This window comes from Dioscorea cayenensis, chromosome 16, assembly GCF_009730915.1.
Source record: "Dioscorea cayenensis subsp. rotundata cultivar TDr96_F1 chromosome 16, TDr96_F1_v2_PseudoChromosome.rev07_lg8_w22 25.fasta, whole genome shotgun sequence".
NCBI classification, from domain to species: Eukaryota; Viridiplantae; Streptophyta; class Magnoliopsida; order Dioscoreales; family Dioscoreaceae; genus Dioscorea; species Dioscorea cayenensis.
The window spans coordinates 16,700,108-16,772,196 of NC_052486.1; the positions used below are offsets into that span (position 1 = coordinate 16,700,108).

Below are 72,089 nucleotides of genomic sequence, written 5' to 3' on the forward strand. Positions count from 1 at the left end.
GGACCCACTGCGAAGCTAGGTTCACCAGTGGCTTCCTTGATGCTATGACGGAGGAGAAATCGATCAAAGTTGGTGATGAAGCGCCTCCAAAGCCGCAAAGACCTCCTCTCCAAACCCTAGCCGTCTCACCCCTCAAGAGCCGCACAAAAGATGAGAAAGAATAGGACAAAACGGCTATTTATAGACCTTAGATAGCGCCTGTCACGTGCCCTCACGTGCCCGTGTGGATTTTCCACGTGGTCGTGTGGGCTGCAGGAATTTCCACGCGGCCGCGTGGAATTTCCAAGCAGGTGTGTGAACAGTAATTTTCTACATTACTACTACAGTGAAATTGCTACAGTAATTGCTACGTGTGAAAACGCGGTCCAAACACTCTTCTCTTGAGGCCACATGTCCGGGCACACGTTCATGTGGTAGGCTATAAAACTTTTCTTCATCGACGTATCTTTGAGAGGTCTTGCAATCTTCACAAAAAGAAGGAACATGAAGATGTGACTGCCTTTGTGCCCTTCCAACTAGTGAATTAACTTCAATCTTCTTGGAAGTTGGCACACATCTCCACGTTTATGAACTCCTCTCGTGTCTTGGTCTTTGTATTGAACAAGAACTCCCAACTTTGTGTCTTTATAGCCTATCTTTGCTTCCTTTTTACTCTTCAAGGCATTCACAACCTATATGCATAAAAGAACACCAAATACACAATATGACACATAAACCATAGTAAAAATGATGCTCAATGCATGTAAAACATATATAAAAATATGTCTACTCAAGGACTTATCAGTCCCCACGGGGATAGGGGATTCCCCGCCCCATTACTACCCTTATGGAAAAGAGATAATGTGAAAGGTTCAAGCTTAGATACAATTGCATAGATTTTGGACTTATTTGCATTTCTATGAAGGTGTGAAAGTCAAAGCGTTCAATGGCTTACTTCCATAAATTACAAAAACTTTGGGGCCACAATATGTGTGGTATTTTGGTCTTTTCTTGTATGTTGACTTAAAACTTTGGTTGAGTTTTCCTTGTAAATGCCTCAATTTGGCTCGTGTGAGTGAGCTTGTGCTTGCATGCATGTCGATGCACCACAGTCTTGCCTGGGGACTGTACAACCCCGCTGTGCCCTTGCATAGCTAAGCATTCGTGTGGCCTGAACATGCTCTCACACGCAAGGGTGCATGACAAGTGAGGCATTTGTGTGGTGGCCTGAACATGCTCTCACACGCAATGGCGCATGATGCGTGAGTGGTTGCATTTTTTCATGGGTCTTTAGGAGAAGAGGCAATGATATTTTAGTAATTTTCACACACTAAACCCTTTTACTTTCTTCTTCTTTTCTTTTTCCCTCATTCTCTTGGTTTCCCTCTTTGAATGAGAGGTCTAAACCTTGAATCCCCTTCATCCTCCATCCTAAGTGAAGCTCTATTAGTGTCCTTTTCTTCTCCTTAGAGTTTGGAAAGGTATAAATGTCCATCCTCTTGTTTGTTTCCTTGTTTTCTCCTGAATGGTAGATCTAGGGTTGTGAATGATGAGGTTGGTGAGATTTATGTTGTCTCATTTTGTATATTGGATGTTAGGAGCTTGAGTGGTTGGTGAGTGTTTTCTCTTCCTTCAATTTTGCTGGATCCATAGACCTCCATTGCGCTGGAAATCATGGTTATTGTAACTCGGTCACTGTAGTTTTGTTGTAGCAAAGATCTTACAAGAATCAAAGTTTGTGAGTGGGTTATGTTGCATAGCATGATTCTAGTAGAATTTCTTAGTAATTTTAATCGTTTGATGAAATTGTTTAATGGCTTTATCTTTTTAAATTAATGTTTTGATTGGTTTGAAATGGTTTACTATGCTATTAACTATTATATGAAAGTCCTACACTTATGGATGGAAATGTCCATGATTTTACTTATATTCATGAAATGGAATTGTTTGTGAAACCTCCTTATTTGCATAATATTGCTTTTGGAATTCTATGGTTCTGAAAATGGTTTTCATTCACGAAATTTGGATGCTTATCCTAAATGTAGACATTATGAAACGATTAATCATGCTTTGTATTATTCGGACACTTAAAGGTCTTGAACATATACAAGAAAGTGTTCAATTACGATCTTGATGTTCTTTACAGGTTTGGATGGTGATGGGGGACTCATCCTTGCCTACTATAGTAGGGGATCTCTGTTGGCCATCCTATAGAAGTCAAGTGGATGACCCATTTTTATGTGGCCGTTTTGGATCGCGTGGAGATTTTCTGATTAGGTGGTACATCGGGAACCAAGAGTCACCACACTGAGTCCTGGTTGGTCAACATTAAGGGCATGACAATCTTAATTACTCCAAACCTAGCCGCAGCCACGTCTAGAGTTTGGGGAAGTTTTCTAGCCACTTCATGTATAATTAATGTGCAAACTTATATTTTTGAAAAGCAGTGGGACAGCTACGCCCACTGAAATTTATGAAGTCTTTTATGTATTTAAAAAAAAATATTTTTATCAATTTTCCCCACTAAAATTGAAGAATAAAAGATATATGAGAGCAATTAGAAAATTTTTGAAGGGAATATGAGAAAATTTTATTTTAAAATGTTAGATTTAACTAAAGTTAGATAAATTTTAAATTGACCTATAAGAGCAAAAAAGTAATTTTTTCCTCATAAATTTCTTTTTATGAAAAAGGCATTCACCTCTATTCTGTAATCACTCATCTCCATCTCTTACTTCCACTATTCAATCAGGTGATTGAATAGTGACCACAAGATTATCAACCATAACAATTGAAAGAGTTTTTCTTAACAATGAAAATTATGAAAAATCACTTGGGCAACCAAATGGAAAATTGATTTTTGTTTACTTGTAGAAAATGATACATTTTATAATATTAGTAATAAGAAAATTCTATTCATTTTTTAAATTATGTAAACAAGTCAAGAGCAATTGTAGATATTACTTTTATTTGAAAAAAACCTTTTGATACACTTGCATTCATTATATATTTATATATGTAATATTAGTTTGCCCCCATTGAATAAAATTCCTGAATCCATCCCTGATTGCTCTCTTTGATGGCCTCATCATTGATGAACACTAAAAATGGTTGATGGATGTTTTGTTGAAGACAAAGACTCACATAAAAAAATCAGATAATTTGAAAGCTTATTTTCAAAATTTGTTGGAAATCATAAAAATAAGAATATTCGAATTGAACTTCTAAAAATTATTGAAAAGTGAAAATGTGAAAGATCAAGGCTTAGATACAAATAAGAAAATTATGCATTTATTTGCTCTTTTAAGACATGGACGACAAAGAGGACAATAGTGTTTTTACATAAATTGTGAAAATTCTGGGTGAGGAGAAGAATTTAGGATCTAAAGTGAAAAAATGGCATTAAAGGGAAATTTAGTAATTTGGCAAGACTTATACCAAAACCACCCTCCAACATCATTGTAAGGTCCAATGCATAATGGAAGATGCAAAAATGTGAATGTTCAATGACTTAAATGTTCATGAGAAAATTCAGCGTTTGTTTGCATTTTTTTCAAAAACGTGGAAGGTGAAGAGTTCATGTGCTTGTTTGCATAAATTAGGAAAATTTTCAAGAGAAGACATTAGTATCTAAAGTGCAAAAGTAGCACAATAGGGGCATTTTGGTACTTATATTTGATTTCTTTCAAAGCCACCTCTCAAGACCATTATGAGGTTCAACGCATAGACTGCTTTTTTTGAGGGCCTAGTTATCCTTGGACACTGGCAGGGCTTGATGAAAGCTTTCTTTAAGACAAAGAGGCATAGTGAGGAAATGTGATAATTTGAGCCGTTATTTGAAATATTTTTTGGAAAACATAAAAAATATGAATATTCCCCTTTAATTTGAAACAAATTATAGAGAAAAGAAAATGTGAAAGTTCAAAGGCATAGATACCAATGTGAAATTTATGGATACATTTGTATTTATTTTGGAAATCATGGATGGCAAAGAGTTCAGAGGCACTTTTACATAAATCATGAAAAATATAGGGAAAGAGAAAGAAAGTTAGAAATGTATCAAAAATATTCACAAAAAGATAGAAGTAACATATGCTGAAAAACACACCAACATAATATGTTGTAACCCATAAGAAAAAACACACCAACACAATATTTTGTAACCAAAAAGAAAAAAAACACACCAACACAATATGTTGTAACCAATTAGAAAACACAATCATAGGGTCATCATACATGAGTCATTAACAACAACAACAACAAAAATAATAACAAAGAACATTGTAAGAAAAATATTATAAAATACATTATTATCATCTAAGTTGTCAGAAAATATAAAGAATTTGATCATTTCAAATAATTAATCATCATCAAAAGATGCAAATTCATGCTCTTCATGTTGCAATTCATCTTTAGTTTTATTGACATCATCATTATCATTGTCATATTTATTTTCTTCTTCAGATCCAACATTTCCATCATCAGCTACCAGCATTGAAGGATTCACCTCTTCGAATTCACTATCAACTAGGGCTACAGGATTATCGAGTTCTTCTGAAGGAGCAATTACTCTTGAAAAAAATGTGTCATCTTCCTAATATATCCTCGATGAAGATCGTTCACATTTTCATCATCATTTTCTACAGGGCTAAGATGGAATGTGCTCCTGGCCTTTATTATCGATACTGCCCAACAATCTTGTCGTTCTTTCATACTTGAGGGATAATTGCTACAATAAACTTGTGTAGCTTATGCAGCCAAAACAAATGACTCATTACCACGAAGAATTGAAGCGTGCTTAATTTCAATAAGGCCATACATGTGGTGTACTATAACTTCTTTTCCTTTGTCAAACCAGTGGTTTTTAATAAGTACAACTCTATCTCCAACCCCAAGATATTCTAACTCAATGGCATTAATCAAAATACCATAAAAGTGAAGATCATAGTCATTGTAGCAATGCCCTTTCACAAGCATCCATAATAAGATAGCATGTAACACAAAATTTTGTCTTCTATAAGCATCATATGTCATGCAATGATCATTCCATAATTTGTTCAAGTCATCTATTAGAGGCAATAAAAAATATCAATATTCTTGTTTGGATTTCCAGGAATGACCATAGTGAGAAATATATAAGGTTTTTTCATACACATCTATGGTGGTAAGTTGTACATAGTAAGCATTACTAGCCCCACAAAATAAGGTTTGGTAGCTTGCCCAAATGGATTGAAACCATCATAACACAACCCATGTTGAACATTTCAAAGTTCCATAGCAAATGATTCATGTGTGAGATTAAAGTGTTTCCAAGCTTCACCGTCGAAGAACTCCATCATTACTTTAGTTATATGCATGCCACATCATGTGTTCAGCTATTTTGGCTAACATGTAAAGCCTTTGGAGCGTTGGTATAAGTGGAAAATAATGCAAAATTTTGAAAGGAATTTTTTCTGCCTCCTCCCACTTGACTTGCTCGCCTTATACCTAGGATAACCACAGATCGAGGACTATTCCAACTCAATTGCTTCTCTATAAAATAACATATAATTTTTAGGACAAGCATGGCATAACCAAGTCCAAATTTTGTCAATTTCTAGTACATTATATAAAAATCTTATGGCAAACATTCATCTGCTAGCATCATACTCTTCACTATTATTATGAGTCGATTAAAGCATGACTCACTCATGTTAAATTCAACCTTGCAATTTAAAAGATAACTGATAGCAGATAACTTTGTATGGTTTAGATGTCCAGACCACAACAATTCATATGCATCTCTCAATAAAGAATAAAATCTGGAAGCACTTGGTTTTGGACTTTAACTCTCTACTCTTGGTTCACTACCTTGATTAGCATCAAAATTAATACTCCCTAATGTAGCAACCATAACCATCCGAGCATATGAATTTTCATTTTGTACTTGACACATTGGTTCATCTTCAACAATGTTTTGTGATGGATCCAATTTCTTGTTCTCCATGTAAAATCCAAGTAGTATAGCGATAAGAAAAATGATAAACTATCCGCAAGTCCATGGATCTTTACCAATAATAAAGTGGTACCCCACAAGGGGGTATGGTTGTCGAACCTCAGGGACTGGGCTTCTAGTACTAGTTGATCCTCCAATGTCAAGTCAACTGAAAGGGTGATAAAGGAATTAACTACTATAAGACTAAAAGTACAGAGGTGGAAAACCAAGTAGACTAGTGGTTGACTTTCGATAACAAGAGAACAATGCCCCGGGATTATTTCTAAGTGCCCAAGATACTGACTTGAGTCTAATACCTACAAATGTACATTCTAAGATCCCTATAGGTGCTTAAAAGCAATATTCCATCTACAGCTATCAATTACGCCAAGTACAACAAGTGTAACTACGGGCTTCATACACGCTAAGTTTTGCAACTACACTAGGTAATCACAACTATAGTAATCCACACACGCCAAGTTTTACGCAAGCATCTACACAAATCAAGCATGCCAAGTTATGCAAACACATGAATAAACACAAGAAAACAATAGAACTCCATAGGTATTAGAACTCAAGTAGTCAATGTATAAGAGACAACATAGTTCACAATCCCAGGCCACCATGGAGCGGTTAGCCCAACATGAATTCATACAAATGAGAGAGAAAGATAAACACAAGGAAGAGAGACATCAACAGTTTCCCCTTTCACAAGATCTCCTCAAATGTACTTCAAGAACTCTATGGGATGGGCAACATTACTTCTCTGGTGTCTTTAACTCACCCTTAGCCTCCTTAGATTGAGTGATAACGGCTGATCATCATTTCCTTGAGAGTTCCCCTGCTGGAGAAGAAAATTCCCGAACCAAAGATGCCAAGAAACCCTAAATTTGGGCATTAAAAAGGACTTTTCATTCTCGACACAGTCTTAGAACAGTCATGCTTAGACCATGCACTTCTTGAAGCATCTGAGTAAAAAAGGATAACTATCATCCAGACGGAATCATAGGAAGAGCAGGGTCATGCTCCACCCATGTTCAGCTTGGGCACACCCATGAAAGGAGCACGCAGACCGTGCTTCCCCTGAAATTATAGGACACTCCTATCCTGAAGTAACCAATCGGAGATAGCACCCCCGTACTTCACCCATTGTCTTGCTGGCAACCAGAGGAGTCCCAAATAAAGAAAACCATATGGAGATGGCACGCCCATGCTTTGCTCATGCTTGCAATGGACACTAATTGTCTTCTTTGGTTGGTTTTGTCCCTAATTTCACTGCATATGTGTTACGAGCCCTAAAAACCTAAAACATAGGCAAACATGCCCAGAATAGCATTATTCATAGTTGAAATTCACTTAAAAACAAGATAAAGAGTGCATTGGAGGTATGCAAAATATGATATAAAATGCACTCATCAAAATATCTTTAACAAAAATGTGCTTATCGACATTGTCAGCAATTTGCCACTTAATATTCTAACAACCAATACATGGACATCAAATTTTACTCCCATGCATGAAATTATGTTGAGAAAATGCAAAAGAAATGAAGTCCTCAACTCAATTAAACTAATTAGAAGTAATGAATCTATTTATATAAAAATTTCCATGTCCGAATTCAAATCAAACAAAATTTTTTTAAAAAAATCACATATAGCCAAATCGTAATCGAATTAGGACAACATATGATTAAGATAAGTAAATTTCATAATATTTGGATATATTTAAGATCACCCAAGAGTACAGATCACGAAATGATCTTATATATCAAAATCCCAGGATTAGCAGAGAGCACATATCTCGAGGTGATCTAAGTATTAAAATCCAAAGATTAGCCAAGAGCTCTGATCTCAAGGCGATCTAAAATATTCAAATCTCAAGATCAGCTGGGAACATATATTTCAAGGCAATCTAAATACACAAACCTCAAGATTAGCCGAGAGCAATGATCTCGAGGCAATCTAAAATATTCAAAACTCCAGATTAGTTAAGAGCACCGATCCTGAGATGAGCCAAAATATTCAAATCTCAAGATCAGCCGAGAGCACATACCTAAAGGTGACCTACAAATATTCAAATCTCAAGATCATCCGAGATCACATATTTCATGGCAATCTAAAATATTCAAAACTCCGGATCAGCTAAGAGGACCAATCTCGAGTTGATCCAAAATATTCAAATCTCATGATCAGCCGATAACACATATTTTGAGGCGATTTAAATCCACAAATCTCAATATCAGCAGACAACACATATCTCGAGGCGATCTAAAAATACCCAAATCTCAAGATCATCTAAGCGCACCAATCTCGAATCAATCTAAAATACTCAAATCTTTATATCAAACAAAATCACATATCTCGAGGTGTTCTAAAATATTTAAATTTGAATATCATACTAGAGCACATATCTCGAGGCAATCTCAATCCCAAGATCAATTATGCATACAAATCACGAGGCAAATATATATATATATAAAATAAAAAATATATATATCAAATCAGATTAAAATATAAATATATATAATTAAATTAAATTGAATTAAATTAAAATAAAAAAATTTATTATATCAGATAAAAAAATAAAAATATAATAAAATGAAATCAATTTAAATTAAATAAAAAAATCAAATTAGATAAAGATAATATAAAAAAAAGACAAAAATAAAACATATAAAAATAATAATAAAAAAAATCAAATTATATAGATATAAAATATCAAAAAAAATCAAAATTAGATATCAGATATATATAAAATAATATTATATGTATATATAAAATATAAATAAATAAAATAAAATAAAATAATAAAATAATATAAAATTCTTGGGGATGTTTATTGTGGTCGTTGGGATGTAGGGGTATTTGTTCGTGGTCACTTCTTGTTTAAAACAACCGCCCCACGATTATCGATCGCTTTTTGAGGGGGAGTGAGGGGAGCTGAAATGTTTTTAAAGGGAAAGGGATGAAACAAGACAGCGGGAGGAGGAGAGAAATTTGGGGGAGAGCAAAGGAAAGAAAAGAGAAAAAGAAAATCTAAATAAGGAGAAAGAAGAAAACGAGGAAGAAAAAGAAGATCCTTTCATTATCTCTCCCTACCAAACACATAGATATATATATAAAGAAGAAAGATTGATGTCATAGCCGCTGCTGTCGTCGTCGCCACCGCTGCCGTCACTGCCCCTCTATGAGATGGAATGGAGAGGTGAAAGTAGTCTGATTCCTGTCACGAGGTTTCAAGAGCATCGAACAAAGCATCTAGGGCGGTGTTTGTTTCGCCTTTGCAAAGGTCTTCAAGGATGCACCCGTAAAGGTCCAAGCCACGATTGCCTGGGTGATTGTGGAACTTACCAGCATCTGTCCTAATTCTCAAGATATCTTTGTGAAGAATAATGATATGCAGTTTCTCATCGGTCATCTCGATGTCAAAAGCACTGTAAAGCACAACAAGTACCCAATCTTTCTCGGTCTCATGCTTTCCATGCTTTTGTTCTCATCTCATCGGCTTCAGATATTAGTCCTTATGCTCTTAGGGAACTAGGCCAAGGACTCTGAGGTAATGGTTCCCTCTTATACGGTGAAAGCCTTTGGAGTTGCCGCCAATGCTGTTTGCCCTAGAAAAGCTATCAGTGAGTCTACCGCACCGTGTTCAATTGTTCAAGTCTCATTACCAGATGGATGAGGACTCCGAAGAAATAATTTTATACTGAACGTGACTTTCAATGAATATCTACACTGCCCTTGTCTCCGCTCGCACTATATTGCACCATCTGCTTTGTTGAAGAAGCCTCCCACTTCGTCGGAGAATGCCCTGTTGAGGTCAAGCCCTCATTGCCCAATCAAGCTCCTAGGAAGAGAATGGTGAGGAAGCTTGGGCATTCAAAAATGCTGACAATCCTGGAGGCGATGACAGTATTTGATGCTTGTTGAAGGAAGGTCGTACAATGGGTAGATGTTACTTTGTTGACTGATACGAATGGTCTTATCTCATGCATTGACACTGATGAAGATATTGCTATGAGAAAGTGCGAAGACGGAGCCTATCAAGAATAACCTCGCTTATGGTGTACTCTAGAACTAACAAATATAATAAGATATCTTAAGTATCATGGAAGAGGCGAAGGCTAACGATATAATGTTTCATCTAGAATATCCATATAAGAGTTTGTACACCTTAATTCCATCCCACAAAAACACTAATTGAAAAGAATTCAAAAGAGAAGCTCCATTTCTTGATTGTAGAGAAGAAATGGATGCCAAGGCGCTTTCCATTATCTGCACGGACTTAGGGTTCTTTAACACAGATGATAATTGTGATGTCCGAGGCTACGTTAAGAGAAATTTAAAGAGATATTTCTGACGAGATGATCCAATGTAGTGAGATGCGTTCAAACAAATCTATTAGTGCCGAACTGTGCCTCAAGATCTGATACCGATCATAGAGTATTACCAAAGTGATCGCAATCTAGTTATAAATACAATGAAAATGTTGGTGTTCCTTATTATGCCTATAGATACTATCTAGTGTGGCATTTCTCAATAGATGGAGTATATGGGACACTTTAAGGCTGCAATAATTGGTTCTTTGCTTGAAGATCCTTTGGATCATTTGGAACATGATGCATTCACATGATGCATTCACTCAGTGGTAGCATTATGTGCCTAATAACCTCTAGAGATAGCATCATCTGTTAATGCCGATTGCCACCCTTTTCACATGTACAAGATAATCGCTTATAAAGAACCATGATCTTCATGTCTTATAACAGAATAGTTTCTGAATAGCATTGAGAAGGCCTTCCTTTGCAAGGCATGGGAAGATCATGCTCTTTTCCATCATATGTTTTAGTGTTGATTGCAATTTAATCTTGAGAAATTTATAAAAAAAGAAAATAGGAAATTGCCAAAAAAACACCCCCTAAGTTTGCAATATGCACAAATTGTCCCTTTAAATTTGTGTATCCATTAAATGCCCTTCCTTTTGAATACAATAATTTTGAAACCCCCGAAACATGTAATGGTGATTAACAAAGTTATTTTTTATTTTTTTAGATGAAATTGTCCCTTGCATGGGAAGTTGTGGCAAGTGCGACATGGTTTGACCATAACGCCCTTGACTATAATTATTTTTCCGCTTTGAGAAGAAGCGGTTTTTTTTGGGTAATCCTGAAAGAACACTATTACTGGCGCCGGTTATTTTCTCTCTTTGCCTCTTCAGCTCTTCCCTTTCCAAAGTTGTCATTGCCTTGACATCTTCTGTAGGATCAGAATTTTGGTCCACCACTATCTTAAAGGAAAACTCCCGCTCAACTCTTTCGCATTTCATTAGTTTACGCTCTAAGGTATTGAGGCGACATAGATGCCGTTGAAGAAGTTGTGTAGTTTTCTTTTATTTTTACATTCTGTGGGTTTTTCCCCGTTTGATTTATAAAGTATTCTATTAGAAAGAGAGATTTTTTAGTTTTTAGGTGTGATTATTGGATGATATTGTAGTTTACAGGGAGATTTTCAACTAGGGTTTTGTTTTGTTTCTCATTTTCATCTGTGTACACGATCAAAAGCGATAATGTTGTGCTGGAAGAGATTTTTTGACTGTTATATAATTGACACACCCTTTGCTTCTGTGTACCGCAAGTGCACGGGTTGTCAAAGTAACAAAGTAACCAAATAGGTGGGTAGTAGAATCCACAGGGAATAGGCTCTAAAAACAAGTAATGTTGATAAGTAGCTAAGTGAGAGATCAATTGGTGAATATAATTTATGTGCTAATAAAATATAAAGAAACAAAATAAAGCAAAGGTAAAGAGAAGGAAACAATCAATAATAAAGCGAGGTACTTGAACAATGCTAACCCTATGACAATTTTTACAAGTGCAAGACTAACATATTGCTTCCCTAATTAAGTTTCAAAAAGTCATGGAAACCCAAAAGAACACAGTCCCAAATTTAAGGTTGACTATGATTAGCCCTCTACGTATGCCCCGGCAAAAAGGAATACTCTCAACACCTAACACTATGTGGGACTGCTTGGGGCTCTGGGGACTCCATGTGATAAACCCTATTCCCAAATCTAGATCTAACAGTTTGGTCCACTAGAAAGATCCCTAATCACAACTAAGACCTAGTGGAAGGGATCTCTCAATTCTTCATTCTATTGTGCCTGTACAATTAAGCCCCAGCGAAGGAGATCTATCAACACTTCACTCTGTTTGTGATTGTAAAGAACTTATGGAATGTGGAGGTAGGATAAATCATATTGGAAGAGAAAGGGAATGCTCCACCACCCCTCGACTCATCCTCTCAACCCTCTTCAATCTTACTAATCTAATCCTAATGAAGTTGTCACTCATTCATAAGGATACCTAGATGGATTCTCAACCCTAGTGTCACTCTTAGGGAAAATCAAATCATAAGCATACAATATTGAAACTCAATTAAAAGAAATATAATAAGAGTCAATGAAACAAAATCATCCTAGGGTTTACAAGTTCAAGCACCCACTAAGGGTTTAGCTCTCCATGGAGCAATACATGATCAAAGAATGAATAAAAAATGAAAGCAAACTATTCATAAAAATAACCCCCTTGTTGTCCGTGATGATGGTATCCAAGAGTCGCTTCTTCTTCTCCAAGGACTCCTCTATCAAGCCTAGGGCACACCTCACCGAAACATTGTCGTCAAAAGCTCCCACAATAATTCTCCTTCGAAGGAAATCGATTTCGAACCTTGTAGAAATGCTCCAAAACCTGGAGAAAACCTCATCTAAACCATAGCCGTGCTCTCTCCAAAAGATAGGAAAAAGACTCCCAAAATAACTCTTTTAGGCGGTATTTATAATGTTGAATTCTGGATTTCACACGCCCCTGTGGATATTCCACATGGGCATGTGGATTCTCAGTGTTCTAAATTTTTGTTGTTTTGAACAGTAACTGCTACAGTACTCATGAACAATGCTTTGCTGTAGTAATTGATACAATTATTCCTAAATTCCTTTTCTTCCCTTGAGGCCACACGGTTGGGCACACACCCGTGCGATAGGTCATGTCAAATGGCGCTCTCGAAAACTCTGCATAAGCTGGAACATGAGTTTGTGACTGCCTTTGTGGCCTTTCAATTTGTAGATAGACTTGCACATTATTGGAAGTTGGCACACACCCTCATGTGTTTGATCAAGCTCATGTCTTGACACTTGCTTCACACAAGAAAATACTCGGAAACTGCGTTTATGACCAATATTCACTTTCTTTCTTCTTATACTGCCTCCATAGCCCTGTATGCACAAAAGAACACAAAAACACATGAATGAGCCATAAAAACTGATAAAAGCAATGCTCATTATAAGTAAAATATGCTCAATAATATGTAAACACAAGTACTTTTCAAACTCCTCTACACTTAAGCTTTTGTTTGTCCTCAAGCAAAATTACTCATTAAAGCATCTAAGAGGAAAATTATAAGTCCTCTGCCTTAGGTTCACCAAGAGTATACAAGAGAAGCATTCTAAAAGTAAGGATGATTTTGAATACCACACAAGAAAATCATTGCTCTAGCAAAAACTCTAATCAGAAAGGATGAAAGTCCGAAATGTGTATGTGTGTAAACTTACTCAAGTCAACCCAATGTCCACTCTCTGAAGTTCTTATTACAAAGGACTTATTTATAAACAAAAAGAAAAGGTAGTAGTTACACACATCCTCTAAGGTAGCCCTTTCCTAGGCATCCGCCAAGGTGGATTTCACACTTTCAAGGTGGTAGCTCTTTCTGCTAGGGGTAGTAGCTTTCACTCATCCTATTAGATAGCTCTTTCTCTCATTAGGGCATAAATAGTATCCGACTTATGAGAGTATCTTCATACTTCATAGGTAATAGCTCTTTCCACCCCCAAATATACAAACAAACAAATTCTTTATTTATTTATTTATTCAATACTATATATATATTTTTAATTCAAAGAATGCTACTTTAGTCCTTTAAATAATAAACTAGAGTTTCCACAAATATAATGAGTATGTAGTGCAACAGAGAGATAGTTGATCGATAATCCAGCAAGTGCACGGTAGTCGAGTAATACCTTTCATGCGAGTACGAGAGGGTCGTATTCCGAAGGGCCCAAGAATCTACTCTTATTTTCTCTTAGCAATGTTATTTAACCTACAAGTCTGATTGTGAAAGAAAGAATATCAAAGAACAAAGTAAATGTAAATTAAACACTATCAATGAAGGCAAAATTTGGGAAATAATCAGGGCAAAGAAAATGGTCACAGATGAGGATCCCCTCAAGGGGTACTAAAGTGTGTTGGATAATAGAACTAACATGCAAGTGGCTAGTTGAACCGAGAAAACCCTAGTTTAGGCCAACCTGATGGTCACGGCAATTGACCCCTAATCCGGTATGAGTATTGGATACGAAATCTCTTCCGCCCAAATCCTCCTACGATCGTAATGGGAATGGTGGTTTTCTCAAGCTAGGGTTGAAACACAAGCTAGTACTCAACCCTAGAAATAGAGGGGTACAAATACCCGATGGTCACGGCGTATTTATACATCTATCCCTTCCAAGCTTGGTGAGTCTAACACAAGGGTAATGGTCATGCAACCTAGTATTACCTAAAAATTGATACATAGAGTTCTCATGCATACCAAGGCATTCAAATACGCCAAACATGGATCACAAGCAAGCCAAAATGTGATATATAGAACAAATCATCTAAATAACACAAGTTTACCCCCAAGGTTTACATACATCCGATGACCATGGGGGTTTAGTTGCTAATAGTCAAAAGATACATCAAGAGAGTCATGCAAGAAACCAAACAAAACATAAGAAACACCCCCTCAAAGGATGAAGGCCAGAGAAACTTCCAAAGATGCCACTGAAAGGGATGGCTTCCTGTCGTCTTCAACCTTCTCAAATCAAGCCCTTGGAGTAGATCTTCCTCCAAATTACACTCTTCTTACCAAATCCATCTTGGAAATGCCCTTAAAAACCATCTTCAACCTCAAATCAACAATGGTGATGATGAGCTCCAAGAATGGGTGCCTCCCTCCCAAAAAAAATGGCCTAATGATGCTTATAAAGAGTGGCTTTGGGATGGCTTACGGGTAGCATCAAGGTCAATATACTGGCCGTGAGGATGCTCTGAAAATGGGCTGAGAATTTCATTAAGTTGCTACAGTAAAACTGCTGCAGCAAACTGTGACTTTAATCTGCTACAGTGCTATTGCTCTCAGAATTGCTTACGGTTGACTTCACGGCCATGAGGTTGCCCATAAGGATTTCTAGACTTATAATTTTTTGAAAATCTTCATGCTTCAGGCTGCTACTATACTGCTACAGTGCCCAAGGCCCTAAAATGTCGTTTTTGGTGTAAATTTCTTCTAAAATTGTGTCGTTGAGCTCACCTAGGCTTCCTTTGTGCTTGAAAATTGAAATTCACCAATTAAACCATAAAAAGGGATTTGGCTCCTTAATAAAATACAGTAATCATGCTTACATATATGTATAAAATTTGTGCATTTAGACATTTATCAATAGTCAGACAAAAATTCTTGATAAATTCAAGTAAAACTAGAGCATGATAGCATTCAACATTTAAATATTCTCCTAAACTTAAGAATACAACCCTTGCATCTAAGGTGAACCAAAATTAGCCATATGAGCAAGAACATGAAACACATGAATATAATACATGTGTAATGTGAACTACCCCCACACTTGAGATGTTGTCCGCAGTGTACGCATGCAAGCATAATAAAGATAAAACCAATAAGAACAACATGTGGGAAGGTGAACAATTAAAACAATACTCCCATTAACTCATAGTGCAAAATTAGGTAAAGTTGGATTCATAGGGAGTTGAATTCCAATAGGTTGTGAAGGTCACACAGCCATGTAAAAACGCCACATGACCGCGTCTATGACTATTCCTCATTCACAAGACTCAAAAGACCATCTGCATGTATATACAAGGGGATTCAGTGAAATCCACACTAACACAATAAAAATGAGTTTATAAAGATAAAACAATGAAACGTAACTCGATAAAATAACCATAAACAACTAAAGCAACAAAATAAACTCAGAAGGAATAACCTTATTGAGTAATACAAGTCCAAAGATAATAATAAAAAGTGCAAGAGTACAAGAAATAAAAATAAAAAGAAAGACGCCTCTAGAATTGATGTCATCTGTTGCTACTAGCGGTGCTTGTGGAATAGAAGATCCTGGTGATGCTTAAGAACTAGGTGAGGAAGGTGATGCAGAGTCTTGCTCTAGGATCTGCTGAAGTAGTGTAAGACGGGCCAGTACCTCCTCAAGATTCGTGACCTGAGTCGCACGCACCACAGCCAAATCAGGCTAGAGGACTCCCATAACACTCTTGAGCCTCTCAAAATAATCATGGGCTCGAGGCAATGAAGATACATGTGCAGAACGAGCCTTACAAGTTACTGCATGAACATCAGTCTCCATAGGGTCCTACTGAGGCGATGGTGCAGGCTGGAAACCCTCGGCCTCATCGGTCTCCTCTTGGGACTCATCTGTAGAGGCACAATCAGAACATACCTGCTAGGAGCAGCCCTCCTCACGATGCCCATCAGTCGCATAATGTCAAGTCCAAGAAGAGAAGGAATAGTGGTCTTCTCTACCCCTCGAATAGCCACAGTCAAACCCATGCCACGTATCAGTCAAGTGATATACCGCCCTGAGAACAACACTCCAACCGAAGTGTACTGACCCTAATGTCGCAGATACTCACCACAATATGCCCTAGATATAGGGGCTCACTTTGTACCATGGAGTATAACTAAAGTAGCTCTAGTCGGCTCAAAACTCTAGTGCTGCCTCCATGGCCATTCACTGATCTGCTCAGAATGGCATGTATATATCAGTCTGATGGATGAACAGGGCAAGTAGCCTTGGAAACCCCTGGCTCATACGGACTGTCTCCACACAACATATAGTATACACGCTGAGGAGTCACTCCTGGAGGATAATCAGTCGGTAGCTGAGTGTACACCTCACTGTGAATGAAGTCGTCGTCATATAATCGAAGCCTCACTAAAAACTTAGTCAGACTCATGCTATAATACTTGCCAAAGTCATTGAAACAAATCATATCCTCCTGGCTGAGACTAGTATATGCTCGATCAAAATCAAACAACGCAAGAACCTCCAAAGTAAAAGTATGAATGGCTAGATCTCTGATAAAAAGTAATCCCTACCAACTACTCATAGAGAGGAGCTTATGAACCTCCTGTGCCATATCATCGCTAAACTCTATCTCCTTTAATGCTCGTAAATCAGGAACTCGGGACTGACCAAATTTGAGCTTCGACAAGCGCTCAAATCTCACTTCGTGCTCGGGTTCTGTGAACTTCACCTGCTTTGGAGAGGCTTTATGAGGACTCATGCTAGCCAATCTATAGGTTTAAGGAGCCATTCCTGCAAATACGAAAGAAAATGATCAAGTTTGAATTAAAAACAAATCTGCAGAAATCCATGGTTACGACCCACGGCCGTGTGGATTATCACGCAGGGCGAAAATGCCATGGTTGCACCCCCAACTCTCTATAAAACTCTTACAAACACTTACAACTTTTAATAAAAGCATGAATAAAAGATAAATCATGCAAACCCATGCCAAATACATTTAATAAAGGAAAGAAACCAAAATAATGGCAAGGCAAAAGAACATGGAAGTCTCACCTTTCAAATTCTGAGCATCCACACGGGCGTGTGGATATGTCCCACGCCCGTGGGTCACCACAGGGCCATTCACATGCCCTTGTGAATCTCTAAATCATAATCTCTTCTCGGAAAAAAATCCACACGGGCATGGGTAATTTCTACATGCCCGTGGGGCCGACCTAGAGAATCACAGGGGAGGCCAAAGGGTCACTCACATGCCCCTTTGTATTCTCTAGATCCAAAAATATTGTCTACACATATCCACACGGCCATGTGGATAGTCCACACACCAGTCAGGAATCACATGGGAGGTCACAAGGGCATCGACACACCCCTGTGCACTCTCAGGATGGAGAAAAATTTCTCTGAACGCAAACACACAGTCATCTAGATTTTCCAAACGCCTGTGTGAATTTGTAGGTCTAGTTCAAAAATACAGATTGTGCAGAAAACTTATGAAACAATATTATGAATTGCAGAAACTTTAAAATGAAGAATAGAACTGACAAGATACCTTTGAACACACAATCATACTACCTAAACCTTTCCATTAGCAATTAAATCATAATAAAACACCAAGGATCAATAAAAATAATACAACAATTTTATTATTGAAAACATAGAAACTATGGCTATTATTACTATAGACAATAGACTAAACACTACAAGAAAATTACTGTTTAGAAACAGCATTTTCCGTTTCTAATCCGTTCCTAAAGTGAATTAGCAACGGATTAGAAACGGAATTTTTCTGTTTTGAATACCCTTGTTTCAAATTTGAATAGAAACGGGAAAATATTCCGTTTCTAAATTTAGAAACGGATTAGAAACGGAAAGCATTAGATTTCTAATTTTTTTGAAAAAAATTAAAACTGAATAAGATGTGTTACTAATCCGTTCGAAAGTTATAAAAAAATAGAAAAGCAGTTCGAAACGGAATATTTTTCCGCTTTTATTTTTGTTCCCCTATTAGAAACAATAGCTTTTTTGTTCCTAATCCGTTCCTAAAAATTTTTTAAAATTAAAAAAAAATATTCAAACAAATAAATCCGTTTCTAATCCGTTTCTAACATTTAAGTCAATAAAATAAAATAAAAATTATATCCCTATTTTTTAAAAAAAAACCCGCTACATAAAATTTTAACCTATAACACCAACAAATAAGATAAACTCATCAATTCATACAAAAAGAAATATTTAAGTATACATGTTCAACACAAAATAATAAATATATGATAAATACAACTATAAGCCAACATCATGATCGTCAGTAACTGGTTGTAAGTCCTGTGTGGTAAACTGCGACTGTTGAAGAATCATCCTCTCAAAACTCATCATCATGTCCTTCATTTAGTTAAATTCATTAACTAAAAATCAAACAAAAAATGAGAATAAAATGGTCATATAAAAGCTAAGTTGTTAGCTAATATCAACTAAAAATGTACAATTGACCCATTATGATAACTATTTCAAACATCAATAATTGGTCGATTTATATAGCTCACTTGTGCAATAGTTTGTTAACAAAATCCTTTTAAGAAATACATCATGCAAAAAACAAATATGATTTTCACAAGAAAAAGGTGATACCTTCTCTTTACCAACAAACAATTGAGAACTCAACTACTTTCGCCCCATCTAATCTAATAGTTACGTCGGCACGCACACGAACTCGAGGACCATGACCATATGGACCGCCAATGCAAAATGCAAGCCTTGTTGATCCCTAAAAACCTATTGTACCTATGAATTAAAAGAAACATTATAATATAAAATACTATATACCAGTTATTGAATAAAGGAGTTATTGTTCACCAAAGCAGGTGGCAACTTGGATGTGAAACCAAATAATGAAATAGAATGATGTTTACATATCTTGGCTTTTAAAGACTACTACTTACAGCTTTTCCATTATACGCTAACAGCTCATCCCATTGAGAGCGATCCACCTGTTGATAAGAATTCGAAGATAAGCTTTCATGCGTAAGGCTCCAAAATTTTTTGCAAAGAGCATTGAGATAAACTTTGATAAGTGCAAATTTTTTTGCAAAATATTTTTACAAATGTAAAAGTTACTTACAGAAAACAAATCGAACTTATCAATAACAGTAAATCCAGCTGGTATGAATTATTGTCTAAACATGCTAATCATACTATAGATCTGAATTATGGGAATCATCTCTCATCTCTCAATCAAATCCAATCAAATCAATCAATAAATGAAAACATTGCTATCAAAAGACAGCATATTAAGTGCTTAAAGCAGGAGAAACCATTGTTGTTTCAAAGTCAAAAGTGAAAATCTCAAGCAGGAAAAGCCATTGCTGTTTCAAAGTCAAAAGTGAAAAATTTTCATAACATCGCGTGTGATATTAATGGAGGATTTTGCACTAACCTTGATCTATGTCATATGCTCATGTTTATGCGGGTGATACTAAAAAATTAATCAATTGTTAATCAAACATTAATAAATTTATTTACTCTACTTAGATTAGAAAAATCTCAAACAATGAAGCAATGAAACGACAAACCATAAGAGAAAGACCTTTCCAACTATTAAAGGACTGTTTGAAGCATATGGGAAATTAAAATGATAGTTCTTTGAGCCTAGGAGTAAATAGTGTAGGCAAGAGAATCCCCCATGCACTGCTCATCGAGAATCTCGGAAAAATTCTTTGAGCACTTGTTGATGATCTTTTCCATCCACCGAGTCTGCATGAACATACAGCTTTACTCTCTTCTTTATTAGCTTATAATTAATATAGTATCTGAAAACAATATGAGGCACCATAAAAAAAAAATCCACATAAAATCAGATACTACAAATAATGCAATACCCATGCAAGAACAGTAAAGTTGATAACTAAAATTTAATTTTAAACATGATGATGATGATGATGATGATGATGATGATGATGATGATGATGATGATGATGATGATGATGATGATGATGATGATGATGATGATGCAAAATGATTATAAAATACTCTTTCCATTCTTGGACTTGATCATGCATCAACCTTTTCCCAAAATTAACCATCTTGAGGTTACTTAAATCAACAAACCTGATAATGAAAAGAAAATGCTACATCAACCAAAAGTTCACAAAAGAAATGAATTAATGCCATCTTATCTTAACAAGGAACCATTTAGTGCCAAAAGATACCAAATGAGCAAAATTACCAAATAAAAGTAAAACAAAATGATTGAAGTTTCCCTGTTGATGAATCTACAGTATCACTTTCAGAACCAGAACTACACATTCAAAAGCATTGTTGATAAGTGGCCCTAAATTACCTCTCCATAACCAAAACAACAAAGTGTTCTGATTCCAAAACACTTACCAGCATTTTGAACATTTCACACCAAACCACACACATAGAAGCAAAAAGGAACCAACTTTCATAAGAAAAACAACAATTAAATCTAATCAATAACCAGATTTCCATCAATCTAAGTAGCAGAACAAGACAAGGTTTTGTATTTCATCACACAAGCATGCAAGGAGATATACACAAATCAAAGGCATTACCAGTAGAGCTCCTCACTCCTTCGCTTAGATGACCATCAACAAAAGCAACGGGAACCGAATCACACGCCGGCCATGGATTTACAGTGGGAGGTGGGGAAGGAGAAGAAGGAGCATTGCATGGACTTTGCTCTCATTTGCTCTCCCTCGTCTTCCACTCTTTATATATAATATATACTCCGGGGATTCATTCTCAACGGAATATTCTTCGCATATTCAGAAAGATCCAAAAACCCGCCTTCTTTTTAGGAACTTTGCGGATTCGGATTTGAGCCCTTAACGGGTCGGAACCGAACCACTACACTTTTTCTCTGAGAACATTTGGTTTTGGGTTGGGATGAAGCCTGGCCCATCTAAAGGTGCACAATTGATTGGCTGGGAGAAGAACTGTTGGGATTGCTTGATGGTGAGAGTGGTTCGGAGAAAAATTTAGTCACAATTTATGTTGTGATAAACATGACAGAGGCAGAGCATATTGCGGCCACTGCTTGGCTGCCTTGCCTCACAATTGATAGTCCTAACTTAGCTCCAAACAAAGAATACCAAAAATAATACCGCCACCGATGACACTTATTGATTGTTTCTTTGTAGAACCAACATCGAGTTCTACTTAGCCAGCCTCTATGAAGAACTTTATCAAACTATCCCTAAAACCTAGGCTTTTCCTATGTGGAGTTCATATTTCACATTCATCCTATTACAGAAGGTGTTATCTGTCAGTGTTTAATTATATATTGTAAAACTTCCAACTTAACGCATCAAAGACTTGAGCTTTGTCAAGATGCATAGTTAAAAAGAACACAATTTTATGATATCTAAGAAAGTTGCACAAAACAGGACATTTGCATCAATGCTATCTTCATCCATATGGGAATGGTTTGGGTTAAGTGAACTTACAAAGAAGAAATAGGCCTATGAATATATCAATTAACATAAGAAACTTATTCACATTCATTGGTCAAATAAGATAAAAGAAATAAGAACAAGGAGATAATAAACTAGAAACAATAATCAAGCCGGGTTTGATACCCTCCAGGGACAATATATAGATATCTTACAAAGGTCGATAAGGCCACAAGGGCATCCAACAAATATATCCAAAAACAAATTTGCTCTAGAAGGAAGTTAATTAAAAACTAACATCTTGTGCTTGGAGGACTCAAAGCAAATGAACATATAATTTCGGATGAAGAAATGAGGTTTATAAAATTTTATGTCACTCAAATAGATGAAAATATAGTTTGATTTCTTCAAAGAAAAGACCTGAATAGATATACAACATTCAACAGAGAATTGTTACAATTTAAAAGCATCCATAAAGAGGGAAAAAACCTGATTTCTTTTTTTCTTTAGCCTCTCATTAGCCTTCAATAGAGAAATCAAGCACTAGGAATGAGAACCCTAAAATTCCCTTATTGATCGAACTCCTCAAAGACACTAGAGCTAGAGCCTAACTTGAAAAATCAAAATCAAAGCATTGAAGAAGAAGAATAAGAAGAATAAAGTCATCGAGCTAGAGCCTCCGGATCGGAAGGGAACCAAGTGCTCCGAGCGCGACTCGACGATCGATGGATCCAAACCCCGTCTCGCACCCCGACGAAGCCCGGCAGCTTCGGCCGATCCTCCAACCCAAGCACCGCCACCAACGCTAGATCTCGACCGGAAGCTCCTAAGTGTGTCCTCGCTCTCCCACACCGGAACAACGAAACACCTGCAGTCCCAGGGGGCCGAAGGAGCACGATCAATGGCGAAGACGATCCCGATGGCACCGATAAAGAAGAACACGCCGGAGATAAGCAAGGAGAGGGAGATGCGCGGCGGCGGGGATACTTCGAGGGATCAATTGAAGAGCGGCAAAATGAAGAAGAGAAGCAAGCTTTACTTGTATTTTTCCACCACACGGCAAAAAATCAATGGGACTGAGATTTGCTCGGGATTTCATCGGAGGAAACAAGACCGCTCGATAGGAGTCATTGTGAGATGACTCGAGTTCATTCCAACCTTATTATTCTTCATTAATTAATGAGAAGAGATTTTTTTATTTGACATAAGATTAACTAAAATTGATTTTTTTATTTAACCTTATTAATCAAATCAAACAGCTTTTTTTAAATTTATTTATTTATATATAATTTTTGAACATGATTTTTTATAAGACTCTATGAAAGAAAAACTAAAGTTTATCAAATATGATAAATTTTAGCCTAAACTAATTATAATTATTTCAAATATTTCAATACTTCCATATAAATAATTTCTCATGTGAACTGGATTGAATAAGTATTAATTATTTGAGATGGTAACATGACATTAATAGCAAGCAATAATATATTAATTTTTAAATCCGTTTCTAGCCCCTTTTTATTAGAAACGGATTAGAAACGGATATTTTTTTAATATTTAATGATATTTGAATAATTATTAATTTTTAAATCCGTTTCTAATCCGTTTCTAATAGAAACGGATTAGAAACGGATATTTTTTAATATTTAATGATATTAAAATAATATATTAATTTTAGAAACGGATTAGAAACGGATATTTTTTTAATATTTAATATTATTTAAATAATATATTAATTTTTAAATCGGTTTCTAGTCCCTTTCTAATAGAAACGGATTAGAAACGGATATTTTTTAATATTTAATGATATTTAAATAATATATTAACTTTTAAATCCGTTTCTAGTGCCTTTTTATTAGAAACGGATTAGAAACAGATATTTTTTTAATATTTAATATTATTTATATAATATATTAATTTTTAAATCCGTTTCTAGTCCCTTTCTAATAGAAACGGATTAGAAACAGTTATTTTTTAATATTTAATGATATTTAAATAATATATTAATTTTTAAATCCGTTTCTAGTCCTTTTCTATTAGAAACCGATTAGAAACGGATATTTTTTAAAATTTTAATAAATCATATTTTTAAATGTCCATTTGTAAGCCGTTGTTATTAAAATCATATTTAAAACGATTGTTATTCCGTTGCTAATCTGTTGCAAGTTCAAACAGAATAAATTCCGTTTCTAATATTCTGTTTTAAATTGTAACTTTCTTATAGTGAAAACCTAGGAAAGCAAAGAAAACTTGGGGGGCCACCCAAGAAGTGCTTGTTTTCCGTCACGAGCTTGACGTACCTGATGCTTACCTCATGGTACCTCATAGTACCTCATATAAACAAGATGTCCCCTTACCTACAAATGTATAGCACGAAGAACATAAAATTTTCAAGTTAGAGGTAGAGTGACAGAACTTGTTACCGAATGAGGGAGTATCACTCTTAGCTTGTGTATTCTGATTGTGGGATCGAAAATACGCTCCCTAGCGTCGTGTCGGTGAAGAGACACCAGGTGATATATCAAATCACAAAAGTTATTTATGTTATTTTATTTTATCTTTGTGGGCTCTTCCATTCCTAATAAAGGCGAGCCTTTATTATTAATTACCCTAGACTGAAATCTAAGGAAACTCCGATTAAAGGCTCAAGTACAAGTATAGGCAAGAAAATGTACGAATTATAAATTTTGTTATTTATTATATATATACGTACATATATATATATATATATATTCATTACAACATATAAATTTTTATATATATATATCATATATCGTTGCCGCTGCCTGTACCTTATCGCCACGTTGCATGCCTTGTTATCGCGTTAAAATATAGAACTCATTATTGCCTTGAAATTTATATATTTATTTTAGAAATTGCCACTACCCCGAGATGAGCTTCCTTGCCATTGCTTTGGAATGAGTAGTTTTATTGTTGCTTAGAAATGGGTATTTTAATCTATCTTGTTGCTTTGGACAGAAAGAAATGTTGTTCAAGCTTGATATATCCACACAAGTTTCAACTTTTCGTGACAAATACCATGGTAAAAGACAAGTTATCATTGATAATTCACAATGTTCATGCCCAATAAATTGCTCTGTATCAAGTTAGTATCCAAGCTTGGAGGCCAAAAAAACCCACTGCACCATCCTTGTATTGCTAATCAATTTTACGCCATGTATGTCATCATCCAACATTAGCTTTGCCTTCTTGAGCCTTGGTGGTAATCCATGCAAAAATGTTTGGATTTTTTTTAATTATTATTTTTTTATATCCACACTTACCATTTGTTTATTCCCATGTGCATGGTGGGATTTGTCTTTTGAAAATTCTTCTTTATAATGCATATCTCTGCAGGTTCCCATTCTATAGGAATTTCTTTCATAGTGGGATCCTTTTGATTTGTTTATCATTATTTTTTTACTTTATTTATTTATTATTATTTTATTAATTTTTTCTTGCCATTGCTTCATTGACAGCATTATATGCGTTGCAGGCTTTTTTGAGCATAATGGCATTTTTTCTTTTTAATAATGTACATACTGCCTCAATTTGATGAACAGTTATAATTAATGGGCTCAAATAATGGATGACTCCACAATTCAACTTCTATAACTTGTTATTTGTCTCATTAGCATCCTATTGCTTGATTGATTAGGATTTCTTCATAACCAGCCATATTAGATCACCAGGCACTTCTTTTTCATTCCTATCATTATCTCATGAGATCATGATCACTGTCATTATTGTAGCCTTGTAAGTTTTTTGGCAAGGTTATCTTCATTTAAAGACTTATTATAGGAGCATTTTCTGAAACACTTGGAGAAGCTGTACAATTCTCTACCTCTGCCATTTTGTCATCACTCTCCAATATTTAACCACCGTTGCTCTTTGAAGCCTAACCTAAGTCTTCCACAGAACAATCAACACCAGTGAAGGCTTTCAACTGCCATATCTTCAATAAATCGTTTGCATGTGTCCATCTTTTCATTTCCTTTTAAAATCAAATCATGCATCAGCATCCAACCATCTTGCACATGTGGCGAGGACTATTTCAGCAGCCTTTTTCCAATGAACTTTTGAACGTCCCACATGGACTACAACTCCACCCTTTTTTTTGAATTAAATGAAAATGTATGAATGATGGAGAATCGTGATCTTGCATCATTAAAGTTTATTCCTAGTTTGACACTCCATGATAGAATAGCTTTCTGTATAGGTGAGCTAGTGACACCGATAGCTCTCACAGTCTCCAGAATAAACACATTGCCATCCACATACGCTGCTACAATAGCCATAAGAGCCTTATTAGCATAATGATCCCCATAGAATATGCAAGCATCAATGTCACAACCAATGGAAGTCTCTCAGGTCCAGCGACCACCACTGTCCTCTTGATTATGATCATCTTATGGTTTTGGTCCAGAGCGTCATTAACTGTTAAACACCATAGAATTTGAGATAACTTTTATACCCTTCATCTTTTCCATGAGAGCCTTGGCCTTCCTAGTTATGAATTCAGTCAAGATCATGGCCCTCTTAGCCATTGTTTCTAAAAAAAACTTGAGGGGATTGCAGTGTACTGAGGAATGTCTTTAAGAAGAGTGTGCCAAAAAAAAAAAGGACCGTAGAGCGCTTCTAGAGTAGTAGTAAAAGTAGCTGCAGAGAGAGCTAGGCGTTCCCCATTGTTCATACGCATTATCATCATCACTATCAGCAGACTGCCCTAATCTCCCTATTGTAGTTGTGGTGCTTGAAAAGTCTTCCTCCCTTACAATGTGCAGAACCCTCTGAACAATGGTTCCCACTGTTAGCTCAACAAGGTTAGCAGCGATGAGCTGTTCACCAACAGTGTGAACACGTGGATGAGAAACGTAGCCTGTCCAGCAGTAGCAGCCTTTGTTGTACCATCACTGAGAGAAGCAACTCTACAATCTGCATCGTGCTCGTAATATGATCCTTCCACTGTCCGCCCTTGAGCTTGAGGATGAAGTCACTGATGGGAGCTTGCATGTCTGGCATGTCACCGCCGAACTAGAAATCGGGTTGAGGTCCAGTAAAACAGCAACTACTCGTCATTTGGGTGTGTTCACTGTTACATATACTTCAAGGTTTCTGGTTAATATATGAGTGGCTCCAAGTGCTAGCGGCCTGCGGGCTCGTGAGGGGGGCAACATCGGTGACCTCCGTCTAATCATTTCCCCAAAGTCAAGCTTTACAACCTCCAACACTTCGGCATTGGGAAGAGAGCTCCAAAAGCAACAATGAAGAAAACAATTCTCATGTAAAGTAGAGCGCATAGCTCCGACGATAGTGACAACAACAACAGCTTCTTCTTGTCTTTTCTTTCTTTCACTACAAGAGAATTGCATTTTACAAACAGCATTTTCTGTTTCTAATCCGTTGCTAACTTGCATTAGCAACGGATTATAAACGAAACTTTTATGTTTGCAAAATAGGTGTTGCTAATTTTTTACAAACGACATAACATTCCGTTGCAGACTTCAGCAACGGATTTGTAACGGAAAAGCTTCCGTTTGCAAATTTTAGTAACGGAAATTATTCCATTTCAAAAGTGTTGCTACATTTTGCAACTGAATGTATGTTGTTACTAATCCGTTTAAACATGTACCAACGGATTAGCAACGGAATAATTACCATTCCAAAAAATAGAAACGGATTTGTAACGGAACATATTTTGTTTTAAATTTGTTTTTTTTATTATAAACAAAAACTATTTCGTTACAAATCCGATGCTAAAATTAAATATATATATATATATATATATATATATAATTATATTTTGAGACAAATTAATCGGTTTGTAATCCGTTGCTAAAAAAACTAAATAATTAAAAAAAATATCACATTGGTTTTCAAAGTTGATATAAATAATACCTGTTATGACAAATTTTTTAGCAACAATAAAGCTAACAAAAAATGATTTCATTAATGCATTTAGGAAAAGATGTCCAAAATGAACTTTAACAAAAGAATATTAGTAACAAATATCAAATAAACTAAAGCTCATCTACATGGTCAACATCATGGTCATTACTAGCTGGCTGTGAGTCCTGAGTGAACTGTGAGCGCTGAAGCATCCTAGCCTCAAAGTCCATCATCATATCCTGCATCTGACGCAACATCTGATTACGATACTCATCTCTCTCTGCCCTCATCTCATGCAGACTCTGTTGAAGCCCCTTGTTGTCATCTCTCACTTCATGCAGACTCTCCTGAAGCTCTTTGTTTTTATCTTGTAGCTGATCAACAGTTTCACACAACTGTGTAATCTTAACTTGTAGCTCTTGGGATGATGTACCTATAGATAAAAAGCAAATCAACAATATCACATGTTTGCCTAATATTAGCATGTAGGTCTATAGATGATGCACCTGTAGATGAGCATTGCAATAGCTGGGGATAAAAAATAGATGCTTGGGAGCCCACTCCATAAACCCGGCGCTTTTTTTCCCCTCCCGTAGCTTGACGGAATATATTTGCTTTATCTACAATAGAAAGCTCATTACTCTCTTCTTGTGTTTGTGATGCTTGATCTAGAAGGTTCAAATAACGATCCAGTAGCAATACAAAATTTTGGAACGCAAATAATGTCATTAATACATTAAAAAAATACATGAAATCAAAAAAAATATCTACAATTTAAATATAAAAAAATAAATTAGTCAAGAAGGACATAGTTGTATAATAATCACTTTATACTTATGAATTATTAGATCTCTGTAGATCAAAGTGTTGTGGATCTTGATATCCCTTTCAGACAACAATACAACTTCTCAGAGTATTGATTATTATTATTATTATTGTACTTCTTGCACTAAATGAGACTAGTCTTTAGTATTGATTTTCATGTATAGGAGGGTCTCCACGTTATTTATTTTTATTATTATTCTCTCAAATCCTATCCAAAGATAAGAAAGATTAAGACATGTTTAAACTTAATCCTACTCCATTAATTATTAATCCTTATCCAAATATTAGTTTATTCCTACACGAATTAAATATGTGAATTAATTTAAATGGTTTTCCCATGTGATGACGCAAACCGAAGACTATTTACCAAGACAAAGATTCCTCTATTGTTTTCATGATCTCAATCTAGCTAATTAAATGCCTATATATATGAACAATCACAAATCATTGATAACGTGAGGAAAGAGACAAACAGTTTAGATGAAAATAAATAAATTAATAAATATAAAAACAAGAACATTGTTTATATAGCAGATTGAGATTATCTACAAGAAAAGGTTTACTTGAAACTTCTTCAGATATGTCAATTTAGGTGGGCCATTAGTTAACTACTCTACTTCTATTGAGCTGCTATAAAGTATTGAATTAAAAATAGTTGACTTGTGATGCTTAAGATGGGAAATTAAACTGATTTGAAGAATAACAACTAGGTTTAAGCTAGGCTCTAATTTAAGAAAGGGGTTCCTTTTTCTTACTTTTTCATGACCTATTAAAAAAACTGATTTGAAATATTAGTGAACTATTAAAAACTAGGACAAATCCTTAACACAATAAAAAGAAAGAGATTGAGTGAGAAATACTAGTCAAAGAAGCAACCGTCTTTACTCCATACTTTGAGCAAAGTATAAGTGTTTGCCCTGCAATCTCTTTGCCTTTTCCCAACCTTGAAGAAAACCCTTCAATGGTTTCTACAATAGTCTTGCATGAAACGTTATTACTTTTTAACCGTTTACACCAAACTTAAAAGAATTCTTCTAAGTTTTGGAACGCAAATATTGTGATTAACACAATAAAAAAACCACATGAAATGAAAAACAACATCTACAACTTAAATATAAACAAAAATAAATTAGTCATCTATAACTCAAATATACATGAAGAAATTATTGATCTATTTACCTTAATGGCCTGAGCTCTTGCATCAATAAGTTCAGAGGTACCCTTCTTTGTATGTGTCGCTTCAAAAAGCTCATAGGGAAGAGGGTCACGACCAAGCTTCGATCGCTACAATAACATGACAGCTTTTACTAATTTAAAATTAATGTTAGAAAAAATGTGGAGAATAAAATTACATTAGTATAAATTAAAATGCTTATATAAATTAAAATTCATTACCAATTTCTCTGCATGACATATGTGAGAAATAGAGCCTCCTGAGTGCCGGGATATACCAAATCCAGGTCCTTCAGCCTCAGTAAGATGATTTGCAGAAAATTTCAAGCTTCTAGCTTTAAACTCAGAGGAATTCCATGCTTCATTCCATTTTTGCCACGCAGTATCAGACACATACAATGTTTTTTCTTTACCTTTTCTGAAGACACACATCAATGATCTATAACGTTCTGCAGCTTTGCGCTGCCATGCCAGCTTGATAATAGATGAAATTGACTCATCCCAAATGAAGTTTTTCTGTAGTTTAACATGAAATAAATATATATTATATTTAAAAAAAATATTTTTGCAATAATTAATAAATGGTGGCATAATAAACAAAATTTTAAGGATCTACAACAGACAATAAATACATAACTTTCATTTTTCATTTTAACTAGCTAGTATTTATTTATGGACCTGAAATTCATTCCAGTAGAAGTCTTTTGTCTCTTTAGAAACATTCTTCCAACAGTGTCCATTCTCGTCCATTCTTTCCTTAAAGATAGATGTGATCCGTCGAGCACAAACATCAGAAGGATGCAAACTATAAATAAACAAAGACGATAAGAATCAAATATAAATGTCTACAATAATAAACAAAATAAATTACTTGCATCAAACAATTGCACATAAAAACTAATAAAAATTTTAAACTTACATTCCATTCACTACTTGTATGTGCCTTCTTCCTAAATTTGCAGCATGGGCCACGCCATCCATTGATGATGTTGAATTTCCACTAGCAGGTGCAATAACGAAACTGGCATCATGAGTAGTAGCGCCACCAGCACAAGGAGTAGAAACAGAAGATGATGATGACCCACCAAATGAATGACCAGTAGGTGTACATAATGGACGGGATAATGCAGCAGGTGTAGAAGTAACATGTGCTGGAGTCCGTTGTGTCATAGAAGGTAAATCATCATGACGACCATCATGTGTAGAGGGAGTCTCTTAATCTTCAGGTGAGCTGATACGTCTAAACTGATCGAGTAAGCCTCTACAAGTAGAACGTCCTCTACGACCCCCTCTCATCGTGCCTGATCAATCACTGTTAAATTAGAATAAATACAAGTAGAATACAAGTACATATTAATATTAATATTATTTATTTAATTTGATTAATATTACCCGTATAAGTTTCATTTAGAGATTTACCTTAATTCATTAACTATCGCTTTCAAATTCTGCAAATTCATCATGTTCATCCCCTTCATCATTACTTTCTAATTCAATTAGAGGCTCCTCTTCACTCTCTATTTCTTCATCAGCTATTTCAATATCTGCCCCATTTGGATCATTTAGAGATTGTTCTATGTCAAAATCATTGATGTGTATCAAAGGGGCTTCCATTTCATCTTGTTGAAAAGGTGCTTCATATGATACTGAGGTTGTCTCAGGAACTTGTTTAGGAAGCTCTATAATGGATCTAGCTTTTACTTTGAATACTGCCCACCAATCAACTTTGTTACGCTTTAAGCTAGGGTACGTTGTATAATTAACTTGTGTTACTTGAACAGCAAGAACAAAAGGTTCATATTTCTTGAAGAACCGCTTATGGTTGACGTCCACTAGCTTATATTGCAAATGACATTTTGTTCCTGTGTTCGGTGTTGGATCAAACCAACCACATTTAAACAAAATGGTTCGCTTGATTTGTAATCCTGGGTACTCTAAGCATACAACCTCCCTTAATTGGTCGTAGTAGTCATTTTCATCTGTAGCATAGTTTGCACCCTTTATGCACACACAACTATTCATTATTGTGCTATCTGAATTGTGACTTGTTGTATGAAATTTATAACCATTCACTATGCATCCACTGTAACATTTATAGCTTCTCAATGGTCCTTTTGATAAGTCCTTCAAGACTTGATTGGAAATATTTTTAGAAGGATCATGTGCAAAATTATAAAACCATATTGCAAAATCATGTTCTAATTTCTCATCAACGTGTCTATCTTCAATTTGCGGAAACATTGAACGTAACTCATCGACATAGATACTTCATATATTAAAAACCAAAAAAAAAAGTTAGTATAAAGTCAAAAGCAAACTAAGGATTGAATTTGAAAATAAACTGACGTACTTTATGAATGGTTGCACTTCTGGACAATTTAATAAAATGTATATCTGTGCCGCCGAATATTCTTCTTCTGAAAGATACTTGATTCTTGATCTTCCTAATGTCCTTCCAGGACGTGTGAAAATTGATAAATTTCCAGGCCATTCTATTATATCTTCTTCAATGTCTACATTACGTGGCATCTTCTGAAGTCTTGCCTTCACATGTGGTTCGAAATAATGTGCGCAGAATAATGAAGCTTCCTCGACTAAGTAGGCATTACATATGGAGCCTTCTACTTTAGCTTTATTCCTAACATTTTTCTTTAATTTTCTGAGATACCTACAAAATTTCATTTATATGTGTGAAGTGTTAAATATTATTTATGAATAAGAGGATACACCAATAAATTATATGTCTCACCTTTCAAATGGATACATCCACCGATATTGTACTGGACCAGCTATCCATGCTTCATAAGCCAAGTGCACAGGAAGATGTTCCATTGAATCAAAAAAACTTGGAGGAAATATACGCTCAAGCTTACAGAGGATTAAAGGAATTTCTTCATTAAGCCGAAGCATATCCTCTTCTCGGATTACAGTTGAAGTGAGCTCCTTGAAAAAATTACTCAATTCTGTTAATGCCCTCCAAACACCTGATGGAAGCAGTTTCCTGAATGCTATTGGAAGTAACCTTTGCATAAAGACATGACAATCATGGCTTTTCATACCAAAAAGCTTCAGCTTTCGCATGTCAATACATCTACTCATGTTTGACGCATATCCATCAGGGAATCTAAGATTTCGAAGCCATTCGCAAAGCATAATTTTTGACTATTTATCCAAAGTATAACACGGTTTAGGATATTTCCCAGTAGCAACAACTCTTTCTAACTCAGGCCGAGAACAGAATTCTTTCAAATCTTCTCTTGATTTAGCATTATCTTTCGTCTTCCCTTCGACATTCATCACAGTATTAAATATGTTCTCAAACACATTTTTCTCAATATGCATAACATCAAGATTGTGACGGATTAGATTTGTTCGCCAATAGGGTAAATCCAAAAAAATGCTACGTTTTCTCCAACCGGTAGTCTTAGCAATGCGACTATTGGTCTCATACGCACCAGTATCCATGACCCTTTTTAACTTCAGATCTTGTATTTCTTTAAAGATTTCTTCACTAGTTTGGATTGCAGGAGCCACTTTTGTAACCATTTTATTTTTAATGAAAGCATTCTTGTTCTTTCTAAATGGATGATTAGGAGGCAAGAATTTGCGATGATTATCAAACCATGACTGTTTCCCCCCTCTTGTTAAAGTAAATGCATCTGAATCATCCTTACAGTAGGGACAAGCTCTTCTACCTGCAGTGCTCCATCCGGACAACATCGAAAATTCTGGGAAATCACTTATGGTCCACATAAGTGCAGCACGCATTTGAAAATTATTCTTTGTTGATGAATCATATGTTTCAACTCCAATTTCTCACAGTTGCCTCAATTCTGCAATGAGAGGCTGCAAATACACATCTAACATATCTTTCGGATTTCTTGGGCCAGGAACTATCACCGTAAGGAACATACACTCTTCTTTCATACACATAGAAGGTGGCAAATTGTAGGGAGTGACAATTACTGGCCAAGAGGAATACTGTTGACCTGACTGCCCAAAAGGTTGGAATCCATCAGTGCACAACCCCAATCTCACATTTCAACTTTCTGCTGCAAATGAAGGGTGAGTGCTATTAAAATGCTTCCATGCAGGGCTGTCAGAACAATGGCGCATCACCCCTTCTTCAAGGTCATGCTCCGCATGCCATCTCATTTCTTTTGCTGTTGCATTTGATGCGTATAATCTTTGTAGCCTTGTTGTTAAAGGAAAGTAATACATTTTCTTGTATGGAATATCTTTCTTCTTTTTAAATGAGCTACCTTGTCGACGCTTATATCTAGGATGTCCACAAATTTTGCAAGTCATTAGTTCAATATCTCCTCCCCAGTATATCATGCATCCATTAAGACAACAATGAATCTTCTCAACCGGTAGACCCAAGCCTTGAACTAATTTCTTTTTGTTGTAAAAGTTACTTGGTATTGCATTATCGGACGGTAATATTTCTTTCAAAAATTGACAAAAGTCATTGAAACATCTTTCAGATAAATGATGTTCTGCCTTCATATTTAACATTCTTGCAACTGTTGATAGTTGTGAGTGATTTTCACATCTTGGCCATAGCTCTTGGTTAGCGGCTCTTAACATATCAAACAATTTTTCACATCCTAACCATTTGTTCATACATATTATATGATGATGGTCCAGCACTTGTAGCCTTAGGGGTTACACCCTGTTCACCATGAATGTCGATATATGGCTCACTAGGTTCTCCATGGTGAATCCATTGGTAATAGTAGCTTACAAATCCATACTTCATTAGATGATACCTAACAGTATTTTCATCCCAAAATGCACGATTTTGACATTTACGATGATTGCATGGACATTTGATTTTAATTCCATCCATACATTCTGGGTGCATTCTTGCAAACTCAATGAAGCCATTGATACCTCGTAAAAAATCAGGGTTTAGAAAACCATCTTTAAGCCTAGCGTACATCCAATTCCTTTCTCGAATTCATTTTTAATAAACACTCGTTATAAAAAGAATGTAATCGAGTAAACATTGTTGTATATCTAGTGGCATGAAATATCATATACATGTAACCCTATCAAAAGTACGTAAAAAAATCAATTTCTTGTAAATTCATAAAAAAATAAAAAAATACATACTACTTACATTTGCAAAGTGTTTCACTTGATTAAAAAAACAAGAAATTGCTAATACTCGAATAAGATGGGTGAAACACGTCAAGTTGCAACAAAGAGAATTCACCTGAGCGAAGTCTTTGCAAAAACAATGCAAAAGGAAAAAAATAAATACTTCAAAAAAGATTTAAATTTTAAAGTAAAATTCATAAACTTTCAGCCCAATCAAATAAAAATCCATTTTATTTACAACCAAAGCGAATGATATATTTTAGAGATAAATATATATGGTTTTTTTTAAAAAAAAATAAGTAAGAATATTATTATAAAAATACATAAGCAAATAAAGATATAAAAGCAAAAATGTAGAAACAATATAGTTTTTATGAAGGTTATTATAATGACAATTATTTACTTTTGAAAATTTGAATATTTAAATCGGGAAAAAATACATAGAATTAAATGCAAACAAACTCAAATGATAAATAATTAAAGTTCTTTATTATAGTTGAAATAACAACTTTTATTTTTCTTCTGAAGCTCTTAACGAGAATACATGAGTAATATACATAAACTTAGACATCAAAGAAAATAGCTATTATATAATTAATTCCTAGGAAAAGTCAAAGTGGGTATACAATAGAATTTGCCAGGAAAACAATATAATTGTTCTCCTAATACTCCCTCCCCATTCAAGAAAATCTCCAAATATTGTTTTTGTCCATAAGATTATATGCCACAATCTTTTTGTGATAAAAAAATATAATAGTTTATCATCCTCTTGTGCGGTTCCTCGGGAGAATGCTCAGTGACCAAGAGAAAGATGCATGATACATAAAAATATACATTTATTTTTAAAAAAAATAAAATCTTCTTTAAAATCTATATGATATAAAATAGACCATTCCGAGAAATCTTTGGCAAGCTCAAGAATATCAAAAGCCAAACAACGATGATCTTCAGACACAATCACATGCAAATGATCTCTAGACTCTCCGAAAAATAAGGGATAAAGTATTTTTTTTGGCCAATTTTATTTTTCGGCATCTATAACTTTTAAGGTTGAAAGACATTATCACTAAATAACCATGGTCTATGTATCCACCCCCATGTATTTGGCTAAATAACCATGGTCTTCTGGCTAATCCCTTAATTATTAATTTGTTCTTCCCAATTAATTAAAGTCACTAATCAAAGTGTGTTGTAAAGAGTTATATTTGATTCATAATAGTCCAAGTGCACCAAGACATGGATTGTATGGATGCAATTTTTTTATAAATTACTATCAAATCAGAGTTATTAAACAAAATAATTATTATAAAAACAGAAAGGGTGAGTGGCAGATGGGTGAGAGAATCTGGACACGAGGGAAAAGGGTGGGAATGCACATGGAAGTGAGTGAAAAAGAAGAATAAAAAGCTCTAGAAAGATAGATAAAAATGCATGGTGGACAGATCATAGAGGGCCCTATATATAAAATAAAAATACAAACCATTTATAGTGAATTAACTCACAACATAAGGAACATGGTGACAGATAAATCACCTTTTCATAAAATCCTTGTACTTTTCGGAAAAAAATCCTCTCGAAAGTCCATCCGATGGGTCGACCGAGTTTACAATCTTGTAACACTTGTTTGTAGAGTTTAGGCGTCGCATTTAAAATAATATCAGAAAGAAGAAAACATTTCATCCAAATTAATGGTCCTGCTGGAATTGTCTGGATTCCCAAAAGAAGTCAAATCCAAAACAAACTAAAAGAAGAACCTTTGAAACAAAACTCCAAATATTATCATCAAACAAGCATCCTTTATCAACCTAATAGATCTAAATCAAAAAGAAAAAAGAAAAATTTTCAAGCTCTAACAAACAGAACACATTAAAAACACAAACTTCATCACGAAAAAGCAATCAAATTTACAAAAACCTCTCATCCTTTTCCGATCGATCACCCACCCTCAAAACAACAAGACAAAAAACATCTCTATACATTCACCGAAAAACCAACAAGCTTAATGATCTTAACAACCTGCCAAACCAACCGCAAAGACATGAAAGCACTTGACAACCACAAACTTCAATCCCACCACAAACACCAACAACAACAACAACAACGAATCCGCCCTTCCTTGACCTATTTATCAAACTCATTAGATCTCAAGAAACATCAGCACAGATTTAGAAAAAAAAAACACAATACCAAAGATGAAAGCAGACAAAATCTCAGGATTCAACGCTTAGATGACCGTCAGCAAACACTTTCCAACAAAGAATCAAGGGATCCAACAAGCAAAGTAGAGAGAGAGGAGTCAGGGTCTCGTCACGATCTCGTCACGAACTTCAGCTTTTTTCTTCTACCAGAGCCTGTCTAGAGCACTGTCAACATCACCAATACAGATTTCTTTCATGCACTGACTATAATGGTTAAAGTTCAATCACTTAAAAAGGAAAACCAAGATTTTACCAAGGGACAATTACAGGTGCTGTTGGATGAGAATTCTTGTATGATTCTGAGTACTTGTCTTTAAAGCTATAATCTTGGTGTGGCTGCCTGCATTTGAGAAATTTGTAAGATTTCATAGTGCATGCATAACAAATCTTATAGCGAGGTATTATTTTTCAAATTTCGGGGCATTTGATAATGGCTAGCTAGAAACAAATTGAATTAATACTGATATCACCGGGGAAGTAATCACAACTTGTGCCTTAGTGAGCATTTTGCAAGGCTAATAGTTCAAGGAATAATTCCTTGGTGAAATCAATATGTGAGCATTGTAGCTACACTATCATTAACCAAGCTATGTGTTCAACTTGGAAAATGTCATTTTATATTCAATAAGAAACACCATTCTTGATCAACAAACAAGGAGCATAAAATTGCAAAACATCTAAAAATTATCACATAGGAATGTATTTTTACGGTCATCTTCATGTAGTTGGTTCTTCAACAGTCAGACTAATGTTATGTGTGGATAGACAAAAGAAAGATTATAGCTGTTTCAACCAGCACTCTTGATGCTTGTGTTCATAAATATCGGGTGAGTAGCAACCCGGATGGTGATGTACACCCTTGCCTCTATAACTAGAATCGATCGTTGCCTATTTAATTAGAAAAAGTCTATCAATCAATCCAATCACCAGTAAGATCCACAAGAAATGAGGTATCTAGTGTTGTTTTCAAACCCGAATCAATCTTAACAAATTCATAGAGATTTGGCTCGATCATGAGATCATAGTATTTAAAAGCGAAGACAATCAACGAGAAATCAAGTAATCGGAGAACACACTTGAGAAAAATTTAAACTAATTCAACCGAGAATGTGTATAAAATCACATGGAGAAAAAGAGAGCTATGGGGAGATCCATACCAAATGAAGTCGGAGTGAGGGGCAAGGAAGTTGGTGGTCTTGGCGCGGTCGAGATGCATGAAGCAATGGTGAGCCGATACGGTCCTCGTCCGGACTTTGGGGAAAAGCCTTTCAGCTTTACGTCTTCCTTGGCCTCTGAACAACGGTGGTAGTCCGAGCCTCTATAATTCGGCGAAGTGTGGCAATCACCGTGTGGCAATGGCGGCCCCGGAGTGCACAATGAATTGGAGAAAGAACACAGGGAGATTTCGAGAAATCGGAAGCGAAGAAGGGAAGGGGTTTCTCCTGATTACTAGGGCTCAGGATCTGGAGATGGAGAGAAGAAACCTAGCAAGGAAAGGAAAACAAGTTTAACGGATCCGGATCTGTTTGATTAACAGATCCGGATCCTTGTGAAGACAAACGGATCCTTGATCCGTTTGTGATACACAAACGGATCCAAAATCTGTTTGTGATAAATAATTAAATAATAATATTATTATTATTACAATTATTATTATTATTTATAATATTTTACATTTTAAAAATCATTCAATCAAAAAATATATAATATTAATAATAATTTTATATATTACAAACTTATTAACAAACAATTAAATCTATCTTAAACTTTATTAGTAATAATATATAAATTAATCTTTCCTGATTAGAGTTAAAAAAATTTGTAATTATCAAAACTTATTATGGCTATTTTTATATTTAAGTTATTGCCATATATATCTTTAAGGAAATTATTGGTCTGGAGTAATTCAAAAAGTCCCAAATAATGTTTGCCATTTTTATCCTAAAAAATTTACTAATAAAAAAAGTTAATAATTTGTAACATTAATCATATCTAGGAGGAGTTAATATATATATTCATAAAAATCATTTAAAAATTATTATACTTTCATGATTACAATTAAACAAAAAATAATAACCACTTCAATTAATTCGTCAAAAAAAAATTGTTTTACAAAAAATATAAATAAAATTTAAACCTACTTTATCTAATATTTATTAAATCCCAATCTTATAAATACGTATCTCCATAGTATATTCATAAACGAATATTATACATATGGATAAATTTATTATAATCATCCAAAACCAAAAATTTATTTAATAAAATATAACTTTAGAAATGGAAGTTCATGGCCATTTCTAATTTACCAACGGAACCAAACTCCGTTGCTAAGTTTTAGAAACGGATACCCAATCCGTTGGTAATTTACAAACCGAATCGTAATCCGTTACTAGATTTTAGAAACCGATATATGAACCGTTACTATTTTACAAACGGAATTCGGATCCGTTGGTAATTTACAAACCTAATTCTAATCCGTTGCTACCATTTAAAAACCGATGTGTAATCCGTTACTATTTTACAAATGGATTACAAGTCCGTTGGTAATTTACTAATGGATTATAATGTCCGTTTGTAATTGTTTTTTTTTAAAATTCTATATTTACAAAATCTAAATATTTTAATTTTGTTTGGAAAACTAATTATGGCTATTTTTATATTTAAGTTATTGTTATATACATTTTCAAGAAAATTATTGGTCTTGAGTAATTAAAAAAGTTACCAAATAATTTTTGTCCTTTTTATCCTATAAATTATATTCATAAAAAAAAAAGTTAATAATATGTAACATTAATCATATCTAAAAGGAGTTAATATATATTCATAAAAAAATTATTTAAAAATCATGGCCATTTCTAATTTACCAACGGAAACAAACTCCGTTGCTAAGTTTTTAGAAAGCGGATGCCCAATCCGTTGGTAATTTACAAACCGAATCGTAATCTGTTACTAGATTTTAGAAACCGATATATGAACCGTTACTATTTTTACAAACGGAATACGGATCCGTTGGTAATTTACAAACCGAATTTTTAATCCGTTGCTACCATTTAAAAAGCGGATGTGTAATCCGTTACTATTATACAAATGGATTACAAGTCCGTTGGTAATTTACTAATGGATTATAATGTCCGTTTGTAATTGTTTTTTAATTACGTATTTACAAAATCTAAATATTTTTAATTTTGTTTGAAAAAAACTAATTATGGCTATTTTTTTATATTTAAGTTATTGTTATATATATTTTTCAAAAAATTATTGGTCTTGAGTAATTAAAAAAATCCCAAATAATTTTTTTGTCCTTTTTTTATCCTAAAAAAATTATATTCATAAAAAGTTAATAATATGTAACATTAATCATATCTAAAAAGGAGTTAATATATATTCATAAAAAAATTATTTAAAAAAATCATTATTCTTTCATGATTACAATTATATATAACCACTTCAATTGAGTCATAAAAATGTTTTTACTAAAAAAATATAATCAAAAATTTAAACCTACTTGATAACCAACGGAACCAAACTCAGTGACTAGGTTTTTAGAAACAGATAACCAATTCGTTGGTAATTTACAAACCGAATATTAATTACGTTACTAGATTTTTTACAAAACCGATATGCGATCCGTTACTAGTTACAAAGCGGATTATAAATCCGTTGGTAATATACAAACCAATTTTAACCCGTTGCTAATATTTTCGAAACCGATATGTAATCCGTTACTATTTTACAAAAGCGGACTTGAATCGGTTGCTAAGTTTAGAAACCAATGTTTAATCCGTTACTATTTCATAAAGCGGACTCCAATTCCGTTGGTAATTTTACAAAAGCGAATATTTTTACCCGTTTCTAAAAGCGAAAGCGGATTAGCCATCGATGGCATTTACGTTTTAAATTTTGAAACAGTCCTAAATTTTGTTTGTAACATTGTAACGGACGGTCTAATCCGTTGCTAATCAGTTATTAAACCGCAACAGAACCAGTCCGTTGCTAAATTACTGTTTCTAATTCAACAGTTTCTTGTAGTGTTTTTCTTCTTTCATTAGCTTCTCAGCGGCGGGCTTTTTCTTCTTTACCATCAGAACTGTTGATTCTTTTGTTTTCAAGGGCTTTACTATCGATTGATCCTCCGTCTTCAACACCTCTTCGGGCTTCTCAGGCTTTTCTGTCTTCAAGAGCTCCTCATCAAGAGCGAGAATAAGTGACGAGCATCAATAACAATGGTAGGCAACGGCAACCATTTTTTTTTTACTTTTTATATATATATATATCTATATGTAAGCATGGGAGGAGAGGAACACCTTCGTCTTCTCCTTTTCGTTCTTCTTCGCCTTTGTCCTCTTCACCTTCGTCTTCTTCTCTCATTCATTCTTTTTTCTTTCTCTCCGGTTCCCGTCTATTTAAAATAGTTTTTACTAACCCCTCGCTCTCATGTGAGGGCGATTTCATTGATGGTGATCCCGGTTGTGGCCATCGTGTCGCGACCATGCTACACACGTTCCACGGCCACCATTTTTTTGTTTAATTTAATTATTAATTATTAATTATTTTTTTATTTTATATAATTTTTTTACATTATATATAGATTATTTATTATTTCTTTACAATTTATTTATTTTTCATTATTTATTTATTTACTTATTTATTATTTTTATTCATTTTATTTTATTTTTTTATCTTTCATATATTTTAATATACCCAGATGTTATTTATTTATTTATTATTATACTTTATATATATATATATATATATATATATGTTTATCAAATTTGATTTTTTTATATTGATTTTTTTATATTATCTATTTCTAATTTTTTTATATTATATATATACATATTATTTTTATTATTTATTTGTTTATTTATTACTATTATTATTACTTTATAATTTATTTATTTATCATCTTATATACATATATATATATATATATATATATGTTATATCTTTATCCGATTTTATATTTTTATTATTTGATATATATATATATATATATATATATATATATATATATATGATATTTATCTGATTTGATTTTGATTATTTTTTTATTTATTTTGCTTCGTTATTTGTATTCGAAGGTAATCTTAAGGTTTAGATATTTTGGATTGCCTCGAGATATGTGCTCTCGGCTGGTTTTGAGATTCGTGTATTTTGAATATTTTGGATCGCGTCGAGATCGGTGCTCTCGGCTAATCTTTAAATTTATGTATTTGAGATCGCCTTGAGATATGCACTCTAGGCTGATCTTAGGATTTGTATATGTCATGCATTTCATCATAGACAAATATACATGAAAGTCAATGTTTTCTAGTTTTTTTTTATTTTAAGGGACCAGACGTTCCGTCATAGACAAACATTCTACATTATGCATAGTACTTCTTTAGAAAACAACCATTAAAAGGTGGCATGGGGCTTTTGATGTGAGATCCGCAAGCGCACGGGTCGCCAACGAGCTACTATTACTTCCCTTTCGTCTATTTCCTAGCCTAACACTTCGAAAGATGAACAGTAATTCTACAAAGAGAAAGAATTAACTACAATGAAATCCGGAATACTACTACACACAATACGAACTCAAGGGAGAATCAAACACTGAAGGGAGTAATTTGGAAAATGAATCCCCCTACGGTAGCCATTAAGTCCTGAATTTAGGCTGAAATGTGAGATGGTAGTTGGGCCAAGAGACTCCTAAATTAGCTCAACTCGATGGTCACGGCAATTGAACCCTAATCCCATACAAGTATTGGGTCAGACTCGCTTCCGCCCAAATGCTCGTATGATTGCATTACACTCAGGGAAATCTTTAATCAGGGTCGATACTCAAACTAGGTCCAACCTTAATTGCTGGAGGGGTACAAAATACCCGATGGTCACGGTGTATTTGTATATGGATCCCTTCCAAGCCAAGTGTGTCTAGTACAAGGGCGATGGTTACCCAACCAAGTACAACCTAGAAATCGAAATACAGAGTTCTCATGCAAATCAACACATCAAAGTACACAAGGCTTGAACCACAAACTACAAGATTCCATAAAAGAAATACAACATCCAACAAAGCATCAATAAAGATGATCATTCAAATTACAAACAATCAATCCTAGAGTTCATCATGTCCAAATCAAAAATAAGTTAGTTCCTCATGAAAGAGGAATGCTCATATAGGTCCAAGGAACAAGTAAACAAGAAAATAAGTAAGAACTACTCCCTCTATCTTTAAATCCCCTTGGATGGTGAAGATCTTGAAGATTTGAAGAGATCTCCCCTCAAATGATGCTTTTGATGCCTAGGATCTTCTCCCTATCTTCTCCTCCAAAGTTTGTCTCCCTCTTGGTGAAGTCTTGCATAATAGATCGCCGGCGGGATGAATGGGGCGGCGGCCTAAGAGGCCCAAGAGAAAAACTCCCCCTCCAAAAAGCTCTCTTTTTGCCCTAGAAAATCAGCCCAATATATATCCCATCAGGTCCATACCGGCGCATGGAGCCCGTGAAGCTCACTGTTGTTTCGCCCAGAAAAGGTTTTTGTGCTACAGTACTCAGCTGCATTGTTTTGCTGCAGTAACCAAGAGTTGTGCAATTCTAGCAAACCTCACAGGCAACCATGCGGGCGCATGGACCCCGTGAAGCTTATAGCTGAATGCCTACTACAGTGCCGACACCCCAAAAAATGCCGTTTTTGGTGCCGAATTCGTCCAATTTGCATTTTTGAGCTTTGTTCGGCTCATTTAAGATCTGCAACACCAAAATAAGCAATTTATACTTAAACGGGCAACAATTCATTAAAATATACACAAATAATACAAGATTAATATGTATAAAATACATACATTTAGGCGTTTATCAAACATCCCCACACCTAAGCGTTTGCTTGTCCCCAAGCAAACACACATGAAAGAATAGTGGCAAGAAGATAAACAGCTAAATGTACGACCTCGAGCTCAATAGTGAAGAACCCCATAGGCACAGATGAAATGAAATAAAAAAAATGAGTTGCACAATAACCAGCTCAGTAGAGATAGTCATGATTCCTCTAGAGTGCTTTCCTCGTGAGTGTGTGCATACTTCATCCCTCGCTCTCCCTATTCACGCCACATTCAATGACTACCGGTGTTGGAAATGTTAAAGACACCCTCAATAGTAAGTCAAGAGTCCTTTGGTCCACATTCAACACTTTAGTATCTAAGTGAATGCATGATTGAGTCCAATAGAATAAATACTTCTTTCTTTCTTTATTATAATTTTTTTTTTCTTTCGAGTCCGCCTAACGTAGATTGCACAAAATATCTTATAATCTTTCAGAAAGATGCACATGCTGATTAGGCACAAGAGCCACCCAACTTACTTGATTACAATCTACATAGACGCATTCATGCTAAATTAGCAGAGGAATACTGACATAGACTGATTTTTTCATTTTTCAATTTTTTTTTAGATAACAATTATATACATGTCTCCTGAGCACCTTCATGCAAAACTTCACTTAGGGATAAAGCAAAATGAACAAAAGAACCAAAAGCTTTTAAAAAACCATTGAGGGATGAATTTACCAGTCTAACACATTAAATCAAAGTAGTGGGATAGTTTTGGCAAACAAGGTAGAAGTTCTGTGTCAAAGTTGTGAAGAAAGCACTAGAGAGAAAACATGACTTCCTTATAGCACAAATAACACTACAACTCATTATTATCGTTCATTCAAGCCAAGAGGTTCTTAACAATAAATCGTAGCTATCACCGGTGAAGTAAGCATGCAAATAACCCATCCCCACACCTAGAATCGTACATTGCCCTCAATGTACACTAATCAACACAACATGGTGTAGAATTCGTAATAATTAAATGAAGCATGAAAGGGAAGGGTAAAGAGACTGCCCAATTTTGTTGATGAAGATTGTGCAATACATGCATGAACAAGGGGTAGGTTCAATTCTTGAGGGGTGGTGAGAATGAAGCTCATATCTTGAGTCCTGCAAAAGTCAAAAAAAACATAGTTCATCTCACCAATGAATATGTAGGGAGCACACACAAACAAAAACTCTAAAAACTATGAAAACAAAAGTCCATGCAAGTTCTTTGTTCAAGCAATATCATGATGCTTAAATCTGTCTAGTGCAAGTGTTTCTAGGGGTTTTTAAAGATGCTACAAGTGTCAAACAAATTCAATATAAGCAACATTCAAAAGTTACTGTAGCTCGGGCTGAATTTTTGCAAGAATTCCCCCTGTTTTTTGAAGCCCAAAAATTTACAAACCATGGCTCAAAATTCAAATAAATCCAAGATCAAACAACCCTACAACATTCTTCATGGTTTAAAGTAAGATAAGCATACACAATCAAGAAGAAGAGGCAAGGTTGCTCCAAAACAAAAACTAGGGCTTCAAAGCTTGAATCGATGAAGATCGGTGAAATAGATAGTAAAACCTCAATTAAACCACAAGATCTAATGTAGAAGAGGTAGGAGAGGAGTGAAGAGGAAGAAAAATGAAGAAAAATGGTGAAAGAATGAAAGAAAACGGATGAAAAATGAGTGAGAACAAGGGAGAGAAAGGTGGCTACTTAAGGCTAGAAATTCCAGCCCGCAAGCCATACGGGCTCCATGCCGGCGCATGGAGCCCGTGAAAGTTTCTGTCCTTCTCTAGCCCCTGATGCCCCTGGGGAGCACAAAAATGGTCCATACAGGCCGCAGCCCTTGAAGACCTGGAAAAGCAAAATTTTGGCATGGGCTCCCATGAAACTTAGAGCAAAACTAATTTACAACATCTATAACACCGAAATATGCATTAAAACACAATCAAACAACACCAATCCACTAGATAAGATTCAAAAATATAAGATAAGCATGGATCATTCAAACAAACAAACATACGAACATAACACAACAATAAACACAACAAATTAAACTCAACAAGCAGCTAGAAAACAAAAAAAAAATGAAAACAAAGGATTTGAAACTTGGGTTGCCTCCCAAGAAGCGCTTGTTTAACGTTATTAGCTCGACGTACCTTTTTCTTACCTTAGGGAGGCTTGAAGACGGTGTGTTCATCCCGGCTAAAATTGCCATAAGAACTACCAAGAAAAATAAAGTGTTCCTTCCGGGATGGTGTCAAGTTGAAAGCCAAGCACGAGTTACCTTTTGGCCTCCATGGAAAAAGCTTGGGCAGGGAATTGTGCAATTTAAACTTGGGCAGCTCCTTAGATGGCTTAAGCATCCTCCCCGCTTCTTCTTTGGTCCCGACAAGAATTCCATTGAGTACCCCACCACAAAATTGCTTTGGCCTCCAAGGAAAAAGGTTCAGTCGAGAATTATTCAAGCTTGGCATAGACGGGTCCTTGGACGGTTTCAACCTCCTACCCGAATCTTCTTCCTCGAGCAATGTTAGATTGCCTTGAACTACCCATAAGTGTTGTTTGGGTCTCCAGGGAACAACTTTGATTGAGAACTTGGCAAGATTTGCATAGGTGGATTAATTGGGGACTTCAACATCCTATCCACAATTTTTCTCTCAACCATGTTGTGATGAACTTCAATTGCCCATAAAATTTTCTTGGGCCGCCAAGGAAAAAATTTTGGTTGGGAATTGTCCAAGCCCGGCATGGGTGGGTTCAATGATGATCTTAGCTTAGTACCCACATCTTTGAATACAATTCCCGGAATTTTGTTTTTGCACTTGACTAAAATTGATGGATGGATGGAAAAATCTACGTTGAGGCAAGTAGCATCTTCAACTGTGGTTGATGGAGTGTCTTCTACTTCCTCACATGTTTTTATGGCCATGATGTCATCCTCCCCCTTTTCTACTTCAATTGCCCATTGAAGTGGAACTTCTACCATTTGCTCAAAAGGTACTGATGCTACATCATTTGCTTGTTCAACCTCCAACACCTCAATATTGGTTTCCACCTCAATTTCACTGTTTTTCTCTTCATTCCTTGTACCATTTTCAAATAGGGCATTTATAGTTTGTGGTAACTTGGTCGATATGTTAGAAGACTATCCAATCATGTTCACCATACTATGAAAAGATGGTAGGGCATTAAAAGTTACAGTACCCATGGCTTCAAATTTAGCATCGGTTTGCATCATGAATCTGGCGAACACATCTTGCGTATTGAATCCCCATTGATTAAGTTGCTTAGTATGGTTGACTGGAGGTTGGTAATGACACGGTTCTTGAAATGAGGGTTGTTGTTGCAATCTCTGGTGAGGGTACTCCCAATGTTGAGTATGATGATGTGTCGAAGAGTGCGAGTGCCCTCCCCAATATGGATTATAAACATCAGTGTATTGATTGCAATGGTGTGCTCTCTTGGCATCAAATTCTTCCATTTGTTTCTCAAGTGCATACATTCTAGCGGCTAATAATCTCTATTCAAAATCCATGGTCGGATTGCTTTGGTGTGCTCTCATGGCATCTAATTCTTCCATCTATTTTTCAAGTGCATACATTTTAGCGGCCAACAATTTTTCTTCGAAGTCCATGGCCTTGTGTAATAAAAAGAAAAAACAAACTAACAACAGTAAGCTATCAAAGAAAAGAACAAAGAAACAAAATAAATAAATATGCACAACATGGTAAAAGATAAATATAAAGATGGATATTTACAACAATAAAGATAAATGACTAGAGCAATAGACTACAGGTTTTCCTAGTATTCCTCGTGTCCCCGGCAACGGCGCAAAAAACGTGATGTGAGATCCGCAAGCGCACGGGTCGTATTCCCAGGGCCCAAGGAGCTACTATTACTTTCATTTCGTCTATTTCCTAGCCTAACACTTCGAAAGATGAACAGTAATTCTATAAAGAGAAAAAATTAACTACAATGAAATCCGGAATACTACTACACACAATACGAACTCAAGGGAGAATCAAACACTGAAGGGAGTGATTTGGAAAACGAATCCCCCTATGGTAGCCATTAAGTCCTGAATTTAGGCTGAAATGTGAGATGGTAGTTGGGCCAAGAGACTCCTAAATTAGCTCAACTCGATGGTCACGGCAATTGAACCCTAATCCCATACAAGTATTGGGTCAGACTCGCTTCCGCCCAAATGCTCGTATGATTGCATTACACTCAGGGAAATCTTTAATCAGGGTCGATACTCAAACTAGGTCAAACCCTAATTGCTGGAGGGGTACAAAATACCCGATGGTCACGGTGTATTTGTATATGGATCCCTTCCAAGCCAAGTGTGTCTAGTACAAGGGCGATGGTCACCCAACCAAGTACAACCTAGAAATCGAAATACAGAGTTCTCATGCAAATCAACACATCAAAGTACACAAGGCTTGAACCACAAACTACAAGATTCCATAAAATAAATACAACATCCAACAAAGCATCAATAAAGATGATTATTCAAATTACAAACAATCAACACTAGAGTTCATCATGTCCAAATCACAAATAAGTTAGTTCCTCATGAAAGAGGAATGCTCATATATGTCCAAGGAACAAGTAAACAAGAAAATAAGTAAGAACTACTCCCTCTATCTTTAAATCCCTTTGGATGGTGAAGATCTTGAAGATTTGAAGAGATCTCCACTCAAATGATGCTTTTGATGCCTAGGATCTTCTCCCTATCTTCTCCTCCAAAGTTTGTCTCCCTCTTGGTGAAGTCTTGCGTAATAGATCGCTGGCGGGAAGAGTGGGGCGGCGGCCTAAGAGGCCCAAGATAAAAACTCCCCCTCTAAAAATCTATCTTTTTGCCATAGAAAATCAGCCCAATATATATCCCATCAGGTCCATACGGGCTCCATGCATGAGCATGGAGCCCGTGAAGCTCACTGCTGTTTCGCCCAGAAAAGGTTTTTGTGCTACAGTACTCTGCTACAGTGATTCTACTATAGTATTTCTGCTACAGTACCAAGAGTTGTGAAATTCCAGCAAACCTCACAGGCACCCATGCAGGTGCATGGACTCTGTAAAGCTCACAGCCGAATGCCTACTACAGTGCCGACACCCAAAAATGTCGTTTTTGGCGTCGAAGTCGTCCAATTTGCATTTTTGAGCTTCGTTCGGCTCATTTAAGATCTGCAACACCGAAATAAGCAATTTATACTTAAACGGGCATCAATTCATTAAAATATACACAAATAATACGTATAAAATATATACATTTAGGCGTTTATCATCTTTCTCCTTTGTCATCAATGAGTTGGTATGCGCCTCCTTCATAGACGATCTCCACTACATTTGAACCTTCCCAATTTGCTTTGAATTTGCCCCCAGCCCGCTTGTTGCTGATGATAGGTCTTCTGAGGACAAGAACCATTTCTCCATTTGTAAATGTACGAAATGTGGCAAACTTATTGTAAGCTTGGGACATCTTTGCTTTGTAAATTTCAATATTTTGTTGTACTTCTATCCTTTTTCATCAAGAGAGTCTAACTCATCTAGGCGAAGTCCAACATTATCTTCATTTGATATTTTATTTTGCAACGCCATTCTTAATGAAGGTATTTGAATTTCAAGTGGCAAGACTGCTTCAGTTCCAAACACTAAAGAGTATGGTGTGCATTGTGTTGGAGTCCTATACGTGGTATAATATGCCCATAGCACTTCGGGAAGTCTATCATGCCAAACTTTTTTTATTTTTGGACATAGCCTTCTTTAGTAAATTTTGAAAGAGTTTTGTTAAATGCTTCCGCCAACCTATTTGCTCTCACATTATAGATGGAGGTATACCTCCAGTCTATTTTGTAATGTTGTGCAAATCTCTCAGTTTTAAAGCTTTTGAAAGCGGGTCCATTATCTGAGATAATTCTTCTTGGAGTTCCAAATTAGTATAGGATATTTTCTCTGAAGAATTTTATGATGTTCTCAGTCTTTACTTCTCTTAAATGGAATAACCTTGGCCCATCTAGAGAAATAGTCTATTGCAGGCAATATGAATCGATGCCCGGAAGATGATGGGGGATCAATGGGACCAATCACATATGTTTCCCATATTTTAAAAGGCTATGAACAAACTGTGAGATGTAAGGGATTCGGATGTTGATGAATAAAATCCCCATGAATGGGACCAATCACACATGTTCCCCATATTTTAAAAGGCTATGAACAAACTATGAGATGTAAGGGATTCAATGCAATCTCTGACCATGGTTGGGCAATAATATCCCATGCGGTTAATCTTAAGATGCATCTTGGGTCCGGATTGGTGTGCACCACATATCCTAGAATATAGATTATGCATGACTCTATTGCTTCTTCATATGAATGACATCGTAGAAGTAGCAGATCATATGATCTATGATATAATGTGTGATTAATTTGGGTGAATCTTAGAGCTCTTCACTTTATTTGAAGGCTTTCTGATTTGTCCCCTAGCAATTTATCATATTTCAAGTATTCTATGAATGGTTACCTCCAATCTTCCTCTGGAATCTCAAGGGTGAAGACTTCCATATTTTCTTCAATATTCTCATCTTAAACATCGTTGAGGATTGTACTTATGGGTCTTCTATTTCTTATAGTGATTTGAACTTCACCATGATCTGGATTTGCCAGCTCTTTCACTATTTTTGCCAAAGAATAAGCTTTTCCATTTTCTGATCTTGAAACTCTGCTCAATTGCACTTGGGGAATTTTCTTCATTAACATTTTGATTTTCTTATAGTATTTACAAAGTTCAGCTTTGTTTACTTTGGATTCTCCTTCGACTTGTTTGATGATGAGTTGTGAGTCTCCCAATATATGGATATGTTGAATTTCCATTTTGATTGCTAATTCCAAACCAACTATGTGAGCTTCACACTCAGTTTCATTGTTTGTGCATGACTCAGTAAGGGAAAGTGCATATATGAGGATTACTCCTTCTAGTGTGGCAAACACAAGTCCTATCTCGGCTTTGATTTGTGGAAGCTCATACCTCAGTGCGAGCTTTATAGATGATGCTCCATCAAAGTACAGTCACCATTCTACTTCTTTTACTATAAGCATTTCTTCATAAGGGAGATCATAATTAAGGAGTGAATCATCATGAAAAATCTGCTAGTGCTTACTCCTTGATAGCTTTCTGCGGAGTGTATGTTATATCAGACTCCATTAAGAACAGTGCCTATTTTGCATGTCTTCCTATGAGTAATGGCCTTGCCATAAGATATTTGGGAGGATCAATTTTGGATATGAGGATAATTTTGAACGCCAGCAAGTAGTTCCTCAATTTCTTCACTGCGAACATTAGGGTTAAGCAATTCTTCTCAATGGGAGTATATTTACTCTCAGCTCCTATCAACATTCTGTTAAGGTAATATAATGCATTTTCCTTGTTGTCATCATTGTGTTGAGCTAGGATAGCTCCCAATGATCCTTCAGTATATAGGATTAGTGGGTTTCCCGAAATTGGGGCCGCTAATACTGGTGGATTCACCAAATACTGCTTAATATCTTCAAAAGCTTTCTGACATTCAGCATCCCACTTAAAAGTGTATTTTTCTTGACCAACTTAGAGCAAGTCTTGTATCTTCCTGATAAGTTGGAAATGAATCTTCTGATATATGCCAAACGCCCTTAAAAAGAATGCAACTGCTTCAATGTTTGTGGAGTCGGCTTTTCCAAAATTGCCTTGATCTTAGAAGGATCTATTTCTATCCCTCGATGTCTCATAATGAAACCCAAAACTTTTCCTGGTAGGACTCTAAAAGTGCATTTCATTGGGTTCATTTTCAATTTATATTCTTTGAGGCGTACGTAAACGGTCCTCAGATCTTCAAGATGTTTATCTTTTGAATTTGTTTTCACAACCAGGTCATCTACATAGCATTCAATGACCTTATGAATCAAATCGTCGAATATTCTGGTCATAGCTCTTTTATATGTTGCCCCCGCATTTTTCAAGCCAAATGGCATTGCCATGTAACAATATATGCCCATAGGTGTTCGAAAGGCAGTATGTTTCTCATCATCTTGGTGCATTTTAATTTGATTATATCTTGAGTATCCATCCATAATGGAGAACATCTCATACCCTGAGTTGTTGCCGATCATGATCTCCATGACTGGTAAAGGAAAATCATTTTTGGGACATGCTTTGTTCAAATCTCTGAAATCAACACATATCCTTATCTGGCCATTCTTTTTCTTCACAGGTACTATACTGGCAACCCAATTTGGGTATTTTTCTTCCCTATAAAATTTGCTTCTATTAACTTCTTTGTTTCTTCTATTACTTTCTCTTCTAAATCAAATTTCATCTTTCTTGGGGTCTGCATAATTGGAGTAACATTGGGATCAATAGCCAATCTATGAACAGCTACCTCATTCTCCAATCCTGGCATCTCATTGTAATTCCAAGCAAAACATTCAATATATTCTTTCAAAAGAGCCTTGAAGGATTATTTTTGTTCTTCTGTTAGTTGTGCACATAAGAAAGTTGGTCTTGGGTTTTCATCACTTCCCAAGTTGATTTCAATTAACTCATCAATTATTGCTAAACCACCATCCTCTAATTCAGGTGGTGTATTTTTCATCTTAACATCTTCTTACTTAAACTCCATCATGTAACACAAATGCCTAGAAGATTCAGAATAACCTACCCCCCTCTTGTTAGGATGGGAATGGTTCCATAATTGATGAAAAATTTGATATGATATCTTTGACAAGTTTATTTTGCCCCCAAACTCTTCAACTAGCCTCATGAGTTTATTAGGGTACTGTCTTGGAAAGTTTATAGGTTGGACTTCATTATCCTCTTCTTGTTCAATGCGTATAATGTCCCTTGAAATTTTGTTGTTTTTAACTCTATAGAAGAGGATACCTCTTTCCTTCTCATTTCGAGCTGGCACATAAAATGTCTTCAATTCCTCGACTATATCAACCTTCAAATCATTTAGGGATTTATTGAGACCATCTGGAACCCTTGTGATGTGCAATGTGCTTTATTGGGTAGACCCTTTAGTTTGACTTGTGTCACTTACATCTTCTGAAGATTCAGTATCATTGCCATAATGAGGTAATTGTAAATCTTTCTTTTTGGATATTGGCATAGCATTAGATGGTTTTCCTAAAGCCTTTTCCATCAAGTTCGGCGGTTTGCCTCCTTTGGAGACACCAAGATAGTATTTGGCATCCTCATAATTTATTTCATGTGCACCAAAGGGTTGAATTTCACCATCAATTCTACATTCTTCTCCATCCCCCATATATTTCATACATTGATGAAGGGTTGAAGGGACCATCAGATTTTCATGGATCCATGGCCTACCCAACAAGGCTTTGTATGAGGCATCAGCATCAATTACATGGAACTTCACATCAGATATGATCTTTCCAAGCTTGATTGGTAGAGTGATAGATCCCAATGTTTTTTTAACTATGCTGATTAAAGCCTTGAATAATGATTCTTTCTGGAGATAAATGACATATTTCCAGAACTAATGCCCGAAGAATATTGAGGGTCATTAGGTTTAAAGAAGACCCTGGATCAACAAGAATTCGATTAATCTTTATCCCGTCACAAGATCCTGTCACGTACAATGGTCTATTATTCTCTGTAGTTCCAAGTATTAAGTCTTCATCGGTAAATGATACTGAAAGTGTATGTGTTGGGTACATAGCTTCTGTCATATTAATTTCAATAAAATAAGCCTGATACTCCTCAGGGTTTTGTAGGGCATGTATTAAAGATTCCCTGACTTCTGTTGACATCATCAGTGCATCATACATGCTTAGTAGAGCTGGGACTTTCTTCAGGTGTGCTAAGATATTATAGTCTAGTTTCTTTAAGGGTTTCTTTGGTGAGACATTTTCATCTTCTATCAATTTCCCTTTGTTATTATCATTAGAGCTAAAAGCTTGTCTTGATTGGAGTAACTTGCCAGTTCTAAGCTGTATTTGATGTACCATGCAGGATACCTCATCCTCTTCATTTGGAAAATTCAACTCATCATCAGAAATTTTCAGGCATGTCATGGCATAACAAACACCTCTCACTTCAAAATAATCATCTGTTAACTTTAAATTTCACATGGAAACTTGCTTTTGTAGCCATTCTTGAAAATTTCGACAATCTTCTATAGTATGTCCCACAAGTCGATGATATGGACAATAATGTGGGTGGCTGTCCAAATGCATCAAACATGACTTTTTGGGCTTAGGTAAGTCTAGCCCTTCTTCCATGGCTCGATTAAAAAGCTCTCTTCTCTTGTCTTTTCTGATTTCAATGCCTGAAAAAATGGATTTGTCCTTTGCATTTAATACTAAGAATGTAGGCTTCACGGTTTTTGGATTAACATTATCGCTTGTCGACTCTGGAGGATATATCCTAGTCTCATCCCATTTATTATCAGCCATATGCAATTACGTTAGCCTATTAGCTGACTCCTCTGTCACTCTTTGTATAAAAGAAGGGATTTCTTTAGCAGGCATCAGTTTTCTCAGGACTTTATATTTCGGTGTCTTGGGAGTATAGTATGGATTCTTGAGCTTTTCTAAATGGTGTGGCTCTGGGAGTTTGCCATTTGCCTTCTTTACTCTTTCTCTGAATGCCATCTTTTTTTTCTGCTTTTTGCTGATATAAGGCTGACCATGGCGATCATATAGTTCTTCTGACTCATAAAACTATGATCATCATCTTAATCATATGTAGCGCATTCACCTCCACAAATAGCTCTACAAGTTTCCACTTGCATTATTTCATCATTTCCTTCAATTAATTCCTCAAGTAGCTCTTCAACCTCCTCAAGAAAATAGTCTTTTAGAGTGATCAACACTCTTTCTTTCTGTTCATATTCTTTAAGTGATTTAATGTGTTGTTCTATGATGGATTTCTTGTGTTTTGAGTGTTCGCATTTTTGCTTTTTCTTCTTATTTTTCTTCTTGGTTTGCTTTACTTGAAGTCCTTTAGGAGTTTTTTCGACATTTCTCCACTTCATCCGTGGGAGTTCGGCCAACTTCTTCAACATTTTCTTTGTCTTCTTGGATATGAATACTTCCCACAGTTCTTCTGGAACAGAAGGAGGTTTACCATCAAATACAGATGGGAGCATTATTTTATTACCCACCACTATGATTTTCCCCTGGGATGATCCCTCATATTCTGGGGTAGTCACATACCGGATATGCTCAACAGGTTGTTCCAAGAGAACATTCTTAGAGTGTAATTTTACCTTCTTGATATTAACGCTCAAGGCAATCTTTAAAGACATAGCATTCTTCAATTGTATGCCCTAACACTCTATAGTACGGGCAATAATTAGGATGGACTTTTTTAATCTATTCTTCCGGTCTTTTGCATTCAGGCAGGTGAAGACCTCCATTCATGGCATCTTTAAAAAATTTTAGCACTTTATCCCTTTGAAAAGAGTACTTTTTGTTCATTCTATATTTCAAAGAAGGAATGGGCCTTGGTTCAGTTATAGGAGCACCTAAGTTGAGTGGCTTAGCTTGTTTTGGTATATATGATTCTATAGTATTTTTTCTTTTATCAACAATGAAGACTGTAGCAATGTACTTGACACCTTCTATTTTTTAAGTTTATCATTTCTAGAAGTTTGGAAATTAGGCAACACCCTTGGGCTAGTCCTTTCCAATTTCTTGGCTTATGAGATCAACTCTTGAAATGCCGTGATGCCAGATGTACTTAAGAAAGGTGTCATCCAGCTATCAATGTAACAGAGTAACAGTCCAACTACTTGAGGTTGGTCCAGGGGTTGTTCACATTTAATACTCAAGTTTCTCCATCTCTTAATGTAATCAACTACTTTCTCATCTTTGTTTTGGCGAGTGGCCACAAGATCAGCTATTGTAATCTTATCACTGACACCTTCAAACCGTACTCGAAATGCATCTTTCAGTTGTTGCCAATTTTGAATCGAGTCGGGTTGTAAATTTGCATACCACTCAAATGCAACCCCTGTATGACTGGCAGAAAATTGGTTGAGGAGAAGTGATGGTTTTGCACTTGTGTCTCCGTATGGTGTTACAAAATGAGCCATGTGTTGATCAGGATTACCAATCCCATTGAATTATTTGAATTTAGGCAAATTGTATCCCTTTGGATAGGGTACTAAATTATGATAGCTGGGATAAGGTTTATCCCTATCAACTCTTATCTCACTATTTTTGGCATGTTTAAGTTTGGTAGCCACCATCTGTTGTATTTCCTCTTGAGTCATTACAACTGATTGTTCTTGGATAGGGATACATGTTGTTCCCCCTGGCCCCATTGCTTGAACAGTCTCTTTTGGTTGAGGGATTGGATTATTCGACCTTTGTATCTGTTCGGAGTGATTTGCCATCAATGATGCCATTAACATCATCATATTTTTATTCATTTTCTTGTATTATGTTTCCTGGTTTTCCATTTATTGGAAGTTTTTCATGATATTTTGGTGCAGACCAAAAACTGGTTCATCTTCATCATCTTCATTTGATGGATCTGCCTCCCTATGATCTTTTGATGCATCATGTGGAATATGACTTGAACCTTCCTCTCTAACCATGCTTTGAGAGTCTAGTGCTCGTCTACGAGATCTTATGACTGGCACTGGTTGTTCTTGTTCAGCTGTCGGATCTCCCAGAGCTTTGGTAATAATTCAGACAGTGTGTATTTCGATATCACCATTAGACATATATTCATCTTCACTCATCTTGTTTTGGTCAAATTTTGAGTGGAAAACCGAAGCTTGACCCTGTGAAGCCTGGAGTTGTGAAACTTGATCATTTGGCAAAGCAATTCGATCATAAACAGGTTTACGTGCTTTTAGTACTAACTTCTTCTTTTTTGAATAAAATTCCCTTGGCTTCATTTTGCTGGATTGCAATTCCTTCGATGCTACATATATCTTATAAAGATTTTTGCCAAAGGAAGTTTTATGAGATTTTGGGGGTCTACCGCTTTTCCTATCATATGGCTGGTAATGCAGCTCTGTGGTGGTTCCGTTCTTCTTCACCATATTAAGTGGTCCAAATGAGTTTTTGAAGGAACCCATTTGATTATCCTTCTTGTTTTGGAATTATAGAAAATTTAATTTGTGATTTGGGGGTTTCACTTTCTTGAGAGTCAGCCTTGAAAACACACTTTTCCTTGGCTTAGCTTCTTCAGATAGAAAAATCCCACTTTCCTTTCCTTTGGCAGTAACAGTGAAAGTGGGTTTGTCATCTTTATCATCTGTAGAAACTATCTTTTTTGGACATGATAGCCTCTGAAAGATAGAGGTTCTAGGTTTCTAATATGTAATATTCTTCTCAAATACAGGAACAATGACATTTGGGTGACGACCCCTAGATGGCAGACGTGAACCGTCTAGTTTTCCTCCAAATATGAAGTTCTTTTCACGAACTATACAAATTCAGAGATTATGCCGAACCTCATTTCAGCTCCTGCAACTCTAGTGTTGAAAACACCGTTGGGTGGTTGGACTTCAGATCCTTCTCCAAGGAAAATAGTAAGCTTCGGGCTTCCGGGTGCAATTGAATTCTTAAATGCCATTTCACATTCAATAACAATATCAATATTATTTTTCTTGTATATGGGTTATAAAAAGCAATGCCTTTTTCTTGTACTTAAGCCTCAAAGATGGGAGGAGGAATTAAAAGGTCCCACAGGGCGTGCAAGAATTTGTGGCATCAAAATACGCTCCCTAGCGTCGTGTGGGTGAAGAGACACCAGGCGATATATCGAATCACAAATGTCATTTATGTTATTTTATTTTATCTTTGTGGGCTCTTCAATTCCTAATAGGGGCAAGCCTTTATTATTAATTTCCCCAGACTGAAATCTTAGGAACCTCCGATCAAGGGCTCAAGTGCAAGTAAAGGCAAGAAATTATGCGAATTATAAATTTTGTTATTATATATATATATATTCATTACAGCATATAACTTATATATATATATAATATATCATTGACGCTGCCTGTGCCTTGTCGCCACGTTGTATGCCTTGTTGTCGCCTTAAAATATAGAACTCATTATTGCCTTGAAATTTATTTATTTATTTTAGAAATTGCTGCAGCCTTGAGATGAGCTTTCTTGCTATTGCTTTGGAATGAGTAGTTTTAGTGTTGCTTCGAAATGGGTATTTTAATCTATGGTGTTGCTTTGGGCGGAAAGAAATGTTGTTCAAGCTTGATATATCCGCACAAGTTTCAACTTTTCATGACAAATAACCATGGTGAAAAACAAGTTATCATTGATCAATCAGAATGTTCATGTCCAATAAATTTCTCTATATCAAGTTAGTATCCAAGCTTGGAGGCCAAAAAACCCCACTGCACCATCCCTTGTATTGCTAATCAATTTTACGCCATGTATGTCATCATCCAACATTAGCTTTGCCTTCCTGAGCCTTGGTGATAATCCATGCAAAATTTCTCGGTTTTTTTTTAATTATTACTTTTTTTATATCCACACTTACCATTTGTTTATTCCCATGTGCATGGCAGGATTTGTCTTTTGAAAATTCTTCTTTATAATGCATATCTCTGCAAGCTTCCCATTCCATAAGAATTTCTTTCATGGTGGGGCCCTTTTGATTTGTTTACCATAATTATTTTTTTACTTTATTTATTTATTTATTTATTATTTTTTTATGTTTTTTTTTTGGCATTAGTTCAATGACAGCATTATATGCATTGCAGGCTTTTGTGAGCATAATGTCATTTTTTATTAATAATGTACATACTACCTTAATTTGATGAACAGTTATAATTAATGGCTCAAATAATGGATGACTCCACAATTCAACTTCTATAACATGTTATTTGTCTCATTAGCATCCTATTGCTCGATTGATTAGCATTTCTTCATAACCAGCCATATTAGATCACCAGGCATTTCGTTTTCATTCCTATCATTCTCTAATGAGATCATGATCGCTGTCATTTTTTTAGCCTTGTAAGTTTTTGGCAAGGTTATCTTTAGGTCTTCATTTAAAGGTTTACTATAGGTTCTTTTTCTGAAACACTTGGAGAAGCTGTACAATTCTCAACCTCTACCATTTGGTCATCACTCTCCAATATTTAACCATCGTTGGTCATTAAAGCCTAACCTATGTCCTCCACAGAACAATCAACACCGGTGAAGGTTTTCAACGGAAATATCCTCAATAAATCGTTTGCAAGTGTCCATCTTTTCATTTTCATTTATAATCAAATCATGCATTAGAATTTAACCATCTTGCACATGTGGCGAGGACTATTTCAGCAGCCTCTTTCCAATGAACTTTTGAACGTCCCACATGGACTACAACTCCACCCTTTTTTTTTTGAATTAAATGAAAATGTATGAATGATGGAGAATCGTGATCTTGCATCGTAAACTTTATTCCTAGTTTGACACTCCATGATAGAATAGCTTTCTCACATGGTGAGCTAGTGACACTGATAGCTCTCCCAGTCTCTAGAATAAACGTATCACCATCCACTTAAGCTGCTACAAAAGTCATTAGAGCCTTATCAACATCATGATCCCCATTGAATATGCAAGCATCAATGTCACAACCAATGGAAGTCTCATAGGTATAGCGACCACCACTGTCCTCGCTATTATGATCATCTTATGGTTTTGGTGTAGAGCGCCATTAACTGTTAAACACCATAGAGTTTGAGACAAATCTTAGATCCTTCATCTTTTCCATGAGAGCTTTGGCCTTCCTAGTTATGAATTCAGTCAAGATCATGCCCCTCTTAGCCATCGTTTCTAAATAAACTTGAGGGGATTGCAGCGGACTCAGGAATGTCTTCAATAAGAGTGTGCAAAAACAAAAAAGGGATAGTAAAGAGCTTTTTGAGTAGTAGTAACCGTAGCTGCAGAGAGAGTTGGGCATCCTCATTGATCATACGCATTGTCATCATCACTATCAGCAGACAGCCCTCGTCTCCCTATTGCAGATATAGTGCTTGAAAAGTCTTTCTCCTTGATAATGTGCGGAACCCTCAGAATAATGTTCCCACCGTTAGCTCAATAAGGTTAGCAGCAATGAGTTATTCACTAACAGTGTGAACAATGTGGATGAGAAACACGGCCTGTCCAGCATGTGGCAGCCTTTGTTGTGCCATCACTGAGAGAAGCAACTCTACAATTTGCATCGTGCTTGCAATATGATCTTTCCACCGTCCGGCGCTTGAGCTTGAGGACGAAGTCACCGATGGGAGCTTGCATATCCGCCATGTCACCGCCGAACTGGAAATCGGGTTGAGGTCTAGTAAAACAGCAACTAATCGTCATTTGGGTGTGTTCACTGTTACATATACTCCAAGGTTTCTGGTTAATATATGAGTGGTTCCAAGTGCTGGCAGCCTTGGTCTTGTAATCGACCCCACCCTCCTAGAGCTTCTTCTTCGAGCATAATCTTTCTTTTTTCTCCTTAATCTCCAGTAGTAGTTGTTTCATTTATAAAGAACTTTGGCGACTGCGAGCTCATGAGAGGGTCAACATCGGTGACCACCTCTGTCCAATCATATCCGTAAAGTCAAGCTTCACAACCTCTAGCACTACGACGTTGGAAAGAGAGCTACAAAAGCAACAATAATAAAAACAAGGCTCTTGCAAAGTAGAGCGCATGGCTCCGGTGATAGTAACAGCAACAACAGATTCTTCTTGTTCTTTTTTCCGTTTTTTTCTTTCATTAGCTTCTCAGCGGCGGGCTTCTTCTTGTTTACCATCGAAACTGTTAATTCTTTTGTTTTCGAGGGCTCTACTGTCGATTGATCCTCTATCTTCAACACCACTTTGAGCTTCTCAGGCTCTTCTATCTTCACGAGCTCCTCAGCAAGAGTGGCAGTAGGTGACGAGCATCAACAGCAATGACAGTAGCAAGCGGCTGTAATGGCTGGCAACGGCAACAATTTCTTTTACTTTATATATATCTATATGTAAGCATGGGAGGAGAGGAACACCTTTGTGTTCTCCTTTTCGTTCTTCTTTACCTTCGTCTTCTTCTCTCGTTCGTTCTGTTTTCTCTCTCTGGTTCCCGTCTATTTAAAATCATTTTCACTAACCGCTCGCTCTCACGTGGCTGCGGTTGCATTGATCGTGATGCCGGTTATGGCAATCGTGTCGGGACCATGCTACACACGTTCCACGGCCGGCATTTATTTTTCAATTTAATTATTAATTACTAATTATTTTTTTTATTTTATATAACTTTGTTACATTAAATATATATATATATATATTTTATTTATTTATTTTACAATTTATTTATTATTTATTATTTATTTACTTATTTTATTTTTATTTTTATTTATTTTATTTTATTTTTTTATCTGTCATATATTTTAATATACGTAGATATTATTTATTTATTTATTATTATACTTTATATATATATATATATATATATATATCTTTGTCTAATTTGATTTTTTATGTTGATTTTTTATATATTATCTCTATCTGATTTTTTATATTATATATATATATATATATTATTTTTATTATTTATTTGTTTATTTATTACTATTATTATTAATTTATTATTTATTTATTTATCATCTTATATACATACATATATATATATATATATATATATATATGTATCAATTTTAACACACACACACACACACACATATATATATATATATATATATATATATATATATATATATATATATATATATATATATATATATATGTATCATTAGTTATTATTATATTTTATGTTAAATATTATATTTATCTGACTTGATTTTGATTATTTTTTTATTTATTTTGCTTCGTTATTTGTATTCATAGGTAATCTTGAGATTTGGATATTTTGGATTGCCTCGAGGTATGTGCTCTTGGCTAATCCTGAGATTTGAGTATTTTAGATCGCCTTGAGATCTATGCTCTTGGCTGGTCTTGAGATTTGGATATTTTGGATTGCCTCGAGATCGTTGCTCTCGGCTAATCTTGAAATTTATGTATTTGAGATCGCCTCGAGATATATGCTCTATGATGATCTTAGGATTTATATATTTCAGATCACCTTGAGATCTGTACTCTCGGCTGATCTTGGAATTTAAATATTTTGGATCTCCTCGAGATCAATGCTCTTAGCTGATCTGAAAATTTGAATACATAGATCGCCTTGAAATATGTGCTCTCGGTTGATCTTGAAATTTTAATATTTTGTATATTTTGGATCGCTTCGAGATCGGTGCTCTTAGCTGATCCACAGATGTGAATATTTTCATATCGCCTCGAGATATGTGCTCTTGGTTGATCTTGAGATTTTGGGTATTTTAGATCACCTCGAAATTTGTGCTCTGATAGATCTGAATATATGAATATTTAAGATCGCCTCGAGATCGGTGCTCTCTGCAGATCCTGAGATTTGGATGTTTTGTATATATATTTTTTTAAATTGGGAGATGCATTTATTTTATTATTTTTAAATTATTATTATTATTATTATTATTATTATTATTATTATTATTATTATTTATATAAACAGTCATCATTAGAAGTGTTGGAATGTTTCTTGCGGTGATGTCTTGAGCTCTTCAGTTTGTTGAGCAATTGCTTCATAATCCCTGGGGTGGCTGTAGCAGGGTAATGTAGCAAAACGATGTAGCAAGTACTATAGCAGGTACTGTTCACAAACGACCGAGCAGTTGAATTTCAGAGAATCTACATGGGCGTGTTGAATTTCCAAACGCCCGTACACAAAATCCACAAGGGTGCCCACAGTGGCGTGTGGATGCCGGATTCCAGCCCTTTATAAGCCGATTTTCAGCCCGATTTCAGCATTCTTTTCTCCATCTTTTCCCCAACTTTCAAAAATGTGGCGGCTACGGTTTTAAGAGGTATTGGCAAGGGTTTTGGAGAGGTTCTATGGCTTCGACATCACTCTCCACTTGGAAGAAGGTTATTAGGGGAGTTTTCGTTAGCACCGATTCGGCGAGATGTGCCCTAGGCCGGATAAGGGGACCTTGAGAGGAGATGAGGCTACTTCATAAGACCATCGACACGACTACCGAGGGGGTTTTCCTATGGATTACTTGTTTTTACATTTGATTTCAATGTTGATTGTAACTAGCTCCATGGAGAGCTAAACCCCCTAGTGGGTACTTGGATTTGTGAACCCTAGGATGTATTTGTTTCATTAAACCTTTTATTATTCTTTCCTTAATTGATCTTTTAATTGAGTTCCAATCTTAAATGTTTGATTAATTGAATGCTCCCTTAGAGTGCCATTAGGGTTGAGAACTCACCTTGGTAACCCTTGTGAGTGAGTGATACACCACGAGAGTTAGACAAAGCTAGATTGGAGAGGGTTGAGAGGGTGAGTCGAGAGGTAGCAGAGCGCCCCCTTTCCCCTTCGACGTGATTTATCCTACCTCCATTTCCTTGAGTTCTTTGTGATCATAGTAGAGTGAACGGGCTAAGGGATGCAAAGGCAATGGAGTGAAGCGTTGAAGTGATTTTAGCACCTAGGGCTTAATTGTGACTAGGGACTTCTCACCTGGACCAAAGGGGTAGGTCTACATCTAGGAAGAGGGTTTATCACTTGGAATCCCTAGAACTCCATGCAATTCTTTACAAGTGCAAGTTGTTGAGATTGTTCAATTTCTCCACCAGGACATCTTATAGAGTTAGTCACTGTTGACCTTAGATTTGGGACCGTGTATTGAAGGATTTCCACGACTCATTAATGTATTAATTAGGAAGCATAATAGTTGGTTTTGCACTAGAAACAATTGTCCTAGGAGGAACAATATCCGAGTACCCTATTTATATCGCTTGCCATATCTCTCATTTACTTGTGCTTGTCTTTCTTGTTTCTTTTATTCTTGTTTACACTACATCTTATCAACACAATCATTGTTCATTTTCACATGGTTAAGTAGCAATTTAAGTATTCTTATTCCCTACTCCCTGTTGATACGATACCCCACTCACCTAGGATTATTACTTCGATAAACTCGTGCACTTGCGGGTCACATGCAAGGGATGTTGTCAAGTTTTTGGCACCATTTCCAGGGAGTAGGCGTTTAGAGATACTTTGCACTTTGCTTCTTAGCTATTCATCATTCATTCTATTTCACATTTTTTTATTCTATCATCGTTTTGATTTTTCTTTTCTTTTTGGTTGCAGCTCCAGGTTATAACCCGAGGGAACACTTCACAAATTATTGAAGGAGATCCTGAGCTTGAGCGAACACTTAGAAGAAGGGGGAAAAAACCTGTACAAGAATAGTCAATCCAAGATGAAGCAGAAGGTCAAGGGTCAGATAATATGGAATAACAGAATGAGCAATAGAGAACACTTTCTGATTATGCTAGACCCTCAATTTTGGGCACACAATCGAGTATTGTGCGACCCCTGATTTCAGTTCCGAACTTTGAGCTAAAGCCGTCATTCATCCAAATGATACAATAGTCAGTACAGTTCAATGGTTTGCCCGATGAGGATCCAAACAACCATATATAGAACTTCTTGAAAGTTTGTGATTTGTTGAAGATTAATGGTGTATCAGATGATGTTATTAGATTGAGGGCTTTCGCATTCTCTCTCAAGGGAAGAGACAAGAAGTGGCTTCATTGCTTGCCAAAAGCATCCATCACGACTTGGAATGAGATGGTCGAAGCTTTTCTTGCTAAATACTTTCCTCCGGGGAAGTCAGCAAAGCTTCGCAATGAGATATCGTCGTTTGTGCAGATGAAATTGGAATTATTGTTTGAGACATGGGAGTGCTTCAAGGAACTCTTGCGGAGGTGCCCACAACACAGATTTCCTGAATGGATGACCATTCAAACAATCTATAATGGGTTGAATCTGAGTACAAGGCAATTGCTAGATACCGTCTCAAGAGGTACAATGGGGAGTAAAACCCTAGAAGAAGCCCGACAATTAGTAGAAGACATGGCCATGAACAGTTATCAGTGGAATGCACGGGAAAGGAAATAAGGTCACCGGACTTCACAGAATAGATGCAGTCATTTTCTTAGCAGGCCCAAGTGGGGGAGGACATTACTACTTGCATAGGTAGTGGGGGAGGACATGCTCCTACCGATTGCCAAATTTTATTAGAGATGCATCTTCAGTTGAGCAAGTTGTTTATGTAGGTAATGCCATGAGGAACCAAGACAACCAATATAGCAATTCTTACCATCCGGGTTGGAAGAACCATCCCAACTTTTCATGGAGTAACAACCAAGGGCAGTAGATGGCCATAACACTACCGGGTTTTTAACAACAACAAGCCCCAATCATTGAGAATTGTGTTTCAGGTTTGGAGATCCGAATGAGCGATTTAGAGAAAGCTTTGACCAGATATATGCAAACATCGGGCAATCGGTTTCAGTCGGTCGAAGCTATACTTCGCAACCACACCGCTTTATTGCACAATCTAGAGAACCAAGTAGGGTAAATTGCAAAGTCTCTACTGGAGAGACCTCAAGGGAGTCTACCTAGCAACACCAAAACTAATCTGAGGAAACAAGTAAAGGCGATCACTTTGAGAAGTGGTCATGAAGTTGAAGGTAGACCTCTCCTAGTGAGAAGACCAATGTTGCAGCACCCGAGGTCGTGGAGGTTGAGGAGAGAGCGAACAAGGAGAAGGAGGTAGCACTCCCACCTTACAAGCCAAGAATTCCTTATCCTTCAAGATTGATAAATGACCAAAATGATGAGCAACACAAGAAGTTCTTGGGTCTATTTAAGCAATTGCACATCAACATTCCTTTTTTGGAGGCATTGTCTCAAATGCCTCGATATGCTAAATTCTTGAAAGATTTATTGACCAATAAGAGGAAGTTGGAGGAAAGTGCATCAGTGATCTTATATGCCTCTTGCTCGGTGGTGTTGGAAAAGAATATGCCGAACAAGAAGAAAGACCCCCGAAGCTTCATCATTCCCGGACTCTAGGGCCAGTATCAACGTCATGCCATATACTTTCTTCAAGAATTTAGGCTTAAAAGAGCCTAGGCCCACTCGGATGACAATACAATTGGAGGACCGAACGGTGAGACATCCGAGGGGCATCATTGAAGACGTGCTTGTCAAAGTCAACAAGTATATATTTCCTGTAGACTTCGTGGTGTTGGACGTCGATGAGGATGTAGATGTTCTTTTGATACTTAGGAGGCCATTCTTGTGCACTTCCAAGCCATTGATTGACATGGATGGCGAGGAGTTGACACTGAGAGTTGGAGATGATAAGCTCACATACAGCCTCACCGAAGCCATGCGGCATTCTCTTGACTTTGATGATACTCTCTATTTTCTCGACACTACTGATGAGATAATTGATGAATATGTGCAGGAAATGTTGAATCCGGACCCGTTAGGGATGTGCCATCTACTCCAGGGATCATGAAGAAGGTGCTCTAGAGGATGAAGCGAGCAAGGAGACGCCACAGGAAATGCCCCAAGGCTGTTAGGCGGTACCAAGCCTAATAACTCCCCCTCTACCTTCAAGAGGCTTTGCTCATCATGCTTTCAAGTTATGGGTAAGAGGGAAACCTTTATCTATGAGCCCCCCGTGAGGTAAGACATGGTACGTCAAGCTTAGTGACATTAAACAAGCGCTTCTTGGGAGACAACCCAAGTTTTTACTATTTTCCTAGTTCCTAGATTAGAGTATGCATGAATAAGCATGAGTGTTGGTGTCTTTATTTTTAAATGCTTTTGCTGTGATTTTTCTTGTGGATTTTTGATGTCATCGTGTGCTTTATTGTGTTTTGGTGGAGAATTTTGGTCGTTTTAGCTTATTTTCAATGTTTTCTCTGGGTAAAGTTGCTTTCTAAGGTAGCCTTTGAGTTTATTTATATGTTAAGAAATTTTCTGCAGACCCTGCAATGTTTTCGAAGTGTCTAGAGAAAACACACGCCCGTGTGGAATTTCCGCACGAGCGGGCGTTTTCGTTTAGGGCTAATCCAGAGAAGGCACATGGGCGTGGACTCGCCCCTGTGAATGACCTTGTGACAGTCCACGACCGTGTGGAATTTTTGCACGAGCGTGCGTTTTCCTACAGAGACTTACAAATTTATCCCGAGAAGACATAAGGGCATGGACTCACCCCTGTGGATAACTCTTTCATAATTGCTTGTGTGATAAGAATGTGAAGTGTTCTTTCCTTATGATGAGCATTACTTTTACCAAGTTTTAGCGCTAATACTTGTGCATTTTTGGTACTTTCATGCATATAGGGTTGTGAAGCCAAATGTTAAAGAAAAAAGCCAATGTAGATCGTGAACGCACTATTTGGAGGAAATCTTGAGAAAGGTCAAACGCGAGCACATAAGTTGGGTTCAAGATGCGAGAATGTGTGCCAACCTCTGTGTATTCAAGCTAGTACAATGGTTTGGAGGGGCATAAAGGCAGTCACATTCGAGTATCCTAGCGTGTGCATTGATAGCAAGATCTTCACCATTGAGGCTGGTTATTGAAAAAAGCAAAGCGATCTACGACATAAATGTTTGCCCATTGACATTTCCTCGATGAAAACATGGATTCGGGAGTGTTTCAGGCCGGTACCATAGCAGGTGCTGTAGCAAACACTGTAGTAATTTATTGTAGTAAGTACTGTTCACAGCCGGCTGAAAAAAGGAATTCCAGAGAAACCACATGGGCGTGTGGAAACTATCCACGCCCGTGCGGAAATTCTACATGCCCGTGTGGCAAATCCACAGGGGCGTGTAGATGCTCGATTCCAACACTATTTAAGCCGCAATTCAGCCCCGATTTCAGCATTCTTTTCTCCATTATTTCCCAAACTTGAGAAAGGGTTGCGGCTAGGGTTTTTAGAGGTATTGGCAAGGTTTTTGGAGAGGTTTTTGGCTTCAACACCGCGCTCAACTTGGAAGAAGGTTATTGGGAGAGCTTTCGTCGGCACCGATCCGGCGAGGTGTGTCCTAGGCCGGACAAGGGGACCTTTGGAGGAGACGAGGCTTCTCCACAAGACCATTGTCATGACTATTGAGGGGTTTTCTATGGATTACTTGTTTTTACATTCGATTTCATTGTTGATTGTAAGTAGCTCCATGGAGAGCTAAACCTCCTAGTGGGTACTTGGATTTGTGAACTCTAGGATGTATTTGTTTTATTAAACCTTCTATTATCCTTTCATTAATTGATGTTTTATTTGAGTTCCAATCTTGAATGATTGGTTGATTGAATCCTCCCCTAGAGTGACACTAGAGTTCAGAGTTCACCTTAGTAACCCTTGTGAGTGAGTGACACACCACGAGAGTTAGACAAAGCTAGATTGAAGAGGTTTGAGAGGGTGAGTCGAGAGGTAGCGTATTGTCCCCTTTTCCCTCAAGTGTGATTTATCCTACCTCCATTTCCTTGAGTTCTTTGTGGTCATAGTAGAGTGAATGGGCTAAGGGATGACCTTCCGCTGGGTCTTAGTTTCAGAGACAATGGAGTGAAGGGTTGAAGTGATTTTAGCACCTAGTGCTTAATTGTAACTAGGACCTCTCACCTGAACCAGAGGGTTAGGTCTATTTCTAGAAAGAGGGTTTATCACTTGGAATCCCTAGAACTCTGTGCGATTCTATCCGAGTGCGGGGTGTTGAGATTGTTCGATTTCTCCTCCGGGACATGGTATAGAGTTAGTAACGGTTGACCTTAGATTTGGGACCGTGTATTGAAGGATTTCCACGACTCATTAGTGCATTAGTTGGTAGGCATAATAGTCGGTTTTGCACTTGAAATCATTGTCCTAGGCGGAACAATATCAGAGTACCCCATTTATATTGATTGGATTGTCTCTCACTTACTTGTGTTTTTCTCTCTTGTTTCTTTTATTCTTGTTTACATTACATCTTTTCGACACAATTATTATTAATCTTCACTTGGTTAAGAAACAATTTAAGTATTTTTGCTCCATACTCCCTTTGGATACGATACCCACTCACTTCGGATTTTATTAGTTGACAAACCCGTGTACTTGTAGGACATACGCAAGGGGTGTTGTCACTCTCCCATAAACGCACGGGGATGGGTAATTTCCGAACCCCCGTGTGGATCTCTGCAGAGAGTTTCTCCTCCATCCTGAGAAGACACAGGGGCTTGCGTCTGCCCTTGTGAACTGCCCAGTAAGAATCCACGCCCGTACGTAATTTTCGCACGGGTGTGTGAAACACTTAGGGTGTGTTTGGTTGGGAGTATTTGGTTTTGCATGTAAAACCAAATACTCCACTTTATGAAATCCTTTGTTTGTTTAGGTGAATCTGTAAATCCTAGTGTATTTGGTTTTACACTACAGTACCTTTTTGGGAGTATTTCATTTTACGCCCAAACCGGGCGTAAAACCAAATTCAGGGAAAAGGAAATCAAAGAAGGAAAAGAAGAGGGGTTTCATATGAGTGCTGTCATCCTCCGCTCACACAGCAAGAGTTTCTCCAAGGTCTCACACCGGCAAGAGCTCCTCCAAGGCTGTCCTCCTCTCACACCGGCAAAGGCTTGCGATTCTCCCACACAATAGCATCATCTCATCTCCTCCAAGAGTTATTTAAGTGCTCTGTTCACGCCGTCCTCCGGTTGATGATATTGCACAAGATCGAGCATCATCAACAACCTCCGATTGCAAGAGATCATCTCATCTTTTGATCATATCAAAACCTTTGCATGAAATCATCTTCATCACCCTCTGTTAAGTTCTACCAATTGGATCTAATTTTCTCATGATTTTCCTTAGATATACATGTTCTTATAACTCTCATGTTTCTAGATCTAACTATATTTTCCTTGGATTTTATGCATTATTCCTTGCAGATCTTCAGCAGTGAGATAGATCTTCAATAAACTTTGAAGCTTCATTCATATTTGTTGTTTTCTAGCTTAAGGTAACTAATTTTTCTGATTTTTTTTAGATATCCACACTTAAATCTTTGTAGATCTAGCCTTTTTCTTGCTTATTAGTATATTTTCCTCCAAAAATCTGTTTATATATATATATATATATATTTCTTTGAAAATCATGTTGTATGTGTTGTTTTTTTATTTGTTTTTTTATTTGTTTTTTTATTTAATATGCAACCATTTTATTATGGAATGCCTGGTATGAATACAAGACCTTATTAAAGTTGATTGAAGGTTATATGTACATGTACATATATATATATGTTCCAAAAAGATGAATGAATTTGAAGATGTACTTTTACTGCAGGTTATATTTGCATGTATATATATATTAATAGTGGTTGTATTAGGTTTGGAAAATTTTGTTCTGCTAACTTTTCCAATTGAAAGAGCATTGTTAATGTTAGCCACTGCATATACAATTGTAAATTTGTACCACATATTGGTCAAAGATTCACCTTGATCATTCATCAAACAATTAGTAGTGTACCATTGCTTCTTTTGGAGTCTCTGAAGTAATTTGTTGACATTATCAATATCATAATTTCCTTACTTTTTGACCATCTGAAAGCAAGTATGCACTTATTTATTGACTATAGAGATTGTTCCCTATTATATCTGCACTCAAGTGCATTGCCGCATCTTGTCTTGCAGGCCTTTTAAGTAATTTATAGCATTTTGAATTTCACAAATTCTTTATCCACAACTGAAACCATGCACTTGTTTAGTAAACATAGATTGCTACATCTCATATCAGTTTCTGTGATGTGCCGCATCTTGTTTTGCATTCTCTGAACTAATTTGCAACATTTTCAATATCATAATTTTTGATTTTGAAGGATGCACTTAGTTAGTGAGCATAGATGTAGAAAGCAATTGTATTGCTGCATCTTGTCCAGCACTCTAAAATATCTGATAGCATTTACAATTTCAGCATTTCTACTTATTGATTGATCATGGCTAGATTGCTCCCTGTTATATTAGTATATAAATTTAGCAAGATGTCTTGTTTACATTCTCTGTGGTAATTTATAGCATTTTCAATATCAGAAATTCATGACTTACTCTGAAGATAACTAAACCAACATAGGCTTGCATTAAATTTGCATTGAACCACAAAATCAAAATTATGTAAACCATGATCTGAACAAACTGTTTGTAGTTTGTGATGTGACAAAACTCGAGACATAACATCTGCAAAACACATTATTCTTTTTGAAGGATGTATTAATTTGTGAGTATAGTGTATGCTATTGCATGGCTGCATCATGTTTAGCACCCTGAAGTATCTCATACCATTTTCCATTTCCAAATTTCTATTGATTGATTCATGAAGGGATCTGGCCCTTTCACAATTATCATATTCAAAGAAACTGCATGCTAATCAGCAATGCATGCTAAAAAGCAACTAGGATGGTTATTGAATTGAACTCAGACCACATTGTGCACCTAGAATCCAGAGAAGATATATGTCATGTTTCGGGATATGTTATGATCATAACTTTTGATTGATGTTCTATATTTAAATTCTTGTAGTCACTGAATACATATTAGGATTTGGATACGAGTAACTCTTGGTTATCAAGGTGATGTTCTAGAAAGAATTTAAATTTTCTTAATACTAGAATCAAATAGCACATGAACCTAAAAAGTCAGTCAAATAAGATAATTAAGGTCATGTTAGAATGAGTAATGTTAATTGGGTGCTAAGAATGTTGGTGTTGATATAATTATTTTTGTGATCTTTCACAATATTGTTTTGCATTATTTTGTGCTCTTATGGATCCTAATTTATTTTTGTTTTAAATCTTTATATTTTTAAAAATTGTAGATGGCTACGAATGTCAAAAAGGATCACTTATATGTTATGCAAATATTTTTAGCTGCGGCTTATGCCGTCACGTTGGCTTTGCGTAGCAAAAGACGTAGAGTTTGTAGAGAACCATCAAGAAATCGGTTAGTAATTAGAGAGCAATATTTGTCCAGGCTAGTGGATGGCAATGATACTACTAGTATCAACATGGTCCGTATGAACAAATCCACCTTCTTTAATCTTTGTTCTATAATGCGACGAAAAGGTCTTATGAGAGATACGTTGCACATCACTATCGAAGAGCAACTGTTGATGTTCTTACATACTATT

The 72,089-nt window shown here is 36.1% G+C and overlaps 2 protein-coding genes, 1 long non-coding RNA gene and 1 other non-coding gene across 4 annotated transcripts in view; 1 reads left to right on the forward strand and 3 right to left on the reverse strand.

Moving 5' to 3' along the window:
* Positions 1–18,807: 18,807 nt before the first annotated feature.
* LOC120278409 lies at positions 18,808–19,604 on the reverse strand. Its single transcript, XR_005541727.1, has 3 exons — positions 19,543–19,604; positions 19,232–19,384; positions 18,808–19,008 (listed from the first exon to the last, which is right to left on the reverse strand). It is a non-coding gene; the product is annotated as an uncharacterized LOC120278409 (long non-coding RNA).
* Positions 19,605–31,329: 11,725 nt separating this feature from the next.
* Positions 31,330–33,669, reverse strand: LOC120278562. The gene is made up of 4 exons (XM_039285317.1): positions 33,086–33,669; positions 32,651–32,992; positions 32,252–32,539; positions 31,330–32,167 (listed from the first exon to the last, which is right to left on the reverse strand). The coding sequence occupies exons 1-4, from the start codon at positions 33,667–33,669 to the stop codon at positions 31,330–31,332; spliced, it is 2,052 nt and encodes a 683-aa protein (XP_039141251.1).
* Positions 33,670–64,762: 31,093 nt separating this feature from the next.
* On the reverse strand, positions 64,763–64,869 carry LOC120279786. The gene has a single exon (XR_005542087.1). It is a non-coding gene; the product is annotated as a small nucleolar RNA R71 (small nucleolar RNA).
* A 6,908-nt stretch (positions 64,870–71,777) lies between these two features.
* Positions 71,778–72,089, forward strand: part of LOC120278563 (putative nuclease HARBI1) — a 1,296-nt gene continuing 984 nt past the window's right edge. The window contains exon 1 of the mRNA XM_039285318.1: positions 71,778–71,876. Within this exon, the coding sequence (XP_039141252.1) occupies positions 71,778–71,876 (99 nt within the window). The remainder of the gene's footprint in view (positions 71,877–72,089) is intronic.

What these genes read in the sequence shown, in the direction of transcription:
- LOC120278562 (XM_039285317.1), bottom strand. Translation starts at nt 33,669, where the DNA reads ATGCGTGCTGCACTTATGTGGACCATAAGTGATTTCCCAGAATTTTCG. An exon ending in TGGATGTATCCATTTGAAAG is followed by an intron (nt 32,540 to 32,650) that starts GTGAGACATATA and finishes GAAAAATGTTAG; the next exon opens with GAATAAAGCTAAAGTAGAAG. An exon ending in GAAGTGCAACCATTCATAAA is followed by an intron (nt 32,168 to 32,251) that starts GTACGTCAGTTT and finishes TAATATATGAAG; the next exon opens with TATCTATGTCGATGAGTTAC.